This window comes from Polypterus senegalus, chromosome 3, assembly GCF_016835505.1.
Source record: "Polypterus senegalus isolate Bchr_013 chromosome 3, ASM1683550v1, whole genome shotgun sequence".
In the NCBI taxonomy this organism is placed as follows: Eukaryota; Metazoa; Chordata; class Cladistia; order Polypteriformes; family Polypteridae; genus Polypterus; species Polypterus senegalus.
Window position 1 is genome coordinate 262,339,138 of NC_053156.1, and position 72,089 is coordinate 262,411,226.

At 37.9% G+C, this 72,089-nt stretch overlaps 1 protein-coding gene across 1 annotated transcript; it reads left to right on the forward strand.

The window, feature by feature from the left end:
- The first annotated feature begins 32,149 nt into the window (after window positions 1–32,149).
- On the forward strand, window positions 32,150–57,342 carry LOC120526664 (uncharacterized threonine-rich GPI-anchored glycoprotein PJ4664.02-like). The gene is made up of 6 exons (XM_039749819.1): window positions 32,150–32,357; window positions 32,760–42,380; window positions 45,359–45,616; window positions 48,715–48,978; window positions 53,811–53,893; window positions 56,238–57,342. The coding sequence occupies exons 1-6, from the start codon at window positions 32,150–32,152 to the stop codon at window positions 56,298–56,300; spliced, it is 10,497 nt and encodes a 3,498-aa protein (XP_039605753.1). The 3' UTR covers window positions 56,301–57,342.
- Window positions 57,343–72,089: the final 14,747 nt, after the last annotated feature.

Consider the following 72,089-nt stretch of genomic DNA (forward strand, 5'->3'; position numbering starts at 1 on the left):
CTACCCCCAGTAAACCTTGCCTTCCAACAGTGATAGAGGACTTCTTCTGTTTTAGACACTGCCAGCTGGGCAACCCTTCACATAGCAGCACTCTCAAGTTCCTGTTAGCCTCAGCCTCTCTAACCTCTGCTACCAATTAATCACCTGCTTCAGGCGGCTCTATGGTCTAATATTGGAGGGAACATTTTTGCTTTTCATACTTTAAATGGGCTGTTCTACTTTTAATAAACACATTCTATTACTCAAGTCTGTTATACTAATGAAATTGATCTATTTATTCATTCATTTTCTCAATATAAAGTCATAGGGGAGTAGAATCTGTAATTGGATAGAAACCATTTAATAAGTTGAGTCCATAGGTGTTCTAAAGGTTATTTATTATTTTTTATTAATTGCCTGGGTTTTCTGCATGGCTCGATGGTTTAATTTGCACTAGGTAGTTATGTGCACATAAATCCGTGCACACGGTTGACTGAAGTAATTACCAGGTAAGTAGCTCAGCAATTAACAAGCACCAACTGGAGGTATGGGTGGAAACAAAAAGAAGCAGTTTACCGCTACAGAGGACAATGAAAAGAAAACAGGAAAAATAAGAATGTGTGTGGAAAAAAAAGAAAGAAGATAAGCCACAAAAAAGTGATCGCTCTTCAGAAGATTGGTTTGAGGACAGGATGGGCAGCATCAGCTCTGTTGAGCTACAGAAGGAAACAGAACTGATGACAGTGTGATAAGCTGTATCACAGGAACAATGAACATAACTAATTATGGCTTTTCCTTTTTTTTATATTTATCTATAAGAAATGTACTTACCTGTGTGGTAGGTGAAGAGGCACTGGGAAAAACGGTTGCAGTGATGGTATGGAGGCATACTGAAGGTGGAGACAGTACTGGGAGTTTAATATGGTTGAGGGGGCCTGTCACCATTTTGAACCCTCTTACATCAGGACACCAACCTCACAGCATTACTTCATGCTATACCGAGGAAGAAAGTCCGATGATATCTGTTGATTTTCAGTGAGCAGAAAAGAATGGAGAGAAGCTGCAAGAACTTTAAGCAAAGAAGAAGATCCAGAGCACTGCAGCAACAGTGTAAAAGGCAAAAAGCCATGTGAGCCGTGAGGCACAGGCCAAGATTGCAGTTCTGGAGCTGCATGGCACCTTTAGATGTTAAATAATTATTTATTTGGTAAATATTTTGCACACACAAATGCACTGTTTTGATGGGTTTTATTTTAAGACAAATTAAATGAATGTGAAGGTACTGAAACACTTTAAAAGATACTGCAAGTTTGATATGTTCTAAAGTTAAGCACTTTCTACACGTTTTTTACAGAGGAAAAAAACAAATATGTCCACAGTTGTCAGGTATTGATCTGTGCCTTCCGTGTTTCTGATGCATTTTGTGACATAACAAATAGGGTCTGTAATCATCAAGATAATAATTTTATCTTGTACTATTTTTCTTGTAATAATGATACTGTACGTTTTCTATTCACTTGTGTGAGTTCTCACATAAATACAGAAGTAAATCAAAACATAACCAACCACGTGGCATGAAAATATCTCATAATATTAGTGTTTTTTGTTCAAAGATGATATGTATAAGTGATTTTTCTTGTAATCACAAGACATAGACCAATATTTGGCAACAGTCTTGGCTTAAAAAATTGACATATTTGGTAAATTTTTAAGCATTTCCCCTTTGCCCTATATCCTCCAATGTAAAGCAGTAGTGCAGGCAAGATATTTTTTTAAGTTTATAGAAAACGCTTAACTTTAAAACACAACTTTCCGTGGCCAATGCATATATATCATGTTTGTGAAGAAATAACTTTGACTTAAAAAATATCAAACTTATCCTTTAATTCTTTGTTGTTTAGTAAACTTCTGCAACATGTTTGAAGTAAAAGTTTTATCTGTCTCTTCACTCGCCCTGGTCCACCTCACTTCATTACTATCAGAAATCCTGAAAGAAGTCAGTGTCCATTGGCTGTGTGCATGGGGCATTACATTCCATTAAGTTGGAAGCACTACTTTTCTAATATGTTAATGTATTTTTTAAGCTGACAGGGGATGAACGCCATTCTTCTAAACTAACTTATACAGTCAGACAAACACAAATGATTGTTTTTTTCTTCCACATTAAAAACATGGGAGAAAACAAAGCTACTCAAAAATAGTCAAAATACCACTGCAAAGATTAAAAAGAGAGTGTAGATGTGAATTATAAAGATTTCTGTAAGCTTTTGCTAGTTTATTAAGAGTCATCAGGTCTGACTGACTTTTAATCATTTGTATTTTTCCTAAATGCTCTTTTAAAGAGACATAAAATGTGTTGAAAATCTTATTTTTTACAACATATTAAACATTTGTAGTGCTTCACAAAGAAATCAAGTTATAAAAACATTTCTCACCAGCACCTCTCTTTCATACCGTTTTGTTCTTTTCTTTTCCCCCTTGATCGTAGCTGGCAGTTAGGGATGAACTGGTACCTTTTCTTATTGAGCCCCTGGACAGGAAATCAAAAGCAAACCACAAGAGTGCAATTCAACACATTCATCAGTATGTTTTCATGCATGACCCCTAAGAAATTTTGTGCTGATTTCCAAATGTAAACACAACAGAATATCAGTGGTGTAGCTAGAGTTTTTGTTGCCCAGGGCGGTCACCCTGGAGTTTGCCACCTCCCACCCACTTAAAAAATTAAAACATAATACATATTATACAAAAATGAAAATGATGCATCCAACATGCTATATCCTAACTACAGGGTCACGGGGGTCTGCTGGAGCCAATCCCAGCCAACACAGGGCGCAAGGCAGGAAACAAACCCCGGGCAGGGTGCCAGCCCACCATAGGGCATGCACACACACACACACCAAGCACACACTAGGAACAATTTTAGAATCGCCAATGCACCTAACCAGCATGTCTTTGGACTTACGTAGGAAACCCATGCAGACACGGGGAGAACAAGCCAACTCAACACAGGGAGGACCCGGGAAGCGAACCCGGTCTCCTAACTCATGCGAGGCAGCAGCGCTACCCACTGCGCCTAAAATGAAAATGATGAAAATTTTAACTACATTTTTAATTATTAAATATGATTGAGGTGTTTCAATAATACCCCTCCATTCTTTTTTAATACTTCTTCCCTCGTCTTCTTCTTTTTTCTAAAAACAGCACCGCTCTCTTTTGTTCACTTCATCTTGAGATTGAAAGAATAATAAAATATTATTAACGAGATTGAAGGGTTTGTCCCCTTTGGTCGGAACAAGTTGACAGAGAGAGTCTTCAGTCAGAGTAAGTCGGCAAACTGGCCAAGATTCGCATTTGTAAAATATAATTTTGCATAATATGAATTTGTAAAAGTTTTTAAACAATAAAAAAGGTCAAATTTTGACATAGATGACACACGTTAGTTTATTAAAGTACCATCAAACAAAACTGTCAAAAAAAGTGTGAAAGATCTGGTACTAAAGTTTATTAAAAAGTGCCACCCCTCATCAGCTACGCCAGTGCAGAACATTACTAAATTCATCAATCCAGTTAACAAACCTAATTCTGCATTACAGAGTCTTGGCAAGAGGGTAGTAATCAATCCCAAGGCATACTTGTGTACATTTCCAAACATACAACGGGCCAATCGAGAGCCACCAATTACCATAATCTGCTTGTCTTTGGGACGAAATGAGAGTACAAGAAAGAAAACAAATACATGAAAACATTGGTACAAAACAATGAATTGTGGAAACATGATGGGTACATGTGAAGAGTACCAGTATGGAAAACACCTTTTTAATGAATGTTGTTTTTTAAAAAAAAAAAGGGATAAGCAAAAGATAGGTCAAAAGTAGTTAGTCCAAATATGGGTTTCAAAAGGGGAATATCTGTCTTTATGGAAGATCTTCTTTGTTTGGGAGTAAGTTCCAGAATGATTGCTGACTTCCAGTTATTAGTGCTCTGACGACGCATGGCTTCTGGCGGTTGGGCAGAAGTGACATTGTGTGTCCGGGGCTTTCTCTTCCTTCACTGTAGGTAATATGTTTCAGACAGGGTCCCTCCCCAGTTGGGGTTTAAATAGCCCCCTCTATGTCTGAGTTGCTAATTGTTTATATTAACATTTTTGATCATTCAGTTTCTTATGTTTAAGTACCTTTGTCTATGTACCATGTGTTTTGTGGTAGTTCTCCAAGAGGTGGAGTCACCTGCCTATCACCATCAAGGGGCTGCCCACAGCCCTAAAAAGGCTGAAGAAAACCTACACTCTTTTATGGTTCATTAAGTGCGCTGGTGTTGGGTGAGTTAACTGGATGTTTTTTGCTTCTCTTTCTTTATTCCTTTTCTGGATTTTGACCCCTGCACTCTGTTTTTTGACCATTCTTTGTACTGGGGCATTGTTTGCTACAAGACTGCTTACTTCAGGTAACTCTCTTTGCACCGTTTGGACATTCACCACTTCTTCCTCTTGCTCACTTTCACTTACCATTTAATTAGCTTTTAGATAGTTTTTTTCCTCCTTCCATCATGATGTGATTTTTTTTGTACCTGGTTTTTGTGTATTCTTTGGGGAAGAAGTTAAAGTTAGGGCATCTCTAACATCCAAGATTGCAAAGGCAAAAAAGACCCTTGAGGGTTACATTGCTGGGGGCCTGTTAGCTTTTCTTTAATGATGGCAATACACCACATGCTTTCCCTTTACTACAACAAATAATGTGGAACAGCAGACCTTTAAAATTTCTTGCCAGGTAATTCCCTGACACATAATTATGACAAATATATATGTATGCAATACAGCTCCTGGTGCTGTTCTACAACATTAACATAGTCTTGCTATCACCACCTTTGTTACCTGCTAGTCACTCAGTGGAATCCATTTCAGTTCAGAACAAAAGGAGTCTTAAATATTGGGAAATAAAAATTAAACTGGCAAAGTCATTTCCATCAAGAGTACCACTAACCCAAGTCAGCAATATGTCACTAAAGAATTAACTCCTGGATCTTCTCAAGTGACTAGGAAGAGTTCTAGGAATGAAAATAAAAAGGAAATCATAAATATGGAATTGTACAATTACTGGAATCAAGAAGAGAATACTATAATATTGAGCAAATAGAAAAGGATACTTAGAGTTTGATTTGTCGCTTGCAGACACATAGAGGACAGCTTAATAGCGCTAGTGATTGTAAATCCCCGTCGCACCAGGGATTGGTGCTGTGTCCTAATGCTTTTTTTCTTCCGCCCTTTGCAGTCCGGAAGATTAATGGGTGTCACTTCCAATGTCCGCCCACCTTTATCCGCCTCTTCCTGCTGGAAGGACTTAAAACCAGAAGATCAGCCATATTGAATCAGTTCTGTTATGAACTCACATCTGTGAAGGTGATTTCACAATCGTTGTGTTTTCTTTTGTTTTCCAGTCATTCAATTGTGCTGGGTTATCAGGGTGGTACCCCAAATCTTCATCGTGGTATTGTCTTTCTCTTACACGTTGTATAAGGTAGAAGAATAGGAGGCTGGTGCACATCATATGGTGCAAGAAGCACTGAATCTGACTTTGACACTGTAGCAGTAGGGGGCACTTTTGCTCCCTTGAACCCTCAGGTACCACGCCAAACACCAGGTAAAAGTCCAATAATTATTATTTATTATAATAATTAAGTGCACAAAGCACCATCACTCCACTATTCTCAATAAACAATACTAATCCAATAAATCACAATCCTCCACTTGCCCTCCTACCACCCAGCTCAGCTTGTCGTCTGGGAGTTCCCATGGTCCTTTTATATCTCCTGACCCGGAAGTGAAGCCACTATACAGTCCATAAGATTCCCTATCACTTCTGGGTCAGCTACAAAGTCTTTTTCTTCACCCCGGAAGCACGTCATTCCTACTGTTCACTTGTCCAGGACATACTTCCGGGTTATAGAGCACATAGCACTCCCCAAGCCTTCCTATAGCAGTTCCTGGTGGCCCCCATGGTATCCAGCAAAAACTACAAGGTTCATGAGGCTTTGCTGGAATTTGGGGAACCTCTATGCCGCTGGGAGGGCTCCATCTGGCGGCTTGGAGGTGTGGTCCAGAATATATGGCTGGCCATCCTTCACAACACCTATATTCAGACTAGGTTGACTCGCTTGCTAAAGTATCTTCTCTACCTCTGAAAGGTTTGTATGGAGCACTCAGCCTGTCCACAGAGACAGCAAACCCTGAAAAAGCTATTTAGGTTTAAAGAATTAGACATTCTACTCTCTTAAACTGAAACAGTATATCTGTCAATATTTAGTGGTACACATGCTTAGTAACAGTAAAAAGACACTCATCAAATTGTTTTAAATGACAAGCCTGGCCACACCTCTGAGGTGGAACAATACAGGAGGGGCTTTATTTAAAGTCACCAACAAAAGGCATTTTTTGTTCAAGCCAGATCAAAGCAACTGATACTTTAAGGCATTCCCATGGATAACAAGGGACTTTACTGTTATTGTTTTTTGCTTTTCTTTTTATTAAACCAAGAATATGGTCCAGGTAAGACACATTTCTGTTTTATAGTACTTTTGTGCTGTTCAAATAGGGATATAGGTTGAGACCATTAGATTGAATTTTACTGTGGTCCAGAAGCATTAATATTTTATATTGTTCATTCATGTACAATATACTGTAGTTTGGTTCACTTAATCTTACTGACTTACAAACACTTTTAACTAAAATGCAAAATTGTATGTGTCCTCAAATTAGCTAAACTGAATGTGTAGTGTGATTTGAAAGAGTCTTTATTTAAGTGTTGGTGAGTACTAAAAAAATCTGCTACAGAATAGTTGCGAAATACTTGGATTGTCTTGGAAAGCAGTAACAAATTCTCTCTCTTCCATTTACCTTTCTGGTACTGTATATTTAACATTTTTCTGCTTTTCACTTTTCTTAGTAATCATTTATTGTTCCCTGTAACATGAAAAAAGTCGGATTAGAGAATGTAAGAATGGATAGACATTTGTTGTTGAAATGAAAAGCATTAAAGTAAACCTTTTAATTAAGTTGTAGGTTTTTTATATTACTGCATAATAATAGTACTATATATATATATATATATATATATATATATATATATATATATATATATATATATATATATATATATATATATATATATATATATATATATACTGCTCAAAAGAATTAAAGGAACACTTTTAATCAGAGTATAGCATAAAGTCAATGAAATTTATGGGATATTAATCTGGTCAGTTAAGTAGCAGAGGGGTTGTTAATCAGTTTCAGCTGCTGTGGTGTTAATGAAATTAACAACAGATGCACTAGAGGGGCAACAATGAGATGACCCCCAAAACAGGAATGGTTTAACAGGTGGAGGCCACTGACATTTTCCCTCCTCATCTTTTCTGACTGTTTCTTCACTAGTTTTGCATTTGGCTACAGTCAGTGTCACTACTGGTAGCATGAGGCGATACCTGGACCCTACAGAGGTTGCACAGGTAGTCCAACTTCTCCAGGATGGCACATCAATACGTGTCATTGCCAGAAGGTTTGCTGTGTCTCCCTGCACAGTCTCAAGGGCATGGAGGAGATTCTAGGAGACAACCAGTTACTCTAGGAGAGCTGGAGAGGGCCATAGAAGGTCCATAACCCATCAGCAGGACCAGTATCTGCTCCTTTGGGCAAGGAGGAACAGGATGAGCACTGCCAGAGCCCTACAAAATGACCTCCAGCAGGCCACTGGTGTGAATGTCTCTGACCAAACAACCAGAAAGACTTCATGAGGGTGACCCAAGGGCCCCATGTCCTCTAATGGGCCCTGAGCTCACTGCCCAGCAGCATGCAGCTCGATTGGCATTCGCCATAGAATACCAGAATTGGCAGATGCACCACTGGTGCCCTGTGCTTTTTACAGATGAGAGCAGGTTCACCCTGAGCACGTGACAGAAGTGAAAGGGTCTGGAGAAGCCATGGAGAATTATGCTGCCTGTAACATCATTCAGCATGAGCAGTTTGGTGGTGGGTTAATGATTGTCTGGGGAGGCATATCCATGGAGGGTCACACAGACCGCTACAGGCTTGACAAAGGCACCTTGGCTGCCATTAGGTATCAGGATGAAATCCTTGGACCCATTGTCAGACCCTATGCTGGTACAGTGGCTCCTGGTGCACGACAATTCCTGGCCTCATGTGGTGAGAGTATGCAGGCAGTTCCTGGAGGATGAAGGAATTGATACCATTGACTGGCCACCACACTTTCCTGACCTAAATCCAATAGAACACCTCTGGGACATTATGTTTTGGTCCATCCAATGCCACCAGGTTGCACCTCAGACTGTCCAGGAGCTCAGTGATGCCCTGGTCCAGATCTGGGAGGAGATCCCCCACAACACCATCTGTCATCTCATTAGAAGCATGCACCGATGTTGTCAGGCATGTATACAAGAACACAGGGGCCATACAAAGTGCTGCGTACAATTTTGAGTTGCTGCAATTAAATTTTGGCAAAATGGACTAGCCTGCCACATAATTTTTTCACTCTGATTTTTGGGGCGTCTTTGAATTCAGGGCTCTGTAGGTTGATCATTTTCATTTCCATCAAACGATGTGGCATCCCTTCGTTCCTAACACATTACCCAGTCTATATCAGTATAGATATCCAGGAGGATTTCTTTTTCCCATTGAGATCTGATGTGTTTTCAAAGTGTTCCTTTAATTTTTTTGAGCAGTTTATATATATAACTGGGACTATTGTTTACATTATATAAACAAAAAAATTCAATGACATAATTTCAGATAATAAGTGTTCTATACAAAAAGTGCATGGTAGCCAAATATTAAAATACATATATTATGTTAGTATGACCACTAGCAAAATGGTTTTCTCAGTGATGTGCAGTGTTCGTTGGTGATCTTATTTTCCTGGAAATTTGTCATGTTGCTGACTTAGACAAACTTTTTCTTTCCCACCTTAATGATTCTTTGTGAGGCCAGTGTGACATCACAGAGCTGTAGCAGCCAATGTTGGATGGAAACGTCCCGCAAGTATATAAAATTAGGTGCTGTGGAGGTTGACCCGGACACAGACAGGCAGACACCATCATTGTCACCCAAACACACGTTTATTCACAACTATTTACAATAAGTGCACTACAAAACCCCCAAAGTCCTGGCCACACAATGCCTTTCTCTCACTCTCTTCAGGCCGCCTCCTTGCCTTCTCCAGCTCAGCCCTCTCTGCTCCCGACTCTCGCCCTGAATGAAGGGAGGCGGCCCCTTTTATCCACACCCGGATGAGCTCCGGGTGCTCCTGGCAATCTCCCGCTGACACACCCCAGTGTGGCGGAAGTGCCGGCTGTTCTCCCGGAAGCTCTCCGGGCTTCTCTAACCCCCAGCACTTCTTGGTGTGGTGGAAGTGCTGAGGTCCAGGGTCCCCAAGGCATTGGGACGCCATGAACCCGTGGCCCCCAAAGCAACCAGGAAGGCGGCCACCACGTGATCCCAGATGGGCACACGCCCACTTCTGGTCCTCCAAGGCGTTCTGGCCGGGTCGTGGCCCCTGGCACACTTAGGAGAAACTAATATACATTTAACCACAAAAGGAAGGAAGATGGGGTGGCATGGTGGTGCAGTTGGTAGCTCTACTGCCTAGTAGTTAGGAGACCCGGGTTCGCTTCCCTGCGTGGAGTTTGCACGTTCTCCCCGTATCTGTGTAGGTTTCCTCCGGGTGCTCCAGTTTCCTCCTACAGTCCAAAGACATGCTGGTTAGGTGTATTGGCGATTCTAAATTGTCCCTAGTGTGTGTGTGTGTGCGCCCTGTGGTGGGCTGGCACCCTGCCTGGGGTCTGTTTCCTGCCTTGCATCCTGTGTTGGCTGGGATTGGCTCCAGCAGACCCCCGTGACCCTGTAGTTAGGAGATAGCGGGTTGGATAATGGAAGGAAGGAAGATGGAAATGTGTCGGTGTATTTGTATCTGAAATGTATGTGACCCATTATCTTACATTTCACATTTTCAGTCCAGCATAATCTGTAGATGTTTCCCTAGCCCTCAAGGACACTTCAAAGACCATTACTCCATTATAATTCACTCAAAAGTAGTTCAGTTTCTCCTTCCCTATTGACTTCAATGCGCATCGCTGAGTTCAGCAAAGTATCTGAACATTTGCATTCAGAGGGGTTCACTCATCACTAATATTCACTAGCATTACAGATGAACAAAACTGACACTAAAATTTGTTTCACTGACGTTTTTGCAAAATTCAACAGAAATTTCAGGCTTTCAATGTTGTTTTCTAGAGTGAAAATAAGGAATACTACCCCCTAAGCTACTTCTCTGTTTACCCGTGTTCTTTTCTGCAGCTGCTCTATCTGTCTGTTTTTCTCATATCAGCATGGGGGAGTGCAGTACATTTTTACAAAATGTGAAATACTGCCAATTTTCCACACCAAGAAACACTAAAATGTACCATTGTGCACATTACTGTATCTTCTCCATAGGAAAACTCTGTACATGGAAAACTGGTCCTGCCAATCCCAGACACCTTTCCACCATTATCTAGCAGGTGCCTTACCCTGGCTGAGAATATACTCACTTCAATTTGTTTTTTTTTTCTTTATTTAAAAACTAAATGACAGTCAGACACATTCAGAATTAACGCATGGAACTCTTTCACAGAGGAATTAAACACCCATTTTCCTGTGAGAAAATCGCAAATTCCACTGGAAGTAAAACACATTTACTACACGTTTTTTTGTGAAGTGAAGCAATGAGTTTTGTTTCAAATTCAATTCAGTGCAAATTGTTCTACTCATTGTTAACTAGCAAACGCTACAAATACTAAAAGAAAAAACCAAACAGTTCTAGTGTAAGTGCAGTGGATAATTCTGTATTTATCTGCTGTTAAGCATCATCGTTTAAGTAAAAATGAAATCAAAGCTGTAAATTTTAAAGTCGTAAAATGGTTTCTGTACACTGCCTTGTGAACAGTGACAAGTGCACTATGACTTGTGTATTGTATACTTTCACATTTCAGACTCTCTAATACTTTTCCTTAGTATAATCATAACTTCCATTCATTTCCATAAATTTCAGCTGCCCTTTATCTACCCAGCTCTAAATTCTGTTCGGGTCTACTGTATGTGTAACGGTTTTGCTGATTCCAGCATTCCTCAAGTTTACTGTCATCTGCAAACAGCTTGTTAGTTACATTGTCATCTTAATCATTTGCATAAAATAAAAAGAGCAGCAGCACTGGCACTAAATGAGCTGAGCGGAGCTCCATGAAAATCCAACGTTTAACATTACCTAATTCAAAAAATGTGTGCACGGTAACATGTTGCTTCCTGACTAAGCCAATGTTAGACAAAATTGCACAGAACACCTTGAATTCTCACAAATCAGTAGCCTTTCATTGTATTGACTGCATGGGGTTGCAGTAGCTTTGAATGCAATTTTTTTGTTGCTAAGTAAAAAACTTTCAAGCCAAGGGTCAGAAGTAGAAAGAGAAAAACTTTGTTCAATAAGAACGAATACAAAGATATTTTGGGTAAACTCACAACCTTGAACAACCGAGACGTGCATGAATTGATCTTTATGCTTTCGAATGGGAAAAGTTAGGAGCCACATACTTTATAAGTCTGAAATTAATTACATTTCTTCTGACCGATATAACATTTCTAGCAAGGAATTGGACTTCCTAGGGAAGTGTTTAAGCATAGAGCATTTAGAGGCATGTTTTAATCTACCTTGTTAGTTGTGTTTAAACATATAAAAATGGTAACATTCTACTTTTAATTTACTGAAATGCCATCTTTGTTTTGGATGTGCTGCACCATTTTGTGCCCTTATTGATACACATAGCCCTGAGTTGGTAGAGGTGTGGCTCTAGAAGATGTGACTGTTGACTTCATCCCCGCAACAGTACAAAAGGTCACCAATTTGAACATGACATGAAATGAACAGATTAAACTTACATTTGGTATTTTCAAAATTCCCAGCTAAAAGATTCTTGCATGCTATGGAACAATGAGTTGATTTATCCTTTGAATTGTTAGACTGATTATTTTACTTTCAAGTCTTTGTTCTGGCTGTACTGCTGCTTATTCCCAATCCTTTCTCCACTTTTTCCTTGTGCCACTGATGACAAAACACCATGTGACATAGCAACAGCATAGCAGCTGTAAACAAGTAACTCTCAAAGTGACAGCACACATAAGAAAAACAACATGGCATCACTCCAGTCAAGTCAAGCTGGGGAGCATGCACTGGTTCAGTGGGTTGCCGCACCCACTACATGGCGAAACAACTCAGGATCCCAGTTTGCAACCCCCTAGGCAGATACACGGTCCAGTCCCGCCCTCCGGAAATGACCCTCTATCTGCCACAGCCAGGTGTTACGTGGGTGACCCCTTGGCCTGGTCCAGCCACTCGGGTGCCCAATAACGAGGATCTTATGAGCCGGATCACACTCTGGGAAACGCGGCACATGGCCATAATGCCGTAACTGATGCTCCTTCACAATGCAGGTAATGTGCCTCATTCGGGACTCCATGAGCAACCTCTCATTCGACACAAAGTCAAACCAATCAAACCCAAGGATTTTCCAGAGAGACAGAGTACCAAAGGAGTCCAGTCTTCATCTCAGGTCACTGGATAGCGTCCATGTCTTGCAACCATATAGCAAGACAGGAAGCACCAGGACTCTAAAGACTTGGACCTTCGTCCTTTAGATAGATATCGGGAGCACCACACACCCCTTTCCAGCAACCTCATGGCATCACTGAAGAATGGTATTTATTTATTTAATTTTTTAAAAAATTTATTAAAATCCAATAACATTCCATACAAGCAAGGCAAGTTTTACGAAACAAGGTTTATTTTAAACATCTTTAAAAACATATCATGAACAAAAAAATGTGACCATAAGATTCCTTGACCTCTAAAAAACTACAATGTCTATTTTTTAGAGACCAATTATTAATTACAAAAAATCAAAAATGAATGCATGGTAATGATACTCACAAAGGTCCTTATGAAAAGCTGTTTATAGCATATGTGTTACTAAAATTTAATACAGCTAAAATTCCGTTACAAGAACTCCCAGGGACCTAAAACATATTTTGTTGTAACGAAAATTTTGTTGTAATGAGATTCTGCATTTGTTACTATAGTGCTTTCTTTAACTTATGTCCAGGTGTTTGCAATAATTTCAATAGCTTCTTTTGTGTTAATATTAATCTCCTCCTGCCTATAAGTTATACTGACAAGAATTTTTCTCAGCATTTCCTTGCGATAATACATTTTCAGGGTGAGAATGATGCCCAAATTCAGTGGCTGAAGCACTGGCATGCAATTGGGTGGGAGGAATTTAACATGAACATTATCTAAATGTGGAAGCATATTGTGGACAGCACAGTTATCAATCAGGAGCTGAATCATCCTTTTCTTCTTCATATTGTGAGGTTTCTGAACTCTTTTGAGACCCCCCCATTCCCCACCCAATGGGAACGACACCCTGAAGTGCATCCCGAAGCGCGATTGCAGTGTCTGTGGAAGATTGTTTATCCATTGCAGGGGCAGGGCGATAGCAGGGTCACAGCAGTGCAGTGAAGCGGCACAGAAGCAAATCATAAAAGATTGGGGTTGCACTATAAGTCCCTGTCTTGCACCCCAAAACATGAGACTTAGTCTCAGTACTTTAACAAAACCAGTTTGAAACAGGAACGGCACAGTTATTTATTGTAGCATGATCTGCCACTCTGTTATACACAGAGGTCAGTGACCAAGTAATCCTGTTATCTGCATTTACGATGTCCGTGCTTCTAGCCTTGCATCACCCATTGAGATTTTTTATGTTTACTTTGGTGGAGAGACACAGCATAGCTGTACGCCTGCTATTGCCCCGTACAGATGCAGAGATTGCACTTTGGGACGCTCTTCTGTGTGTTGTCCAGCTCGGGGAGGTCCCAAGAGAGTTTACAAACCTCACATTTTCTTGAATGAGTGCCGCATTAATAGGAAGGATTCTTGAACGAGCATCACTGAACCACATAAAAACTGCGTTTTCGATGTCTTTAAATGCAGCAGTTCACATACGTTTGCAGCCCGATATTTTTCTTCTTTTTTTTGCTTTTTCAAGAAAGTTTACAGTGTCAATGGCGAAATTCCGAATTCACTGGCAACGTCTTTTTTCTTTTTGCTGCAATCGAGAGCTGCAAAAAATTAAAGTTTTTTTTTCTAATATCGTTTTATCATGTCTGCTGATCTATAGGACGGTGACAATGAGTTAAATTCCAATGGATGTTTTTCAAATGTTGACCAGCAATAAGCAAAAGGTATCACTGAAAAAGCAGGAAACAAAAAAGACAAAAAAAAGAAAAGAAAAAGAAAAAAAAATTCAGTGTTTCTGTGTGGGGATCATTGTGCACAACTGAGCTGCAGCCGCAGAACTGTGGATGATTCATTCAGGCATTTCAAGGTGCTTTGTGCACTTTGTTGTATGAAAGTAGCTGCTGAATGTACTTCGTAGTAATGAGATTTCTATAGACTTGTGTCAAATGGGGAAGCTGTCGGGACCATAAAAATACTTTGTTGTAATGAAAATTTTGTTGTAAAGATATATGTTGAAACGGAATTTTACCTGTATGTTTTGTTGCTACTATATAAAATACTAGCAAAATACCCGCGCTTCACAGCGGAGAAGTAGTGTGTTAAAGAAGCAATGAAAAAGAAAAGTAAACATTTTGAAAATAACGTAACATGATTGTCACTGTTGTAAGTGATGAGTGTTGCTGTCATATATATATATATATATATAGTCTTTGGGGTGCGAGCAACTGTTGCTGGGGGTGCCAGAATCCATGAAGGAAGAAAAATGAAAAACATTATTTGTACAAAATCTTTATTTATTTATCCATTCCTAAATAATTTAAATGGGCAGGCTATTTCGTATCAGTGCAATACGCGGTTTGTTAAAACGGATGACTCCCGCTTTTACGTGCAAGTCTGCGTGGATATTATGAACTATCGTATCTGTTCAAGTTCTATTTAAATTTTAAATAGAAGGAATTTTTATTTAGTCGACAGAATATTATTTCGGAATAAATCAACTCAAACCTTAAACAACTTATAATATTTTGCTCTCCATAAAAATATATCCTGTCTAAATTATACAAGTTAGAAATAAAGTAAACGTTAAAAGAACAAACATTCAAATTTCTTTACTCTTATGTAATTTTATATAAAAAGTAAAGTTAAATTTTAAATATCCCAAAAGATTTTACTCTCCATAAAAATATATCCTGTCAAAATTATACAAATTCAAATATGAACATGGTGCATAACAAAACCTGGAAATATAAAAATGTGTTCTTTTTAGCAATAACAAATCAAATCATTCAGTTGTCTTTGCTCATATGTCATTTTATCAGAGCTGGACGCCTGGCATCTTTTTTTGGCAACAAGTTTGTTTATGTTTGGTATGAGGTTCTGTGTTGTGGAGATTCTCAGGTTGGACTGCAGGTGCTCATCATGCTCAATCACCTCCATCTGAATCTGCACAGGTGCAGTTTCCACATTGACGGCAAATAGGTTGCGAAACAACTCAAAATTCTTTTTTTGTTCTTCAAAGCCACCAAAGCGCCTCACAAACTCAGTGCTCAGTTTATCAGCAAAGTGCATATTTGGGAACACCGTAGTGACGACTTGGTTTAACATTACATGGCAACAGGGAAAGTGGGGCAAGTTGCACTGGTGCATTTGTGTCTCCCATAAAAGCAGCTTCACTTGAAATCACTTTGTGATTTTACACGGGTAAAAACCTCTGCTGAAGTGTCAGATTCTTCTTTAACTCTTCTGCTTTCTGTATCTTGTGCATTGCATTCTGGTCTTTCAGGTTATCTTGATGTTTTGTCTCATAGTGCCGTCTTTGATTAAATTCTGTAATTACAGCCACATTAGCTCCACAAATGAGACACACGGGTTTACCGGCAATGTCAGTAAACATATACTCAGCCTCCCATCGGTTTTTAAAGGCTCTATGTTCAGAATCACCTTTTCTCTTTGGCATCGTGTGGGCTAGCTTCGCAATAACTTGCAGCATCATAAGCTAGACTTGATTAACGCGGTAAGTGTTCGGCAAGGCAGCTGAAGCGCTGCATTATGGGATCTGTAGTTTATTGTGTTACCAGCGCTTCATATCCCTGGGCCATTAATAACAATAATATATAAAATGATCTCGCGGGCCGGATATAATTACACGCCGGGCGGGATGTGGCCTGCGGGCCTTGAGTTTGACACATATGGACTAAATAGAACTTGAAAAGAGATATTTTTTCAAATGTGATCGCGCAATTCAGATCGAGTTGACGCGCAGTACAGTACATCGAGCCCGCGTGCTATTGTGGTTTTGCCTGTGTGCCTCAATAAGTTACGCTCCCCTCGCTCTTACTTTTTTACCGTTCATCTAATGAATACACTGAGTATGGCTTTACCAAAACAATCATTGATCACGAATAAAGTATCCATTATTCATAAAGCTTCAATTGGTGATTTGTCTTTCTGCTTTAACTGCATATTTTTTCATACGTCTCAAACCAAGGGGATGCAAGGCTAAAATGAATCGGGAAGCGCGCGTACATACTCAGTGCATCCCCTCTCAGGAATCGAACCTCGGACGCCGGTGCTAGAGGCGAAGCCTCTACTATTGCGCCATGGCGTGTGGTTTGTCTATTTGAGCGTAGCAGTGTAATTCGGATTTTGTTCAACACTCTTTGGAACTGTTGCTTTTTGTCTGCGCTCGTCCAGTTCCGTGAGCCGCTGAATATGGTTTTATATGTCACTCGCTTCGCTTCTAATTGTTTCGCTGCCTTCTTAATTATATAATGTATGTTTTCTTCAGCGGTTTTTGGAGCTCTTCCTGGTTTTCTACGTACTGCGTGATTACGTGGGAGGCGTGATGTCACACGAAACTCCGCCCCCCACGGCTTTCGAGCTTAACTCCATTACAGTATATGCAGAAAAATAGCTTCCAGTTATGACCATTACGCGTAGAATTTCGAAATGAAACCTGCCCAACTTTTGCAAGTAAGCTGTAAGGAATGAGTCTGCCAAATTTCAGCCTTCTACCCACACGGGAACTTGGAGAATTAGTGATGAGTCAGTGAGTCAGTCAGTCAGTCAGTGAGGGCTTTGCCTTTTATTTGTATAGATTCTATTATTATAGTAAATTAATACAATTTAATTTCTCACATTGAAAACCAAGTTGATCTTTTTGCTAAAACACTTGTACTTACAGGCATTGCTCCATTTTGTCTTTAATAATGGCATTCACTCATGTTAAGGTAAGCTAACTGACCTCTACTTACTAGGATGATCTGTTAATGTAATGAAATTACATGAAATTACAGTACTCTCTCCTACACTCTTAAGGATTTATTATTCAGTATTGAAATATGTTTAATTTCATCCTTAATTGCTGCAGTGCTACACTCTCATTAATCTCCAAAAATGTAGTAGTTCACAGAGTTGTGCATGAACTAGTTCAAAGGAGTGCATTCATTGAAGAAGCTAATTTCTCTAAGAACGGTGAACTTAACGTAGTGTATTTGAAAGTGAAGAACTTGAATATGAGCTAGTTCAGTTTTATTTGACACTAGCAAATTACCCGTGCTTCGCAGTGGAGAAGTAGTGTGTTAAAGAAGTTATGAAAAAGAAAAGGAAACATTTTAAAAATAACGTAACATGATTGTCAATGTAATTGTTTTGTGACTGTTATGAGTGTTGCTATCATCAAGGATTTGATTGTCATTATTTCTTTCAATCAGGTTCGTATTTGGAGGATGTGTTGTGTTCAAGTTATATTCCGTGTTTGTCAACCGTTGTAAAGATAACAGGTTTCATTCATCGAAGTGTTCACTACCCACAATCAGTACTCGTGAATCTAAGATGTTTAACAGGCATTCCCGGTATTAAGTTGCGGATTTGCCTGCGAATATTTAGCGGCAGCATGTCTATGAACTTAATTTAAACTTAAGCTTTACACCTTGCTTTCCTATTGATATGTCTACAAAAGCTTGTTCAGATTCAGAGGGTTGTTCCTTTCTTACTGCATCAATAAACAGCTCGTCTTCCTCTTTATCTGAGACATCACACACTGCATGCACGGGTTTACCTTTCCCAGTCCTGCAAACTTTAGCGAAGTGGTTCAATTTACCACATTTTTTACACTCTCTTCCTTTAGCTGGACATTGACTTTTTCCACTGTGTGCTTTGTTTCCGCGGTAGCTGCACTTATGAATATGCTTGTATGCGTCACGCGCTTCATATTCTTTTGCTGCCTTCTCAATTGTGTAATGTGTTTTTTGCTCAGCGCTCTTTGGAGCTCTTGCTTTTTGTGTGCATACTGCGTTCACAGTCAGTTCATGTTAGCCGCCGGAGTACATGCATCAAAGGTTCTCAGCTGTGCTTGTGCTATCTCGTGCGATCTTGCGATGTCCACGGCTTTATTTAATGTTAGCTCAGACCCGGCACTTAAAAGTTTCTGTCGCACTTTCACTGAGTTTCTGCCAAACACTGTTCTATCCCTGACCATCTCATCTTCATTTGCATAAGCACAGTCCCTCACCAGCAATTTTAACTCCGTTACAAAGTGATCAAAAGTCTCGTTTATACCCTGCGTCTTCTCATTAAACTTGTATCTCGCGAATATGTCATGCGATCTTGTAATGTCCACAGCTTTATTAATGTTAGCTCAGACCTGGCAGTTAAAAGTTTCTCTCACAGTTTTCCTGAGTTTGTGCCAAACACTATTCTATCCCTGACCCTCTCATCTTCGTTTGCATAAGTACAGTCCTTCACCAGCAATTTTAACTCCATTACAAAGTGATCAAAAGTCTCGTTTATACCTTGCATCTTCTCACTAAACTTGTATCTCATGAAAATCGTATTCGTCTTAGGCATGACAAACGCCTCGTAGCAGCAGCGTGTCTATTGGATTGCTGGTGACAGACGGCCTTATATGGGCAGGCACTCAATTACGTGGGAGGCGTGGGTAACGGGGACGCAATATAGGCAGGCAGCCAACTACGTGGGAGGCGTGGTGATGGGTGACGCAACTCTGCCTCACACGGCGACCAAGCTGAAGGCTATGGCCGTATATATGTACGTAAGTAGGATTCAGTTATGACCGTTACGCGTTGAATTTCAAAATGAAACCTGCTTAACTTTTGTAAGTAAGCTGTAAGGAATGAGCCTGCCAAATTTCAGCCTTCTACCCACATGGAAAGTTGGAGAATTGGTGATGAGTCAGTGAGTCAGTCAGTCAGTGAGAGCTTTTCCTTTTATTAGTATAGACTAGCAAAATACCCGCGCTTCGCAGCGGAGAAGTAGTGTGTTAAAGAAGCAATGAAAAGAAAAGGAAACATTTTGAAAATAACGTAACATGATTGTCAATGTAATTGTTTTGTCACTGTTGTGAGTGATGAGTGTTGTTGTCATATATATATATATATATATATATATATAAATATATATATATATTTACACACACACACAAAACATATATATATACATATCTATACATATACACATACATATACATACACACATACATACACACACATATATACACACAAATACATATATATATACATACATACACACACACATATATAAACATATATATACATATACATACATATCTATATATATACACACACAGCTATTTAGATCAGTGCAATACGCTGTTTGTTAAAACGGATAACTCCGCTCTTACGTGCAAGTCTGCGTGGATATTATGAACTATCGTATTTGTTCAAGTTCTATTTAAATTTTAAATAGAAGGAATTTTTATTTAGTCGACAGAAATATCTTTGGTAGGAATGGTAAAACAGACAGGAATATTATTCCTGAATAAATCAACTCAAACCTTAAACAACTTATAATATTTTGCTCTCCATAAAAATATATCCTGTCTAAATTATACAAGTTAGAAATAAAGTAAACATTAAAAGAACAAACATTCAAATTTCTTTACTCTTATGTAATTTTATATTTTATAAAAATAAACTTAGATTTTAAATATCCCAAAAGATTTTGCTCTCCATAAAAATATATCCTGTCAAAATTATACAAATTCAAATATGAACATGCTGCATAACAAAACCTAGAAATATAAATAAAATGTGTTCCTTTCAGCAATAACAAATCAAATCATTCAGTTGTCTTTGCTCATATGTCATTTTAGAGCTGGACGCCTGGCATCTTTTTGGCACAGGTTCGTTTCTGTTTGGTGTGAGGTTCTGTGTTGTGGAGATTCTCAGGATGGATTGCAGGTGCTCATCAGTGAGGCGACTCCTGTGTGCTGTTTTGTTAGTCTTTATCACTGAGAAGAGCTTCTCACACAGATATGTGCTACCAAACATGCACAAGGTTCGAGCCGCATGTAGACGGACTTTTTGTTCTTCAAAGTCACCAAAGCGCCGTGCAAACTCAGTGCGCTCAGTTTATCAGCAAAGTGCGTTTGGGAACACCGTAGTGACGACTTGGTTTAACATTACTTGGTAATAGGGAAAGTGGGGCAAGTGGTTGTGTCTCCCATAAAAGCAGCTCAATTGAAATCACTTTGTGATTGTGCACGGGTAAAACGTCCGCTGAAGTGTCAGATTCTTATTTAATTCTTCTGCTTTCTGTATCTTCTGCATTGCATTCAGGTCTTTCAGGTTACCCTGATGTTTTGTTTTATAGTGCCGTCTTAGATTAAATTCTGTAATTACAGCCACATTAGCTCCACAAATGAGACACACGGGTTCAGTAAACATATACTCAGCCTCCCATCGGTTTTAAAGGCTCTATTTTCAGAATCAACTTTTCTCTTCAGCATCGTGTGAGCTAGCCGCAATAACTTGCAGCATCTTAAGGTAGACTTGATTAACGCGGTAACTGTTAGGCAAGGCAGCTGAAGCGCTGCATTATGGGATCTGTAGTTTATTGTGTTACCAGCGCTTCATATACCGGGCTTTAATAACAATAATACAGTATATAAAATGATCTCGCGGGCGGATATAATTACGCGGGCGGATGTGGCCCGCCCTTGAGTTTGACACATATGGACTAAATAGAACTTGAAAAGATATAATTTTTCAAATGTGATCGCGCAATTCAGATAGAGTTGGCGCGCACTACAGCCTGCATGCCTCAATAAGTCATCCTCCCTCGCTCTTACTTTTTACCGTTCATCTAATGAATACACTGAGTATGGCTTTACCAAAACAATCATTGATGGCGAATAAAGTATCCATTATTGAGTATGTAGATCGGGTTATATATATATACATATATATATACCAGCGTATCATGAGAAGTAGTGTGTTAAAAAGCTAGAAAAGAAAAGGGAACATTTTAAAAATAGCGTAACATGACTGTCAATATACAGTATTTGTTTTGTGAGTGTTACTGAGTGTTGCTGTCATCAAGGATTTGATTATCATTATTTCTTTCAATCAGGTTCGTATTTGTAGGATGTGTTGTGTTCAAGTTACATTCCGTGTTTGTCAATCGTTGTAAAGATGACAGGTTTCATTCATCGATTCGTTTCTTACTGCATCAATAAACAGCTCGTCTTCTTCTTTATCTGAGACCTGACACACTGCATGCACGGGTTTTTACACTGTCTTCCTTTAGCGGGACATTGACTTTTTCCAACGTGTGCTTTGTTTCCAGTAGTTGGATTTATGAATATGCTTGTATGTATGAGGCGCTTCATATTTTTGCTGCCTTTTCAATTGTGTAATTGGTTTTGTTCAGCGCTCTTTGGAACTGTTGCTTTTATCTGTGCACTGCGTCAGTTCCGTGAGCCACTCGGTGTACATGCATCGAAGTTTCCCAGCTGTGCTGGTGCCATCTCGTGCTATGTCCATGGCTGTATTTAATGTTACCTTAGTCCTGGCACTTAAAACTTTTTCTCGCAGTTTCGCTGAGTTTGTGTCAAACACCACCCTGACCATCTCATCTTCCTCTCCATAAGCACAGTCCTTCACCCGTGAATATTTACCCGTGGCAGTTTGCTATTGGATTGCGCTGACGGACGGCCTTATATGGGCAGGCACTAAATTACAAACGCCAGCGGCAGCCTGTCTATGAACTTAATTTAAAGTGTAGGTTTACATCGTGCTTTGTTTCAGTAGCAGAACTCATGAATATGGTTGTATATGTCACTTTCGCTCGCTTCTTATTGTTTCGCTGCCTTCTCAATTATATAATGCATGTTTTCTTCAGCGCTTTTTTGAGGTCTTCCTGGTTTTCTATGTACTGCGTGATTACGTGGGAGGCGTGATGATGTCACACGAAACTCCGCCCCCACGGCGTTGAAGCTCATCTCCATTACAGTAAATGGAGAAAAACTGCTTCCAGTTATGACCATTACGCGTAGAATTTCGATATAAAACCTGCCCAACTTTTGTAAGGAAGCTGTAAGGAATGAACCTGCCAAATTTCAGCCTTCCACCCACACGGGAAGTTGGAGAATTAGTGATGAGTCAGTGAGTGAGTGAGTGAGTGAGGGCTTTGCCTTTTATTAGTATAGATTCTGGATCTGGTTTAGTCCAGATTAAACGTTTTGCCTTACCCTGTAATGTAGGGGTGGAGCTGAATCCGAATACGGATAAGCACAAATAGTGGATTTTTACGAATATTTATTTCGTACAAATTTTTTGCTATGTATTTGTATTCTGAAAAATAACTTAAAATCAAAATGTCTGTGTCTGCCTGCTTGTGCTTAAGATGCACCCCCGCTGACATGAGCATGCGGTGAAGCTCCGCTTTTGCTTTTAGGAAAATATACTTTGTGAGGCCACTTTATATTTTTCCCATTTGGACATGCAATATATGATGCAAATTTTGACCAGCAGCATAATAAGTTAGTTCACCTACATGCTGGTTGTGTCACACAGATGGAAATAAAGCAGTAATTTATATGCATTCTTGCATCTATTTAATTTCTTTTTGACTGTGAGGATATTAGCACATATGGTTATACATGTTTGTTGCTAGGTATAACTCAGTAAAGTGTATTTAAATAAAAAAAGTCTTCATAGTTATTGTATTTTATTCAAGAACACTGTAATAGCCTAATATAAGATTGAAAAATTGAAAAAAGTAAACTCATGGGTCATTTATTCTCACTCCTTAAAAAATACAAAAATGAACTGAACATGAGCTCATTCAAAATTGAAATGGTGAACTATGAATTTGAATTTATTCATTTTAATCTGTGTGAACTGAACTTTGAGCTAGTTATTGTGAGGTGTGAACTTGCACAACACTAGTAGTTCATAAATATTTTCCTGAGTAACTTAAATATTTAGAATTTCCTTACAAAAGAAGACTACATATAAACTATGAACTGACAAAACCTGCAATTTCCTTTTTTGTAAATTTTGTTGCCCATTTACTTTTTAAAATTCAGTTCACCTTACTTACACTTAATATACTTCAGTTTGATTGTTGAGTTATGCTGAAATAGTGAAATGACCTCTTAGGATGAACCTTTTCATTATTAGCTGTATTCTTCTATAACTGTCGGTTGAAAGTTCAAACTTCCATTTTCACTGTTGCTTTCATGAGGTCAGGTGTTCAATAGACTGTACTCTGTTTGACTGTTATGCATATAAATCCATTTTCTTCTATAGTTTCTTTATAAATTGTAACTTTCTTATCCAATGAGGATTCCTTTAAATTTGCTGCAAATGTAAAATTTAGCAAAGAAAATGTTCCCCATTGTATGAAATATAACTTTAAATTGATCCTACTGCTTCTTAAAGGAATACTTCATCCTAAAATTGTATTTTTTATGTTACTTACTTAATGAGTTTTATGCCACTGACCAAGAAAATGTTTAATGATAGTAATGGCTTCTTTACCAATGAGCGAGTGGTAGAGGTGGACAGAGTCCTATTGATCTTCCATTCAAAACCTCAGTCCCGTAAGAATTGCATTTCCTGTTTATGCTCAGTACTGGTTAACAATATTTAGGCAAAAAATACATGTGTTTTGAACGTGGTAAGCCTACAACTATATAAGTGACATATGCAACATATATTCGTGTCACAAGTATCATGAGATTTTTTTCATGGTCTCTTTTGATATTGTTTGCTGTGGTCCAGGCTGCTATTCTATCATAAGCTTTTTCATCCTCGTTGTCCATGAACTTGTTCTTTGTCATCACTACAAAACATGGCGTGAGTAACACTAAAATAAATAATTTTTGCATAAAGCATGAATTTTACCTTCCTAATAACTTAAATTTAATACAAATGTGTTTTTAATAGTTTACTATATTATCTATAAAATCTATCATACTACAATTAAATTTGAATTTCTAAAATTAGTTTCTAAAATAAGCTGTACAACAACATGAATTATGTAATATTTTGATCATTAAATTCTAACAGTTCATAACATCTACACTGTATTCATCATTGTAGTACATTAAAAGATAAAATACAGTGTGTTTCATACATTATAATCTCATGTTTTTATTAACACTTCTGTGAACTCCGCGAGTTTTCAGGGTGCTACACGGCACCTAAGCCACGTTTTGTAGCTGTGTTGGTTTCAGAAAGGTGTTGCTGCCTGTCATTGAAAATACAGCACTGCATTTCCGCCAGCTATGATGTACATACGTAAATCTGGGGTCTGATGTCTGGTTCTGCTGAATCATGTGATGATGCTTATATTGGTGAATGCCAATTGTTTTCAAAAATGAATATATGTTTGGTTAATTTTCAAATCTTCACACATGACTGTTTTGCATATTAAGTATCAATTTTCTTATTATGCTTAAAGTGACAATTATAAGGTGTTTGCTCATCCCTACTGTTCTACTGGTAAGATGGAAAGGTAAGGAGTTTCTTTTCAAGTAGGCTTAGATTCCAAGAACATTATGAAAATTAATGGTCATGCAAAGTCAGTCATACATTCTTATGATTTCTATAGCATTAACACAACTAGTGTAGAGAGCAAAATATTTCTTATTAATTAATTTAATGGAAAAATCATGGTAATTGATATATTTTTGTTGATGGGTATACTAAGGCAAATTAAAGGGTTTAAAATAAATGTACATTTTTATCTTTTTGTTTTTGTCAGCAAAGTGCAACAATACCGTATCACCTTCATCATCTACAACCAATTCTTCAATTACAGAAACAAATTCTCTCTTGGTATCAACCAGAAATGAATCAAATGCCAATCCACCTTCTTCAGCATTTTTGGACTATTTAATATCAACTACTGCACACAATACCATTTTATCATACTCTGCTACTAGATCAGAAAATGGACCACTCACATCTGCTGGTCTATTCTCAGTAATAAATAGCACTGTTAATTTTACTACACCATTAACAGCTTCAAAAATTAATACTGTTTCTACATCGGCTTCAAAGAAACCTACAACACCAGACAGCACTGTATCATCACCACTTACAGATGGTCTCATATCATCAATGCCAAACTTTAATCTATCAGTACCATACACCTGGAACTCTACCACAAATATCCATACGATACCATTAATTTCACCAAGTGTTTCTCCTTTAGATGACAACAGCATATCTCTAAGTGTCCCTTTAAGGGCTGCACCAAACTCTAACTCTTCCCTATCATCTGTATTTATGCCTTTAACAACTAGTACATCAAGTAATGTTTCGTGGTTATTAACAAATACCCTCCCAAAATCCACACCAACTACTAGTTCATCATCATTGTTATCATCAGCGACAAACGATTCCACTGAAAGAACAAAAAATGTTTTTTCAGTAAACTCTTTAAGTACTCTTATGAAACATGCAACTGTTATGTTGATAGATACACAGTCCACGACTACAGCTGATATTAACTTTACTTCAATTACAACTACAGTTGCAACACCTTTCACTGCAAACACCATTTCATTAGAATCTTCAAATTCAGTTTTTGTAGATAAGGCAATTCCTACCTCACAATCATTATCTTTCTCTATTAGTTCTGAAAATATCCTACAATCAAACCCCCTTTCAGTAATACCAAACAACACAATGAATATAACATCAATATCACAAAATGCACATTTTACAAATGTATCATTATTTCCAAATGCATATTCAGAAATCACTGTGTCGAAACCTACAATAAGTAAAACTAATGCTTCAACATTTTCAAATTTTACTGAGGAATATATATCAACCATTATTCTGCCATCACCCATCTCAAATAAGTCTTCAATGACCACAATGAGTACAAAATTAAACTCAGAAGATGTTTTAACAACAAATGTAACCACAAAATCCTCAAATGATCATTTAAAAAGTACAATACCAAATACTTCTTCCCTGTTAACATCAACAACAGCTAAAATTAACACCGATCCAGTTTCATTTTTAAATATCCAAGTAACAGTTATGTCATCCACTGCTACACCATTAACATCATTAACCAACTTTGCCACAATCACTAATGAAACAACATCTCCCTCCATAAATTCTCCAACTACTCTATCAACAATAGCAAAGGTAACATCCACACTTACCCCTTCACAATCTACATCAGACATTCCCTCTTCTTCAAAAAATACAAATGCTAGTTCAGCAATAGCAACAACACATACTACTATATTTCAATCCAATAATCTGAATGAAAGTATAGGAATTCTTACTTCATCAACATTACTTTCATCTTCCAAACTTAACTCAGAAAAAGGTGTTGTACCTATAACTAATGAAACAACCAGTCTTTTACTAAACTCTTCAAGTACTCTTCCAACAATAGCAAATGTACAACCCAGAAATTCCTCAACAACTGTATTAGAGGTTAACTTGCCTTATCAGACCATAACAACAGATTTGACAACAGTCACAACAAATAAAGTTTCCTCACAATTTACAAATGACTTTAATACAATTGGACCATTTACTCCTTCACCAAAAACTACAGATTCCCTACAGAGAAATATAGCATCCATGTCCTCTTTATCACCCTCAAGTATCTCTGTCACACCTATCACATCTAGTACTTCTACTTTGAGTTCTACAAGCCCAGTCTCAACAAATCCAACCAATATGACTACAAAAGCAGCAAACCTTGATACCTTGATCTTACCATCTACTAATATTATTTCTGCTAGTTTAAGAAACAACACTGTTTCATTGTCTTTTATAAATACCCAAACAGCAGAAATGCTAAGAACTGGTTTACCTTCCACATCATTCACAAATGCTCTACCTTCAAGTAAGGAAACAATTGGTTTTCCAGTAAATTTGTCAACCGTTTCAACATCAACAAATGTATCATCTCTGAATCCCTTAACTTTATCAGACATTGTCTTTGCTTCTCCAGCCTCAATAACAAGTTCAACAGTTACAACTAATGCTGTTTTATCACTGTCTCCAACTAACTTCACTATACTGGAGGGAATTCCTACCTTATCTCCTCCTTTTACTCACAACTCAGATGCATCTACTCCTCCACCAAAAACTACAGACTTATCACAGAAAAATGCAACATCCATATCTTTGAATACCTTGTTAACAGCTACAGAAGCCATCATATTGTCATCATCTGTAAGACCACCTGTTGTGCCTACCACAACCAACAATATTTTATCACTTGCGACTAATACACGTACAACAGCTCCACCAACCAATGCTTTATCAGCATCTCCCACAGTATCTGATAATACCTCTGAAACATCTTCAAGACCATTAAATCTTTATTCAATCACAGCACAAACTTCTTCATCTAATCCATCCAATACATCGGCAAGCAAAACTTTATTAACAGCAGAGACAAGTTCCTTTACTTCATTGTCTGCTAATAGTTTCCCAGTAGGTTTACCAACGAACACAATGGCATCATTAGCCACAAGTGCCTTTCCAGTTAGTAGTTATTGGTCATCATCTTCTTCATTAACTAATAACACAGAAACAGCTGCAACTCCAACACCTCTAACTTCTCGTTTAACCCCTATGACATCAGCCAGTACTCATTTAACTGCAGTGGACACAATAATGGCATCATCAGCATCACAGTCAGCAACAGATATGAACTCAGTAAATAATGTGTCAGCTATCACAAAATCTTTTGTAAACTTTTTGCCAACTGTTAATCGTTCTTTATTACCCTTAACTGTCTCTGTCACACCAATCACAGATAGTACTTTTACTTGGAGTTCAACAGACCCTGCCTCAATAAATCTAACCAATATAACCAAAAGTACTCATTCAGCAAAGACAGTGAATCCTACCCTGATCTTACCATCTTCAAATATCAGTTTTACAAGTTTAACAAATAACACAGTTATATTGTCTTTAACAAATATTCAAACAGCAGCAATACCAAAAACTGCTTTACCTTCCACAGCATTCTCAAGTATTCTACCTATAACTGAGGAGACAACTGGTCATTTAGTAAACTTTACAAAAACTCTTTTGGCAACAGCAAACGTACCAGCTACAAGTTCCTCCACTTTCCCAGGTGTTACCTTTTCTTCACCAACCTACATAGCAGGTTCGACAACAGCTACAACAACAACTAATTTTAGTACAAGTGAGGGGAGTCCCACCTTATCACTGTTATCTGTTTCTTTCACCCTTAACTCAGATGTGTCTAGTCCTTTACAAAAGACTACAGACTCCCCACAGATAAATACAGCAATCATACCCTTGAATGCCATGTTGACAACTACAGAAACCATTACATTGTCATCATTACCTACAAGACCACCTTTTGTACCTACCAGGACCACCAATATTTCATCACCTGCAATAAGTTCACCTACAACAACTCAATCAAGCAGAACTAACTCATTTTCTGGTAATAACTTAGAAATATCTATAAAACCATTAAATGTTTCTTCAGTCACAGCACTGCCTTATTCAGTGGATGCATCCAGCACAGTGACAAGCAAAACTGTATTAACCACAAGAACAACTGACTTATCTTCATCCTCTGCCGATAGTTTCCCAATAAACCTTCCAAATACCACAGTGTTATCATCTGCCACAGGTTCCATTCCAGTTAGTAGTTATTGGTCATCATTGTCCTCATTACCTCATATCACAGAAACATCTACAGGTCCAACTACTCCTCTCACATCTAGTACTTCTACACAGAGTTCAACAAGTCCTGCCACAACAAATCTAATCAATTTAACCATAAGCACCCCCCTACAAAGGTTAGTAAACACTACATTTATCTTACCATCTACAAATATCACTTCTACAGGTTTGACAAATAACACTGTTTCATTGTCTTTCACTAATAGCCAAACATCAGGGATAACAAACTCTGCTGTACCTTCAACATTATTCACAACTGTTCTGTCTACAATGAACAGAACAACTGTATTTTCAGGAAACTCTTCAAGAACTCTTTTAACAACAGCAAATGTACCACTCACAAATTCTTCAGTTTTATCAAACACTGTCTTTGATTCACCCGCCTCAATAACAGATTCAACAACAACTACAACTAATACTATTTTGCCACAATCTATAACTAATTTTAGTACAAGTAAGGGAATTCCCATCTTACCACTGTTATCTTCTTCCATTCTTAACTCAGATGAATCTATTACTTTACAAAAAACAACAGACTCCACACAGACAAATGAAACATTCATACCTTGGAATACCATGGTCACAGCTAAAGAAACCTCCGTGATGTCATCATCACCTCCAGGGCCACCATTAGTATCTACCACAACAAGTAATATTTCATCATCTGTCACAAATCCACTTACAACAACTCCACCAATCAATACTATATTGAAATCTACCACCATACTGAAATCTACCACATTTTCTGGTAATACTACTGAAATATCTAAAACACCTTCATGGCCTGAATGGAGTCTACCAGAAAGACATTCATCAAATACAGTATTATCATCAGACACAAATTATTTTCCAGTAAGTAATGATTGGTCATCATCATCCTCATTACTCCAAACTACAGAAGCAGCTACAGCTCAAAATAATATTTCAGTAACTTCTTTAATTTCCCGTTTAATCCCTATAAGTTCAACTAGTACCACCTTATTAATTGCAGCAGACACAATAAAGGCATCATCAACATCAGGCTCAGCAACAGAAGAAAACATAAGAAATAATGCTTCATCAGCAATTACAAACACAATTGTAAATTCGGTGCCAACAGTTGATCTATCTTTATTATCAACAACTATCTCTGCCACTCCTGTCTCTAGTATTTCTACACTGAGTTCAACAAGTCCTGCCACAACAAATCTAACTACATACACCCTTTTGCCAAGAACAGTAAATACTACCCTGGTGTTATCATCTTCAAATATTGCTTCTACAAGTTTAATAAACAACATTGCTTCATTGTCTTTCACAAATACCCAGACAGCAGGGATATCAAAAACTGCTCTGCCTTCCACATCATTCACAAAGATTCTACCTGCATCTAAGGAAACAAGTATTTTTTCAGTAACCTCTTCAGGAATTCTTTCCACAACAGCAAATGTACCACTCACAAATTCTTTAACTTTCCCAGACATTTTTGTTTATTCACCAGCCTCAGTAACAAGTTCAACAACACCAACATATATTACTGTTCCATCACAATCTACAACAAACTTTAGTACGAGCAAAGAAATTCTTAACTTATCACCGTTATCATCTTCCACTTTTAATTCAGATGCATCTTCTACTTCACCAAAAACTACAAACACCTCGCAGACAAATGTGGCATTCATATCCTTGAATTCGATGCTGACAGCTAAAGAAAATATGGTATTGTCAACATCATCTTCAATAAAACCTGCCGCACCAACCTTGACTAACAATATTTCATCACCTGCAACAACTCCAGTTAGTAGTTATTGGTCATCGTCGCCCTCAATACGTCATATCACGGAAACAACAACAGTTCCAAATAATTTCTCACTAACTTCTTTAACTTCTCATTTAATCCCGATAGCATCAACCAGTAGTAACTTATTAAATACAATAGACACAACAATGGCATCATCAGCATCAGACTCCACAACACAAGTTAGCTTAAGAAGTAATGCTTTGTCAGCACTTACAAATACTTTTGTGAATTCTGTGCCAACCGTTAATGTGTCTTTTTTAACCAAAAATATCTCTGCCGCTCCTGTCACATCTAGTACTTCTACATTGAGTTCAACAAGTCCTGCCACAACAAATCTAATCCATTTAAACACAAGCACCCCTTTACAAAGGGCAGTTAGCAGTACCTTGATCTTGTCATCTACAAATATCACTTCTACAGGTTTAACAAATAACACTGTTTCATTGTCTTTCACTAATAGCCAAACAGCAGGAATACCAGACTCTTTACCATCCACATCATTCACAAGTATTGTACCTACAACTAGTGAAGCAACTGGTCTTTCATTAAACTCTTCAAGTACAATTTCAAGAACAGCAAACGTACCAGAAACAACTTCTTCAACAACTGCATTAGATGTTACCATTTCTGCACTAACCTCTACAACTAATTTAACAACAGCCACAACTAATAATGTTTCATCAGAATTTAGCAATAACTTTTCTACAAATAAGGCCATACTTGCCTTTTCACCATTATCTTCATTGTCCACACTTAACCCAAATGTAGGCAATGGAAGATCTAATGCTACACCAAAAACTACTGACTCTCTGCAAACAAATGCAGCATTCATATCCTTGAATGACAGGTTAACAGGTACAGAAACGACTGAATTGTCATCATCAACTGCAAGACCACCTTTTACAACAATTCCATTTTTAACAACCGCACGAATCAATATTTCATTAACATCTTTTACATTATCTGGTAATACCTCTACAACACTTTTAAATCTGTCTTCAATTGCAGCCCAAAGTTTTTCAATGGATACATCTGATACATCTACAAGCAAAACTTTAATCACATCAGCAAAAACTAACATTTCTTCATCATCTGCAAATAGTTTTACAGGAGCTATCCCAACAGACAGTATATCATCATCAGCCACAAGTTCCTTTCCTGTTAGTAGTAACTGGTTATCATCCTCATTACCAAATAATACAGCAACAGCTACAGCTCAAAATAATTTAACTTCTCGTTTAACTCCAAAAACATCAACCAGTACTCATTTATTATCTGCAGTAGACACAACAATGGCATCATTAGCATCAAGCTCAGCAACAGAAGTAAACATAAGAAATAATGCTTCATCAGTAGTTACAAACATTTTTATGGACTCTTTGCCAACAGTTAATCTGTCTTTATTGCCTACAAGTACTTCTGCCACTGCTGTTACATCTAGTACTTCTACATCAACTTCAACAGGTCGTGTCTCAGCAAATGTAACCAGTCTAACTACAAGTAAACCTTCAGCAACAACAGTAGACCCTGCCTTGACTTTAACATCTACAAATATCACTTTTACAAATTTAATAAACGTCACAGTTTCATTACCATTCACAAATACCCAAATAACAGCAAAACCAACCACCGCTTCATCGTCTGCACTATTAACAAGTATTCTACCTACAAGTAAGGAAACAAGTTTTTCAGTAAACTCTTCAAGAACTCTTTTAACATCAGAAAATTCACCATCCACAAATTTCTCAACCTTAACAGATGTTTTCTTCTCTTCACCTGCTTCAATGACGAGTTCAACAAAAGCCACAACTAATTCTGTTTTATCACAATCTATAAGAACTTTTAGTACAAGTAAGGGGATTTTTACCTTCTCACCATTATATTCTTCCATTCTTAACTCAGGTGTATCTACAGCTTCACTAAAAACTTCAGACTCTCAACAGACCAATGCAGAATTCACCTCCTTGAATACCATGCTGACAGCTACAGAAACTGCTGTGAAGTCTTCAACATATTCAAAAACACATGCTGCAAATATTACATCATCTGGTAATACCCCTGAAATATCTACAGGACCTTTAAATTTTTCTTCAATCACAACGCAGCATTTTTCATCAGATACATCAAACACATTGACAGGCAAATCTTTATTAACTGCAGCATCAACTAACTTTTCTTCATCATCTGCTGGGCGTTTTCCAGTAAGCTTCCCATCAAATATAACAGCAATAGCACCAAATAATTTTTCACTAACTTCTTCAAGTTATCCTTCAAACCCTACAACATCAATCACTACCAATTTAACTGAAATAGACACAACAATAGAATCATCAGCATCAGGTTCAGCAACAGACATGAGTTCAGGAAATAATGTGCCAACAATTACAAAAACCTCTACAAACTCTGTGGCAACAATTAATCTGCAGTTATTACCCACAACTGTCTCTGTCACACCTATCGTATCTAGTACTTCCACTCTGAATTCAACTGGCCCCTCCTTAACAAATGTAACCAATCTAGCAACAAGTACCCCTTTAGCAAGGACAGTCAACACTAGCACGATGTTGCCACCTACAAATACTATTTCTACAAGTTTAATAAATAACACTATTTCATCATCATCTGCAAATACGCAAACAAGAGCAATGTCAAGCAGTGCTTTGTCTTCCACAGCACTTACAAGTATTGTACCTACAACTAAGGAAACATCTGGCATTTCATTAATCACTTCAAGTAACATTTCTACTTGGGGAAATATACCACCCACAAATTCCACAACAACTGTATCAGGCATTACATTTTCTTCACTAATCTCTACAACAGGTTCAACAACAGCTATTGTTTCATCACAGTATACAAATAACATTGGTGTAAGTAAGAGATTTGTAACCTTATCAACATTACCCTCATCATCCAGTCTTAACTCGGATGTAGACAATGGATCATCTACTCCTTTGCTACAAACTACAGACTCATTGCACACAAATGCACCATTCATGTCCAGGAATACCATGTTGACAGCTGCAGAAACCAAGGCGTTGTTATTATTGTCATCTGAAAGATCACTTGCTGCACCTACCATGAGCAACAGTGTTTCATCACCTGCAAAAAATACACTTAAAACAACTCAATCAATTACTACTTTATTGACATCTACCATATCATCTGGTAATATCTCTGAAATATCTACAAGACCTTTAAATTTCTCTTTAGACACAACAAAACTGTTTCTATCAGATGTATCCAATATATCAATGAACAAAACTTTAACTGTAACATCAACTAACTTGTCTTCCTCATCTGTCAGAGGTATCCCAGAAAGTCTCCCAACAACCACAATGTTACCATCAGCCACAAGTTCCTTTCCAGTTAACAATTACTGGTTACCATCTTCCCCATTACCTCAAAACATAGGAGCGGCTACAGGTTCAAGTAATTTTTCAGTAACTTCTTTAACTTCTCACTTAATCCCTATAACATCAACCAGTATCAGTTTATTAACTGCAGTAGATACAATTGCATTATCAGCAGAAGTGAGATTAAAGAATACTACATCAGCAATTACAAACACTTTTGTAAATTCTGTACCAAATGTTAATCTGTCTTTACTACCGACAACTATATCTGCCACTCCTATCACATCTAGAACTTCTACATTGACATCAACAGGTCCTTCCTCAACAAATCTAACCAGTCTAACCACAGATACCCCTTTAACGAAGACAGTAAATTCTGTCTTGACATTACCACCTACAAATATAACTTTTGCAAATTTAGTAAATAACACAGTTCCATTGTCATTCACAAATATCCAAACAACAGAAATGCCAGACACCGCTTTACCTACCACATCATTCACAAGTACTCTATCTGCAACCAAGGAAATACATTTTTCAGTAAACTCTTCAAGAACCCTTTTAACAACCGCAAATGCACCACCCATTAATTTCTCAACTCCTTCAGACATTTTGTTTCCTTCACCAGCCTTAAAGATGAGTTCAACAACAGCCATAACTAATAGTATTTTATCACAATCTACAACTAACTTTAGAACAAGTAAGGGAATTATTACCCTATCACTGTTATCTTCTTCTACTCCTAACTCAGATGCATTTACTCTTTCACCAAAAACTACAAACTCCCTGAAAACACATTCAACTTCTATACCCTTTAATACCATAACAGATACAGACATCATTATGTTGTCATCATCACCTGCAAGACCACCTGTTGCACCTACCACAACTAACAATATTTCATCACCTGTAACAACTCCACCAATCAGTAGTTTCTGGACATCTATCACATTCCCTGGTAATTTCTCTTTAATATCTACAAAACCTTTAAATCTTTCTACAATTGCAGCACAACCTTTTTCGTTAGATGCATCCAACACATTGACAGGCAATACTTTATTAACTTCTAGAACAACCTACTTTTCTTCATCCTCTGTCGATAGTTTCCCAATAAACCTTCAAAATACCACAGTGTTATCATCTGCCACGAGTTCCACTCCAGTTAGTAGTTATTGGTCATCATTTTTCTCATTACCTCATACCACGGAAACAACAACAGTTTCAAAAAATTTTTCACTAACTTCTTCAAATTCTCATTTAGTCCCTATAGCATCAACCAGTAGTAATTTATTAAATACAATTGAATCAACAATGGCATCATCAACATCAGGCTCAGTAACAGAAGAAAGCTTAAGGAATAATTCATTCCCAGCAATTACAAAAACATTTGTGAATTCTGTGCCAACCGTCAATGTGTCTTTTTTAACCACAAATATCTCTGCTACTCCTGTCACATCTAGTACTTCTACACAGAGTTCAACAAGTCCTGCTACAACAAATCTAACCAATTTAACAACAAGCGCCCCTCTACAAAGGGTAATAAACACTACTTTGATTTTACCATTTACAAATATCACTTCTACAGGTTTGACAAATAACACTGTTTCATTGTCTTTCACTAATAGCCAAACATCAGGGATAACAAACTCTGCTGTACCTTCAACATTATTCACAACTGTTCTGTCTACAATTAACAGAACAACAGCATTTTCAGGAAACTCTTCAAGAACTCTTTTAACAACAGCAACTGTACCACTCACAAATTCTTCAGTTTTATTAAACTCTGTCTTTTATTCACCCACCTCAATAACAGATTCAATAACAACTACAACTAATACTATTTTGTCACAATCTACAACCAATTTTATTACCAGTAAAGGATTTCCCACATTATCACGGTTATCTTCTTCTATTCTTAACTCAGATGCTTCTATTACTTCACCAAAAACAACTGACTCCACACAGACAAATACGGCATTCATACCCTTATTGACATCTACACAAACCATTGCGATGCCATCATCACCTGCAAGACTACCTGTTGTTCTTAACACAACTAACAATATTTCATCATCTGTAACAACTCCATCTACAACAACTCCACCAATTAGTGCTTTATTGATATCTGTCACATTATCTGGTAATAACTCTGAAATATCTACAAGACCTTTAAATTTTTCTTCACTCACAACACAGCCTTTTTCACTTGATACGTCAAATATTTCAACAACCAAAGCTTTTTTAAGTACACCAACAACCTCAATGATATTATCAGCTATAAGTTCCTTTCCATTTAGTAGTTTATGGCCATCATCATCCTCATTACTTCAAAACACAGAAGCAGCTAAACCTGTAAATGATTTTTCAGTAACTTCTTCAACTTCTCAATTAATCCCTATAATGTCAACCAGTACCAATTTATTAACTGCAGTAGACACAGCAAAGGCAGCAACAACATCAAACTCACTAACAGAAGAAAGCTTAAGAAATAATCTATCTGCAGCAATTACAAAAACTTTTGTGAATTCTGTGCCAACCGTCAATGTGTCTTTTTTAACCACAAATATCTCTGCTACTCCTGTCACATCTAATACTTCTACACAGAGTTCAACAAGTCCTGTCACACTAAATTTAACCAATTTAACAAGCGCCCCTCTACAAAGGGTAATAAACACTACTTTGATTTTACCATTTACAAATATCACTTCTTCAGGTTTGACAAATAACACTGTTTCATTGTCTTTCACTAATAGCCAAACATCAGGGATACCAAACTCTGCTGTACCTTCAACATTATTCACAACTGTTCTGTCTACAATGAACAGAACAACTGTATTTTCAGGAAATTCTTCAAGAACTCTATTAACAACAGCAACTGTACCACTCACAAATTCTTCAGTTTTATTAAACTCTGTCTTTTATTCACCAGCCTCAATAACAGATTCAATAACAACTACAACTAATACTATTTTGTCACAATTTACAACCAATTTTAGTACAAGTAAAGGATTTCCCACATTATCACTGTTATCTTCTTCTATTCTTAACTCAGATGCCTCTATTACTTCCTCAAAAACAACTGACTCCACACGGACAAATACAGCATTCATTCCCTTATTGACATCTACACAAACCATTGCAATGTCATCATCACCTGCAAGATCACCTGCTGTTCTTACCACAACTAACAATATTTCATCATCTGTAACAACTCCATCTACAACAACTCCACCAATTAGTGCTTTATTGACATCTGTCACATTATCTGGTAATACCTCTGAAATATCTACAAGACCTTTAAATTTTTCTTCACTCACAACACAGCCTTTTTCACTTGATACGTCAAATATTTCAACAACCAAAACCTTTTTAAGTACACCAACAACCTCAATGATATCATCAGCTACAAGTTCTTTTCCAGTAAGTAATGTTTGGCCACCATCATCCTCATTACTTCAAAACACAGAAGCAGCTAAACCTGCAAATGATTTTTCAGCAACTTCTTCAACTTTTTATTTAATAACGTCAAGTACCAATTTATTAACTGCAGTAGACACAGCAAAGGCATCATCAACATCAAACTCACTAACAGAAGCAAGCTTAAGAAATAATCTATCTGCAGCAATTACAAAAACGTTTGTGAATTCTGTGCCAACCGTCAATGTGTCTTTTTTAACCACAAATATCTCTGCTACTCCTTTCACATCTAGTACTTCTACACAGAGTTCAACAAGTCCTGCCACAACAAATGTAACCAATTTAACAACAAGCACCTCTTTACAAACGGTAATAAACAAAACTTCGATCTTACCATCTACAAATATCACTTCTACAGGTTTGACAAATAACACTGTTCCATTGTCTTTCACCACTAGCCAAACATCAGGGATACCAAACTCTGCTGTACCTTCAACATTATTCACAACTGTTCTGTCTACAATGAACAGAACAACAGTATTTTCAGGAAATTCTTCAAGAACTCTTTTAACAACAGCAACTGTACCACTCACAAATTCTTCAATTTTATTAAACTCTGTCTTTTATTCACCAGCCTCAATAACAGATTCAATAACAACTACAACTAATACTATTTTGTCACAATCTACAACCAATTTTATTACCAGTAAAGGATTTCCCACATTATCACTGTTATCTTCTTCTATTCTTAACTCAGATGTCTCTATTACTTCACCAAAAACAACTGACTCCACACGGACAAATACGGCATTCATACCCTTATTGACATCTACACAAACCATTGCAATGTCATCATCACCTGCAAGACCACCTGTTGTTTCTACCACAACTAACAATATTTCATCACCTGTGAGAACTCCATCTACAACAACTCCACCAATTAGTACTTTATTGACATCTGTCACATTATCTGGTAATAACTCTGAAATATCTACAAGACCTTTAAATTTTTCTTCACTCACAACACAGCCTTTTTCACTTGATACGTCAAATATTTCAACAACCAAAACCTTTTTAACTACACCAACAACCTCAATGATATCATCAACTACAAGTTCCTTTCCAGTTAGTAGTTTTTGGCCATCGTTATCCTCATTACTTCAAAACACAGAAGCAGCTACACCTGTAAATGATTTTTCAGTAACTTCTTCAGCTTCTCATTTAATCCCTATAATGTCAACCAGTACCAATTTATTAACTGCAGTAGACACAGCAAAGGCATCATCAACATCAGACCCACTAACAGAAGCAAGCTTAAGGAATAATTCATCCCCAGCAGTTACAAAAACGTTTATGAATTCTGTGCCAATCGTCAATGTGTCTTTATTACCCACAACTATCTCTACAACACCTTTCACATCTAGTACTTTTACACTGAGTTTATCAAGTCCTTCATTAACAAACCTAACTAATCTCGCGATAAGCACCCCATTAGCAAGAGCGGTTAACACTACCTTGATCTTACCATCTAATATTTCTTCTACAACTTTAATAAATAACACAGTTTCATTGTCCTTCGATAATACCCAAACAATAGGGATACCAAACATTGCTTTACCTTCAGCATCAGCCGCAAATATTTTACCTACAACTAAGGAAGCTGTTTTCTCAGGAAATTCATTAAGAACTCTTTCAACGGCTGCAAATGTACCATCTACAAATTCCTCAACTTTGTCAAACATTTTCTTTTATTCACCAGCCTCAGCCACAAGTTCAACAACAGCCAAAATTAATACTGTTTCACCACAATTTACAACTAACTTTAGTACAAGTAAAAGTACTCTTACCTTATCACCATACTCTTCTTCATCGGCTCTTAATTCAGATGCATCTGCTCCTTCACCAAAAACAACAGACTCCTCACCGACGAATGCAGCTTTCATATCCTTGAATACCATGTTGACAGCTATTGAAGCTACTGCATTGTCATCATCATTTTCAAAACTACCTGTTGCAAATATTACATTACCTGATAATACAGTAACAGCTACAGTTCCAAATAATTTAACTTCTCGTTTAACCCTTACAACATCAACCAGTTCTAATTTATTAACTGCAGTGGACAACACAATGGCATCAGCAGCATCAGGCTCAGGAACAAACATGAGCTCTGGAAATAGTGTGTCAGCAATCACAAAAAATTTTGTAAACTCTGTGGCTATCATTAATCTGTCTTTACTACCCACAACTATTTCTCTCACACCAATCACTCCTAGTTCTTCTATATTGAGTTCAACAGGACCAGCCTTAACAAATATAATCAATATAACCACAAGTACCCCTTTAGCAAAGACAGTAAATCCTACCCTGAGCTTACCTTCTACAAATTTCACTTCTACAAGTGTAATAAATAAAACAGTTTCATTGTCTTTCACAAATATGCAAACAACAGCGATACCAAATACTGCTTTACCTTCCACACCATTCACAAGTATTCTACCTACAACTAAGGAAGCAATTATTTCAGTAAACTCTTCACAGACTCTTTTAACAACAGTAAATGTACCACCCACAAATTTCACTTCCTTATCAGACATTTTCTCCTTTTCACCAGCCTCAGTAACAAATTCAACAACAACTACAGCTTTAACACAATCTACAACTAATTTCAGCATAAGTAAGAGGATTCCAACCTTATCACTGTTATCTACTTCCTCCACTCTTAACTTGGATGTATCTCCTCCTGCACCAAAAACTACAGACTTCTCACTGACAAATACAACTTTCATATCTTTGAATACCATGTTGACAGATACAGAAACCATTGCATCATCAGCAGCAGCTGCAAGACCACCTATTGTATCTACCAGGACTAACAATATTCCACCTAACTCACCTGTAACAGCAACTCAATCAGTCAGCATATTGACATCTACCACATTATCTGGTAATACTGTTGAAATATCTACAAGAACTTCAAATAATACTTCATTTACAACACAACCTTTTTTATCAGATAAACCCAATATATTGACAGGGAAAACATTAATAACTACAACATCAAACAACTTGTCTTCCTTGTCTGCTGGAAGTTTCCCAGTAAGCCTTCCATCAGATACAATATCATCATCTGCCAAAAGTACTTTTTCAGTTAGTAATTTTTCAACATCATCCTCATTAGTTAATAATATGGTAACGGCTACATCTCCAAATCATTTTTCACTAACTTCTTCAAGTTACCATTCATCCCCTACAGCATCAATCAATACCAATTCATTAGGTGCATTAGACACACCAATAGTACCATCAACATTAGGCATGGCAACAAAAGCAAGCTCAGGAAATAATGTGTCATCAGTTACAAAAACTTTTATGAATTCTGGAGCAACAGTTAACCTGCCATTATTATTCACAACTGTCTCTGTCACACCTATCATATCTAGTACTTCTTTGAGTTCAACAGCTCCTCCCTCAACAAATATAACCAATCTATCTATAAGTACCCCTTTAGCAACAGCAGTAAACACCACTATGATGCCGCAATCTACAAATACCACTTCTATAAGTTTAATAAATAACACTGTTATATTGTCATTCACAAATATCCAAACAACAGTGAGGCCATACACTGCTTTACCATCCACATCATCCACAAGTATTGCAAGTAAGGAAACAAGCAGTCTTTCATTAGACTCAAGTACTGTTTTAACTACAGTAAATATACCCACCACAAATTCCTCAAGATCTGAATCAAATGTTATTTTTTCTTTACTAACCTCTCCAACAAGTTCTAGAACAGCCACAGACAATACTATTTCACTACAATCTGCAAATAACTTTAGTACAAGTAAGAAAATTCTGACCCTATCATCATCATCTACTCTTAACTCAGATGCCGATATTGGGCCATCGACTCCATCAGCAACAGCCACAGCTAATAATCTTTCATCGCAATCTACAAATAACTTTGGTACAAGTAAGACAATTCTGACCTTATCAGCGTTATCTTCATCTTCCACTCGTAACTCAGATGCAGATGTTGGACCGTCTACTTTTTCACCCAAAACTGCAAACTCTCTACAGACAAATAAGGCATTCATATCCCTGAATACTGTTTTGACAGCTGCAGAAACCACTGCATTGCCACCATCATCTGCTATAACACCTGTTGCGTCTACCTTGAGTAACAATCTTTTATCACCTATGACATTTCCACTTAAAACAACTCAACCAATTGGTCCTTTATTAAAATCTACCACATCATTAAATAGTTTGTCAGTCTCAGCAGAATCTCTTTCATCAGATGCATCCACTACATCTACTAGGAAAACTTTATTAACGACAGCAACCTTTTCTTTACCATCTATAATTACAGCTTCTACAAGTTTAATAAATAACACAGTTTCATTGCCATTCACAACTGTCCAGACTCCAGCAATGTCAACCACAGCTACTGCGCCTTCAATTTCATTTGGAAGCAGTCTCCAGACATCTCAGAAATCTATTACTGTTTCAACATTGTCCTTAAGCTTTGAAACCACACTTTATAAGCCCTCATTCACTCCTTTTAGAACAGCTTCGACAGATAACACAAGCAAAAATATGTCATCACAATCTACTTATGCGCCTTTAACAAATTCTTCAACTACTACTTCAACTTCAGTACCATCAAAACCAACAGAAGAAGACATTACAGTTGTTCCTTCAAGGACTAGCAACTCAACAACGTCTACAGAGACAACAAAGCGAGGTATGTATTTTTATATTTGATCTTCATATACAGTGTTTATATATACATGCTCTCACTGAGAAAATTGTTTGGAACACCTATACACCTACTTCTCCTTGTAATCATCTAATCAGCCAAACATGTGGTAGCTGCACATTGCATAAAGTCATACAGATACGGGACAGAAGTTTCAGAAAATGTTCACATCAAACACCAGAAAGAAGGAGTATGATTGTTAGTACTTTTACTAGCTTTGCTGAGAATGGTACTAAAAAAAAAACCATCCAGTGAGTAGAAGTTCTGCAGACAGGAATACCTTGTTGATGAGAGAGGTCAGAAGTGAATGGTCAGACTGGTTTGAGCTAACAGAAAGGATATGGTAATTCAATTAAGCATCTCAGAATGCACAGCTTGTCAAACTTTGAGGTGAATGGATTACAACAGCAAAAAAAAAAACACATAATGTTCCACTCCTGTCAGCCACAAACAGAAAGCTGAAGCTGCAGTGGGAACAGGCTCACCAACCATGGATAGTTGAAGACGGGAAGAATATAGCCCTGTCTGATGAATCTCGATTTCTGCTGAGGCACACAGATGGTAGTATGGTCATAATTCTGTGCCAACATCATAAATCCATGCACCCAACCTGCCTTGTGTCAACAGTTCACGCTGACAATAATACTGAAATGGCATGAGGAAATGTCTTCTTGGCACACATTGCACCCATTAATACCAATCTACCATCACTTGAATCCCTTAGCCTATTTGGGTATTGTTGCTGACCATGTGCTTCTCTTCATGGCCACAATTTATGCATCTTCTAATGGCTACTTCTACCATACCACAAAGCAAAAGGCATCTCAAACTGGTCTCATGAATTTGACAATGAGTTCATTAGTGGCATTCCCAGTCACTGGATCTGAATCCAATAGAACACCTTTGGGAGTGGTAGAATGGGAGATTCACACCATGAAAATGCAACTAACAAATCTGAGGAAATTGTGTGATGCAATCTCATCAACATGGACCGAAATTTCAAAGAATGTTTCTAACATCTTGTGGAATCCATGCCATGAGGAACTGGAACTGGAATACATTTGTCTGTAGGAAAAGCAATAATTTTATGTTTTTATAAGTACATTTTTCAATAAAATTGAATGTCATATCCCAAAACATCTGCATTTGAACACTCTTTGCATCTTTAATTGTAGTGGCAAACCTGGATTTGTGTTTCAAAGGGGGTTTGAAGCTCACTTGGGGTTAATCTCCCTTTAGCTTTCTGCAACAAATCACTCATTAGATTTAGATAAACTTGAAAGGGGTGTTGCTTTTATATTGTTTGTGCGCAATTTAGACTTTATCGTAGATGTTTTAGATCAGGATATTTTTTGGCTTTCATGGAGGGTGGACTGGTTTTCTGGTACTATCTGCTTATTGTATTGTGAGTGAAACTTGTCTGCACTGTGGTCAGAGCTGGAGTGATTAGTTCTGATAGACTGCTATGGATTTTAGATTTTTTTTTTTTCTAGGTCAGGCTAACAGAATACTGTAGATCTTCCAGTCCTTTTAAACCTGTCACATGAAGCACATTAAAACATTAGAGGTTACTGTTGATTGTTCTTTTTGTTTTTCCATACAGGTATTAAGACTAACACTTTTACTGGGTTCAGGCACATAATGAATCACAGACTTGGTTTGGAATGGTCATATTAAAATCCTTGGAGAGCTTAATACTGTCTGTTTGAATAATAACATTAATGTAAAGTGTTTATTTATTAATAAAATTCTAGAGTTTTTTATTGACGCAGTGTGAAAATTTGCATATAAAGTTTATCTATCCAGTCATGTTGATTTTTAGTTTTTAGTATTTTTAGTTGCATCTAAGATTAATACATGTGATATGACTTTGTAATTTTTAAGGGTTATTGAGCATTGGTAGACTAAGAGTGTAATGTACTAAATTATTGACACTAAAGGATTAAACTTTGTAGATTTTCATTGATTCCCACTAACAAAACAGTGTGGTTGTGCAAGTTATGCAACTAGACTAGAGAAATGTTGGGGTGCCAACTGGATCACCCCATTTAAAAACAAGATGAAACTTTAACCAAAAAAAGCGCACAATGGTACAATGGCAACGCATTCATTGCATACTGCAGGGAATAGTTAATTGGTCAGGTCTGCTTTGGAGTTTGTTCGTCCTCGAGTGTGGGTTCAGAATGCAACACCGGCTTTTGTGAGCGTCTCACTTTTATACTGCTCTGGCCAGAATAGGCTGAGTCAATTGTCTTCACTAGGCATGTTTCTCCTGGCTGCAGGAAAAGAAAGAGACAATACCATTTGCGACAGTGTCCCCTCTCAACCCTGGTTGGGACTGCTGAGTCAAAAGAGTGATCCACAGACAAACATACATGACAACAAGCATTTAGCTTTGTATGCAACAGTTTATTCAAAATAGTGGTTCTTCTTTGGATGTAAAATAAAAAAATCATGTAAGTAGAATCCATCCATCCATTATCCAACCCACTCACAATATATTATTTATTTAAACAGTATTCTCTGCAGTATTCCATTTAATCCATGTTAGAGACTTAGTGCCCAGAATTACCCTAGCAGAGAAGAGGAAAGGGGAATGGAAGGGACGGTAGTAATGTATTGTAAAACAAACTCACATTTCTACAGGATCAGTTTAGAGTAGTAAATTAATCCAGCATGAATGTCTCTGGGATGTGAGAGAAAACACCACATAGGAAAAATGAGCAGATGCCTCACATGAATTAACCAGGCTGGAATTATTTTCAGGAACTTGAGAGCTGTGAGGACATTGTACACTGAACCTGGGAAAATGTGTCTTCTGAAAGCAAAGTACAATGATAAATATTTTCTTACTGCTCAATTTATGATTATTCAGTTTTTCAGAAATACTGTATTGTAGTGATCTAAATGCATTGAAAGAGTGTTTTTACATATTCTCTGCAATACTTGTTTTATGCATTTAGACCTAGGCACAGTTGGAAATCTGTCAGTAATGAGCATCACCACAACTTCAATCAGTTTGAGCTGGTCCCTTTTAAAAGGCACTGCAATCAGCTACAGAGTTGAGGCAAAGGGAATTACATCTATTAATTTGACAGTAAATTCGGAGTTTGCTGTTATCACTGGACTAACGCCCGGTAACAGATACGCACTGCAAGTCATTGCTGTGGCTGCAGACAACATCACTGAAGGGCAGGCGGTGACAATCATAGCCTTTACAAGTAAGTTTTTACTCTTGATCTTATATAGTTCTTGTTATGCTTGTTCATCAATATGAATACCATCACATATCTATCTCTGTTACTATGTATAGTTAAGTTCAGTTTCTTTTGACTTTGCTTTCAGTTGTTTTTATTGATTCAATAACAAATAAGCTCAGTCCCATCTTTCTTTCTCTCTCTTCTCTGCTGCCTTCACATCTCCACTTGCATACTCTGTCCTCCACCTCCTGACTCCTGCTCCCAGAATGGAGTGGGGCGGCCTCTTTTATAGTGCACTCCGATGTGTTCCAGGTGCTACCTGAAGTTCTTCCTGCCTCACTTCCTGGTGTGGTGGAAGTGCTGCATGGGCACCCAGAAGCACTCCAAGTGCACCCGGATCCTTTACTGGCAGCACTATCCTGGTGTGGTGGAAGTGGTACAGTCCAGGGCTCCTGAATCGTCCAGGTGCTCCCTGGCTGTGGCCATTGGCACCAACAGGGTTGAGCTTCCAAGTTCCAATCCTGTGGCCCCGGTACAAACCAGGGGGGCTGCCCTCTCATGTCCCCAGGGAGGTATTGTCTCACTTCCAATCCTTCCATCATCCAGGTGTCCCAGCTGGACAAGAGCCCCAGCAGTCTGCCACAATATACACAAGTCCAACAACACATATGTTTATTTGAAGTTTGGGAAATGCTTCCTTTAATTTCTCCACCAATGTACCATGTATAGCACAGTATTAAGCACAATAAACACCCTGTTTTCTTTCTTTGTCTTGTCTCCTTCTTTCCATCTTCTGCCTCCACTCCTACTTTGGCAAGCTTCATCTCTCTCCCCTCCTGACTCTGGCTCCTTAAGTGAAGTGAGGCAGCTCCTTTTATGCTGCACCCAGGAGTACTTCAGGTGGCTATTTATGGAGATCTGGAATCACTCCCAGGTGTGGTGAAAGCCTAAAGTATGGCTCTGCAGACGGCTGTGATGAAACCCAATAGGGCTGTGTCAGACTTCAGTTCCCATGGATCCCTGCGGGAATCCGAGGCACATCTGAGGGCCATTTAGCATCCCGGGGAAGTAGTACCCTGAGTACATCTTCTCCCCCCATCATTCCACTATGACTGCACATTTACTGGGGTCCATTGCAGGGCTCAGTTTCACAGCTAAGCAGAAAAGAGTTTATAGCGTACAATCCAGAAACAGAAACCTATAAATAAAGTGTCAGTTTGAATAACCCTATTTATGAAATACAAGATAATGATCACAGGCATCATTTAGATTCACAATGGCCGATGATGATGATGTTTAAATCTATTTTGCACAGTTTAATGACATTGGAGAGCTCCAGAAGATCACTTACTTGCGCATGTAGAAGCAGATTATTAAGAAACCAGGTTTCTGCCTTAACCAGGTTATTCACCTTAATGTAATTATCTGTGTTCATGTAAATGCACTGAATGTCACAAATAATGAGTTAGGGTTCCAGAGGACATCCCATTGAATGTCCAAGAACTTTAGATTGGTTTTTGTTTTATTCTATCTTGAAGGAGATAAAGATAAGGTCAAAATAATGCACCAAGGTTAAATCCAAAAAGTCTAAACCAACCGATGATGAAATACTAAACATCCATCCATCCATCCATTTTCAAACCCGCTGAATCCGAATACAGGGTCACGGGGGTCTGCTGGAGCCAATCCCAGCCAACACAGGGCACAAGGCAGGAACCAATCCTGGGCAGGGTGCCAACCCACCGCAGGACACACACAAACACACCAAGCACAAACTAGGGCCAATTTAGAATCGCCAATCCACCTAACCTGCATGTCTTTGGATTGTGGGAGGAAACCGGAGAGCCCGGAGGAAACCCACGCAGACACAGGGAGAACATGCAAACTCCACGCAGGGAGGACCCAGGAAGCGAACCCGGGTCTCCTAACTGCGAGGCAGCAGCACTAAACACCACCCAAAAATCAAAATTACAAAGAGCTGAGTTACCAGAGAACAACAAATAAAATGAATTACACACAAAGATCAAAAATGGTAGCCCTACTCCTCAAGGGCAAATGTTATTGCTAAATATTCCTAATAACCTACATCCACAACAAAACTCTTTCAAACCACAAATTGTCCAAATTAAATAGGTACTCAAAAACAAGTTGTGTGTTTTATTTATGCATAGTCCTGGCCCTGCTTAGTGCATGTATCCATCGTTTTTCATATAAGCAGCACAGTGTTTGAATAAAGTGAATTTAGGGTAAGAATTTGCAGAGTAACTTGATACATCACAGTAGAAATCCAAACCTGTTTGTGTTGTATGTCTCTTTTCACTAAGACTAACTGCCAATTTGACAAACTATTGGAGATTTAGAATCCTTGCTTTTTATTATGGGCCTAGGGAAACTTTTTCATCTTCTATTTTTCTGTTTTGCTTTCAGAGAATCTTTTCTTGTTAGATGTATAACATTTTCTAAGGTTTATTCCACATCGTGACTGCCAATTTCATATGTTAACTCTTCCTAGTGATTCTAAATGCAGAGATTAGAAAATTTGTTGTTCTAGCCAACACCTGCTGAAGCAATTTTACTATTAATTATATAATCACTAGCTGGCAGATTCTCCACATTTTAAATTCAGCTGCTTGCTGACAGCATCCACTTTCAGTTCTGGAGTGTCATGATGAAAGAATGTCAGAATGAAATTCTTCCAGAAAATGTTCTAAAATATCACAACTGTGAAAATCAGAAGTCACCCATTGTGGAAATTTCCCAGATAAGAATGAAGATAGAAATATAAATCTTGAATTGGACAATAAACCCCTGCAATGTCTGTGGTCCCCCATGTAATGTTCTGAGCTCTCTTTATAACTGACATCAGTGCAGGAGTGGTGGCAGCAGCAGCAGCTCCTTGACTTTGCTGTAAGGTGCCTACTTAAACTACTAATTGCTGAACAGTAGCTCTCAACTTATCAGTTCCAATAATAATATTGACTTCTTTGCCAAATACAGAATGTTTTGATTAATGGGAAATGCTTTGGTAGACCCTAAAGCAAAAGGTGATTAAATGTTTAAATGTACTGCACATTAAAATAACTTGCAAAATAAAAAATATGCATTCTTGTACTTTACAGAGCCTGACACTGTTAAATATTTAACTGTAAGCAGTATCAGTGGCAATTCTGTATTCCTTAAATGGATTGCACCAGATGGAGGTGTCAGCCGCTACCTGATTCTGCAGAAAGAAAGTGCCGAATTTGGAAGAGCCTTGCAGACTGTGACGGAGCCATATGCTAATATTACTAGTCTTTTGCCACTTACAACTTACACCATCCAAGTCAAAGCTGTAACAGAAGATGGAACGCTAGGAGATCCTGTGTCAGTTATGGTGACTACAAGTAAGTAGTTTCCACAGCTGCTTTTAATACAAACATGTAACAGAAAAAAATTATTTATTGAAGCAGGCAAGAGAAAAAGCAAGACACATGACCCTATAAAGTTTTAAATCCAGAACTGATTGATATATTGATACAGGCCTAAATGTAGATTTCTCCAGATAAGTTCAAACTACTCAATTATTATAGTGATGCTCTGTAGGAAACCAAATGCCTAATAGTCAAAGCTACATGTGGAGCAGCATTTTAGGCAGATATCTAACTACTTTGTAGTATTAGGCAAACTGCCCTACAACTCTCTGCTCCCCTTCTATTCCTCTGGGGCCATGTGACCAGACAGAGTAACCCTTTCATTTTCCATTTTAATTTTCTCAGTGTGGGCCACCTCTCAGGAACATTCTGTACCTTTTGGGTATGTCATATGAAAATATCAAATCATGCTCTTAAAGATTTAGAGTTTAAGTTCCCCTTATTATAGTGGCTTCCCCTGCCGGCTCCATTTTTTATATGTAAGGGGAATGTGATGTGAAATTTGAGATGATATATGAGTGGTTTAGAATTCATGCTCACATTTATATTTTATATTAGACCTGTAGTAGACACATGACAGCATGGATAAACATGAATATGCAGCCACTAATTAGTTGACAGACAGCAATCTTTATATTCAAAATAAGAACAAAATGTCTGCATTGCCTAGGATCCCCTGACTGCAGAAATTCATGATGTAGCAAGTTCTGGGTGAGTGATAACCAGTGAAGAGCCAGTGGAGAAGGCCCGAGAAGGATAAGTTCAGCAAAAACCTTAGACAGAAACTGAACCAAGATCACTGCTTAATGTTGCTATTCTGGCTCAGTAAACCATTGCAGAGCTGTTAGATGTACATGTTTTACTTACAGAAGCAGTAGACTGAGAGAGAAAGACTACCCAGAAGCCAAAAAAACCCCAATCTTCATGCTACATACTCTCCATAGGCCCTGCTCAGCAAAGACCTGCAGGTGCCTGACACTTAAAAACTAGCATGACCAAAACAATTTTACTTTAAGAGGGTACTACAGACTGCTATTCGTGATGTCATATGAGAATGAATGTATAAATATGTGTACTGTCCTGACATAACACATCATCCACACTGTTAATACAATGTTAGTATGTGATGCTGCCAATACACACCCAAAATAAAGAAAACAACTAATGCCCCAAGCAAAAAAACAAACGATATGATATCAAACCTCACAGGCATTGGCACTGTGTTTGAAATACAAAACACAAAAAAAGACAAGAACAAATGTTCTACTTTGATAGACAGTACAGGAATGCAACTTGCAAATATTTTTACAGTAGTACAATGGTAGCTGCAATAATCATTATTTACAAAAGACTCGATTTTGTTCACCAATAGTGCATTCATGAAATATAAATAATATGCTTACGTTGGCTGATGCCAACATTAGATACACATTTTGTTGCATTACTTTTGTGCTTCCAATTGACACACAGACAGGTAAAGAGACTTGCTCGTCGTCATACATTGTCAGTGTCAGGATTGGAATCCACATCTCAGGGTTTGAAGTCCAAAGCCTTAACCACTGCACCACACTGCCTCATCTCTCCAACAGCTATCAAGCAATCAAGCTACCATTCCCATTCTCCTGTGGCTTCCATTGTTTTCATTCAGATTCATTTACTCTTTCATTATTTAACAGATTTTCCCACCTGGCTTGGCATATTTTATAATGGTCATCTCTTTTGTAATAAATCACATTGTCTAAAGTAAACATACTGCATGAATGTATCTATAAATATACAGCCTTCTCTCTGACTGCCCACAGACTCAGCATCTGTTCCTGAATGTCTTACTGGATCTGCTTGCTGGCAGATTAGATTATGACTTGTTCATAACAACAATTCTGTATACTATAAAACTGAACGACTGTAGTTCAGTATCATCTTGCTTTTGTTTAATTTACTATTTAAACCAGTAGTTCCCAACTTTTTCTATGCACCACAACTCTAGAAAATGTTTGATTGACCTCTTAGAAAAGTAAGTCACATTTCTAATTTTTCAACTACATAGTGAACTAAAAAAAATAAGCTTTTAACTCTAAATCTAAATATAAATTGAGCAATTTACCTTTATAAATCCCAATAATTTTGTAAGTGTGTCTCTGTAAAGCTTAGACACTAGATTGAAAAATCCTAGGGTATCCCACAAAACTGTAGGCACCGCAAGGAAATGACGCACATTCAACAATAAAAAGTTTTGGGGAATTGGAGACCCCCATGGATCAATGGGTACCAGCGCTCCACCACAGAATGAAACACAGTCATTGAGCTTTGTCCCCCATTAACACCAACACTGCAGTTCAAAAACAGATGTACTGCACAGTTAAAATTGCTGCGCTACAGACAGGACCACCACCAGGAGAAATGGGCTGAGTGTGAGCAGCAGGTGTTGCATCCAATTCAGTCCCCCATCTTCCACCTGGCAAAAATGTCAGACATCTAAATCGGTGACATTTCACAGTCAGGACTTGCACTGAAATCAATACTAGACCTTGCCCTTCTCTGAGGATTATTGTAAGATCAAAATTCCATTCTCTTAAAAATGGTCATTTGCCTTTACAAACACTCTGTCCACAGCTCAAGGATCATGTAAGAATGTGCATTTCTGTGGCTCACTCACAGATGACAATTGCACACGCAATGTTTGATGCTTTTCACGGAACAGGAGCATTAACTAATAAAAAACCTACAAGTGATGGCACACTGCATGACACAGATTGCGCCACGATAAAGACAGACAAAGCCCCTCACTCAATTTTGGCAAATTGCGATGCAGCCCGCCTCTTTATTGCACAACCCGAAATGCCACTTTGTACCCCCTGGAGCTGCTGGAACCCCAGGTAGGAAATCCTTGATTTAAAACTTACAGTCAAGCAAAAGCTTTCTCTTGATGAGTATGAAGCATCTGTGGCGGTAGACTAATTTTTAATTAAATATGTGGAAATTGTATTCATAAAAATAAGTGGAACATGTCTTCTAGGTAGTAGCCTGTTTGATATTGTCTCTTTGTTTCTGCTGAGGAATTGTTAGAAATGTTATCCTCTCTGAAATGGCATGAGTGAGAACATTTGCTTTGTTGAGGAATTGTTTGGGTACTTGGCATATGTAACCATCAGTTGAGAGAAACCCTTGCTCAGAAGCTCAATCACAGCTAGCAGCCATATCTCAAGGCCTCTATTTAGCTGAGTGGTAAAACTTGCTGCTAGTGATTCCAAACATTTCTTTGATCCTCATTGCCAACAATGTCTCAGGAAGAATGTTTAGTTGCTGAGAGAATTCCATAGCAGAAGCACATTTGTAAGCATTCCATACAAAATTGCTTCTCATTGACTTATATTCACCACGTAACAGTTTTAATCCCAGTATAAATAATTTTATTCGATATTGCAACTGAATATTTAACTACTCAGTAACACTGAGCATATTTATTTTATTTACTATGTGTGTCTATCACTATCTTAACTGTTACAGTGCTCTGCAGGGCTTGATCTTTGCTCACACTTTTAACTTCTGTAAGAACGTTAGGGGTTGCTGTCGCCCCTTTCAACTCAACAGACAGACACACTAATCATAAGGTAAAATGACCAAGAAGGTTTTTAATTCTTTTTCTTCTTGTTACAATGCCCAGAAGCACCTTCACGACCATAAATAGACAAAACCAATAATAATAACACAATCAACCAATACAAATCTCTCCTCCACACCTCCCAGCAAGCTCTGTCCTCTACCTCCCAACTCTGGCTTACTTTCTGGGTCTCCAGCAGTACTTTATATAGTCCTTGACCTGGAAGTGCTTCTCCTCTTTCATTCACGTGATTTGCCAGCACTTCAGGGCTTCCGTCCCCGTGACTCGATAGTACTTCCGGGTTATGAAAAGGTATGACTCCACAGGTCCCCTGGCAGCGTCTACTGGTGGCACCCACGGTATCCAGCAGGTCTGAGAAGCCAAACTGTGTAGGAATCCGGGGCACCAGTATGCTGCAGGGAACTTGCCATCTAACATCTTGAGGAGGCTGTGTTTCACAGTAGCTACCTTCTCCCATCCTTCTCTTCTTTGGGCGTCCCGGCTGGGTGGAGCAGCCGGCCGTCTGCCACACTTCACAATGTGAATAGTTTTCATTCAGCAGTTTCTTTGACTCTAACCAACTGCAGCTTTCCTTAACCTTTGATTACTTGCCTGAAGTTCTGTCATAGAATTTTCAAAAGAAGTGCAGCTTTCTCTTCACCCAGCATCCAGTTAGATTTTCATGCAATCTTCTTCACTTTCTCTACAGCACCTAAGGTCCTATACTCCAGTCTTACATGTGAAAGGGAGAATGCCATCTTCTTAGTGCAGACCTACCAAATATGTCATTTTTGATTCACGTGTTTAGGTTTATCTTTCCTGTAAACACAGTTATAAAACTTGTTTCTGTATTCTTTCTGCATGAATTCTTGTGCAAAATGTTCTAGGTCAAATTATGTTAGGCACATTCCCCATACTAATAGACCCCATAGTTTAGGAGATTTTTCAGTACTATTTTCTTTTCAGGACACTAACATTAGGCTGGCCCTCTTCATCTAATATAGAGAATCCAAATGTCTAAGTGCACTTTCTATGCTGTAGTACATCCCAATTAATCAAACTTTGGGTTCAGACCTAACGAGAGAGTTGTAAAGTACAAGAACACCAGTTTTACAATGAGTTTTCATAAAAGCTTAAAAGCAAGGTAAAATTTGCTTTTGGGATACCAGGAATAACATTTTTTTCTTATTTTTTGTCTTTGCAGCGGGTCTGTCTCATCATTATCAGATATCAGTTGTCACTTCTGGTACAATGAATGAAGAAATAAAAAGCCTCATATTGGAGATGGTTAGTGCATTTCTTCTTAAACATTTGCACATACACTTCTCACTAGCAGTTGCTCATATTTTAACACAAACTGAAAATTAGCCATCCACTCATTTGTTGAAGCAGATTCATAGAATTTTCAAGTCAAGGGCTTTATTGTCATACTATGCATACACAGTATTGCAGCATACAGTGGCGCAAAACTGATAAATTGATAGATGAATAATAGGTAAAGAATTGGTATAATAATAAATTGAAATAGTTATAAATGAATAAAAATATTATAACGACAACTAAGGGCCCATTCACATTTGAGCGCTGTAAATTTCCTGTACAGTATTTGTTTGGTGTTTTTCAAAGATTTTAATTTTGTTGTGTGAGTATTATGAAGCATTTCAGGTTTTTGTAGGGCAAGGTGTTTTTCAAGAATTTTTCCAGTGTTTACAAAGAAGCATTTTGCAGGGAAAATACAATTAACATGTTTTGAGGTTTGTCATGTTATGTTGCGATTGTTGTTTCCAAAATGTATGCTGTGCTTTGGTGCTTGTAATTCTGGCTATCGCAGTGATGAACGGCAGATGTTGTCACTGCCATGAGTGCAGATATGGGGTACACCCCGTTCTGCAGCAAAGGAAGTTGAGAGGACAATTCTGAATCCTCAATGTAGCAGGCAATGTATCTGAAAATATTCCACAGGGGTCTCGATAAGCACATAAGTAGCGATATGGGTATATAAGTAGTGTACTATCTAATTTTACTGTCATGGGTAGCTTAAAAGCAGAATCTAACTTTTTACAATTTTAATGATTTTATTATATCAGTACACCAGTAAAGCATATCTTATGTGTTATTTATTCCTAACAAATTAAAAATGTCTAAATATTCTAAAGAAAGGCCTGAGACCAACACTGCTTAAAAGAGGCCATAATATAACAATAAGGGAGAGGGGAACTGCTAAACTCCGCCTGCCCCAAATAAACAAAAGTCTTATAATTTGGTGCTTGCACAGTTCTAAATTTTTATCTTCAATAAGAAATTTTTATAGGCTATCAATTTTATTTCCATTTTTATAACTATTAAGTATTTAATGACATGGTTAATTTGTTTATTCATTTTGTTTTTGGTTAAATGTAATCATGTTTCATTTCTTCTGAAATCATTGCAAAACTACTTTGTTTTGGTCATGGCCACCACCATTTTTTGAAGCTGGTTTGCCAAGCACAGGGGTGTGTTGTGAGCGTGCGTTATCTGGAAGTGATGGGTTGATGGTGTGTCCAGTGAGACAGTATATAAGACAACACTGTCAGCCAGAAGATTGTGGTAAAAAAATGAATGTGCGTTGCTTTTGTTATTTGTTGATTTTCCAGCAACAAACCTTCTTTGTAGTTCTCTGGCTTTAATTAAGTATTGTGTTTTGGCTCTGGCATGCAGAATTCAAAGTCTTCTTAATTGTGACATTTGCTTTGTTACTCTGACTACATTTTATCTCCTGGTCTCTAAAATTTGCGTTAATGGCCTGCCTCCTTCAATCTGTGGCAGAATCCAAGGCAATTAATTATTTATTAAATTAAATAAAGAAAATTAAAAACAAACCCGAAAAAACACACTTTGCTAAGTAACAAAATAAAAAAAAATTCCAAAATAAGTGTAGGGTAAAACTATAACCAAGTCAAATACTAAATAAACCAAAAATTTAATCTAGGAATAACCACAGAAAGTTTGTAAAACTAACCAGTGATAAAATGGCAAAAGTCAGAAATCCAAAAGATCAATCAAGAATGGTCAAAAGACACACGAGATTTTCAGAAAGATCCAAAAAAGGAGAAAAGTAACAAAAAAAAAAAATTAACAACAAAATAAGAGCAAAGTTAATGCCTCAGCAAAGAGTTGAGCCACTGCAGTGAAATAAAAAGGGCTTGTCACGCCTAAAGGCTCGAACTACAAATTAGCAAGGAAAAAGAGCAGGCCAGAATTACCCACAATGCAAAGAGCATAAACACAGAACAAGCAAAGAAGCTGTGGAAGTTAGAAGATATAAAAAAACTAAAAATGCTAGAAAAGAAATCCTACCCTACATTGGAGAGGTATACAGAGAAATGAAGAAAAAGCTGTGTAGACACCAAGAGAATGAACAAACTCAACAAAAACTGGAATGGAGTTGAAATTTATATCCAGTCTCTTTCAGCTCTGTGAAGATAAGTAGAAAGCACATTTTGTGTTCTGCAGTACAGAAAAAATTAAAGTAGGTCATAAAATCATATTTTCAGAACCAGCACAAAATGAAAATGTAAAGACTGTCATTCAAATGTTTTTTGAGCAGTGTTAAAATAATATTCAACCTACTTATGTATATTTTTTCTTTTAGGTTAATTCCAGTCTTCAAAAGGAACTTCCGCCAAGTTCATTTTCTTTGTCCTTCAAAGGATGATGAATATAGAGGCTTTATTGATCCATAGGTCTTTCTAAATGAATGATATTTTAGACAATATTAATTAATAATAGGCTTGGCAAAAAACAGATTTTGTTTTAGAATATTGATTCCTCTTTACTGTGCACGCCACTGTTGTGTTGTATTATGCCGAAACAACATTAATTGTAACAACGATGTTTGTGTAATCTGGTTCTTTTATATAATCATGCAGCGCAAGCAAAGTCTTCAGTGCTCACCTTGTTGCTGAACTAAAGCAGTGCTGCGCTACTCTTTACGGCTCTTTGGCTTTCTCTCTTTGCTTTTATCAAAGAAGCACTTTAGATGGCAATGCTCGGAGTTCTTCTGCACATCAGTAGTTGTTCCTGCAGTTAATTTCAACTTTTACTCTATCTGTGTGTAGGTTCAGTTTTCCCGACTACTGTTTATTATAATGCATATGCACTTTTATGTTGTTGCAGGTGTTAAAGGCATTCTTGTTTATTTTTATTTTATTATACAAATACATAAAAAGTCACCCAACCCCTGCTGTAGTTGTCAAGTGCTTTAAGAAAGCCTCTTTGTATTGTGTCTTACTTTTGAATTTTTCAAATGTAATCTCTTTTATATGCTTTGTACATCAATACTCACTAAACAAGACAGTAAAAAATGAATTACCCCAGACTTTGTTGCAAAGTATTCATATTTTGTCACACAACTGTTATGTTATGAATTGGCTAACATTATTACACTTTTTCTGTACTTAATACAATTTTCCTAAAGTTGTAAAGTATTTGTATTGTGGTTTTAAGAGAATCCAAATTTACAATTGATTGCATTGTATATTTTATTTGGAACCTTGCCTGTTTTATTATTACTGTATTTTGCATTTTACCACATTGATATTTGGTTTTTGTAGAGGCCATCAAAGGGTTTACAATGAAAAAAGATTTACATAAATGAATTGTCATCTGGTTAAAATTATGTAAGACTAACATCATTCTGGAGAAAAAATTTAAAGTGCCTATCAGACAGCCTTGGTGTCACAATCCCTGCTAACCCATTAACAGCTGTGTTTGGTGGGCTCACAGAGGGGCTTAAAGTGGAGAAGGACAAACAAACTGTGATTGCCTTTACTACACTATTGGCACGTAGACTTATTTTGCTAAACTGGAAGAATCCTAACTCTCCTCTTTTAAGTCAGTGGGTAACTGATGTTATATACTATTTGAAATTGGAAAAAATCTAATTAGACGATCTGTGCAGAACATCTTCAAAACCTGGCAGGATCTAATCAATAACATTTTAGAATAAGCTCTTAAAGCACTGAGGAAGTAGATGCTCTCCCCATTTCTTTTTCTTCTCCATTTATCTGTATTCGCCTAATAAACTCATCAATTTATTCATTTTTACTATTTTTAAGTTTTAGTCTATTGGCCATGCTCTCTTTCTCAGGGGTGGGGGTTAATTTGTTTTCAATCCTATTTTTTTTGTAAAAATTGATCAATTTGTATGGAATGATTACAATAAAATCAATAAAAAAAAAAACAATGCAAGACTGGAGCACATTTATATGTACATGAAGTAAAATAGACCAGGATCCCACTCTCAATTCCAATTAAAAAACAAATGATGACAAAAAAAATAAGATTTTTATTTTCCTTAATGCAAACTAAGGCTTTCTTTAAAAAGAGAGAGCACCACGAGAGAGTTAATAAAATATGAGTATTGCACAGTATTGTTAAATCACACACTCACACACATACAAACTCAAGTGTAGCAGTGTGCCACTGAATCCCATAGCACGGCAATACACATCTGTGGTGGACACTACTGACGTGATTACCATGGGAAGGTAACCTTGACTGTAATATGTCTTATAACATTCCTGCTGTTGTAGTGAAAGAAAACTAGACACTCACATTGGGAGAGGAGCAGAGGGAGACTAGCTGTATTTTATTATAACATTCTTCAAAAAGAGTCCCAATTCAATTTTAAGTTTAGTTTTAGTTCAGTTGGTGTTCTCTTGCTTTTCTGACACTTTGAGAGAAGCCACAGACATTTAAATGGAGCTCGCCATCTGCTTAGCTGCTGGACACTTTCCAAGGAGCTCTGTCTCCGGCAAGAAACAAACCTTTCTTTTCACCTTTCAATTAAGGATATATAATAAGTAACTAAGGAAATAGCATTTGGGAAATGTCATCTGGGACTGAATGAAGACAGCATGAGCTCACCCAGGTTATAATACTTTGTATTGCTTATATTTGCTGCTATTGATTATTATGCAAATAAATATACATTTTAATTAAAAGCTTAAACTCAATGTCTCTGTCTGATTTTTGATTGTGGATTGATAATTGCTTGTCTAGCTGTGGTCCCTTATTGGCATGAAGGCTGCTTTCTAAAGCCCTTTACTGGTGGTAACTCTGGCTGAAGTAAATGTCATCACCAGTCATCAAGCAGCCTGCCATTGCAGGAACCTGGCATTGAATATGAGGGACATAATAAGGACTGTGAGAAGGGTAACAGGTTACAGGTAACAGTCATAGCTGGTTTTGACTTTTCTTCCTATGCCTCATTAAGAAAAGAAACTGAGGGGTTATATTAGTACCTTTCATGATAGATGCATGTCACAGGTTATCTAATTAAATAATGAAACAAGGCGGCCAAAACACTGTTCAGTATTTATCATGTCTCGCTCATTTACTGGAGGAGGAATTGTTGTATTTTACTATTTTACTTAAAAATACCACACTTGCTTGCAGTTAGTGTTAAAATCTTCCTTTTACATGTCAGTTGCATGATTACAAACCTTGGAGACTTTTGGTAGATTAAAATGACTTCAAGAGACTTATCACTTGAATGACTAACAAACATTAAATGACTGACTTAAAAAAAGAATTCTAATATTACTACTGAACCTTCTGTTTTATATTGATAAACGTCTTCACCTGTCTGTTTTGTATCGATTCACTGATCGACTTTGATTTTAGTGGCGCCCATACTGCATCATATAGCAAAGGTTTTTTGATGGATCCTTCATGAAATAGAATTCACTTTTTTGTCAATGTCATTTATTTTTATAGATAATGTTTACTTTTATTCTGATTACAGTGCTGTACCATTTTAAACTGCTTTTATTGCGATCACTGACATTTTGGGGTGTTTTCTTGCACCTGTGGCTGTGTTGTTTATGGTTGCCACATATGTTGTCCACCCCCTGGCTACTGGTGTAACGCCATAACGTCGCCACTGCTTAAGACGATGGCACAGTGGGCTCTGCATCGAAGTTTTTAGATGTTCTCAAAAAGAACACAAAATGTTTTTTTAGGGCCTTTTATTTCTAGTTGATTAACGATCGTTGTAATTCTCCTTTTTCACTATTGATGTTTCAATTTATTTTTGGCAATTTAGAAAACACTATTTTGACTTCATGACATTAGACCTATAACAGAGAAAAGTGGGGAGTTTTAAAACTTATCCCCAGTGAACAAGGACACTTCTAGGGTGCATGTTAGGTTTTAATTCTAAGGTACAAGTCTCATCTTACATAACATCAATTTCTCATAAGATTTGTTTTGACACATATTAATATGCATAGTGCTTGAAGTGATACATTCTGTAGTTTTTTTTAATTTAATCAAGAAAGGGTTAATACCAATAAAAAATATTATTTAAATTATATTAGTAACATCAACCAAATTTAACTACCCTACACTCTTAAAAATGATGTTTCTTAAATTGCACTGGTTCTTTACTGGGTTATTTGGTCCTTTGTAGGGCCATTGCTTGACAAAGCACCATTTCTTTCTAGTAAGGGTTCTTTGCAGTTGGCTCTTTCTGCTTTTGAAAAGCTTCCTAATATGTAAAAAAAAAGTAATCTTTAATGTATAGTAAGCTAGCTAGCAAGACACTAACAGGTTAAGAAAACCTGAACTCAGTCCGTGTTGGTGTATGCAGCAAGAGTCCTTTTAAAATCTGGAACCATTGATATTTAACAAATCTGTTACCATCTGTTCATGGTTATTTACTGTATGGAGCCTGCTACAGATCTAAATAGATAACGGTTATTTCTGGAACCGTCATGTTGATGGCTCTTTTGGGACCAAAAATGGTTCCCCTGTGGCATTGCTCTGAAGAACCACTCTGGCACCTTTATTTTTACGAGTGTAGATTCCAGATTTAAAAATATATCTTTACAATCAGTAAGAACAAGGAGATTGGAAAGAGTGTTTGCACGAGGAGAACAGCTATATAAAAATGCATAGTCGAAATGCCCAAATTACTGATGGTAATTGATGGATTAATTGATGGTAGTAAATAAAAAACGTAGTAGATCTTAAGTGATAACCCATATATTATTGCATATGTAGTAGACCCCCAAATATCATGTCAAGCCCTCCCACTCATGCTGTTGGATATCCTGTTATTTGTTGGGTCTTTGGGGCTTTATCACACCATGGAGGTAACTGCAAAAAGGAAAAATCTGCCTGCTTCATGCAATATAATACAAGAACAAAAAAGTGTGTTTCATTTAATGCTGGGAGTGGATGACATTGGAAACAGATGAATAGCAGCCAAGTTCTGCATTTCATGTCTTATTTTCAGCTCTACTGAAATATAATCCAGGTGCATTTCTTAACAGTTGTTGTTTAGTTTTAACATAAATCTTCTTTGTTTATCTGGCTATTGTGTGTCAATTGACTTCAACAAAATAGAGTTCACGACTGCATACAGCTCATAACTAGCTGCCGAATACTTCTTGAAGGCTACGGTCTAAAACGCAATACACTGCTGTGTCACCTGTCTTTAAGCGCCCGCCGGGCACATGATAGGGCTTACTTGTGTTAAAAAAAGAGAACCTATCTGTTGTTCTTTAGTGGCACCAAGCACACAAAGGTCATACTACCATCTTGCACTGCCCAATTTCTCACAGTAACATGATGACATATGTTACCAGTGTTCTCAGTATTAGGGCCTCGAATGTTCTTGCCCTTGCCCTGTAGTGTCTTTTTTGAGTGCACTACATTCTCTTCAATGCCAGGCATCTTATTATACATGACAAAAAACTGAGGAATAACTGATAGTGTCTTTGCATTGAGTCAGCTCATAGAGAAGCATTCAGAAAAACATAAAAAGGTTTGCATATGGCTTGGGAATGCGTCTGTGGGAATTGCGCTCATTCAGCCCAAAGAGCATTTGCAAAGTCAGGTGCTAATATCGGAAGAGAAGACCTAACTCACAATCAGTATTCCAGCTCATCCCAGAGGTGTTCAATAGGGCTTAAGTCAAGGCTCATGTGCAGGCCACTTGAGTTCATCCAGACCAAACTCGTCAAACTATGTCTTACTGGACTTGATATTGTGCTCAGGGACACTGTCTTGCCAAAACAGAAAAGGAGCTTCTTCAAAGCACAACGTTGGAAGCACACAATTGTCTAAATTGCCTTTGCATGCTGTAGCATTAATGGCTGCCTTCAATGGGACCTAGCCCTTATGTCTCCACCGCCAAACTTTATACTAGGCACTATGCAGTCTGGAACGTAACAATTTCCTGCCATATGCAAAAGACTGGTTCATCAATTAAAAGTATGAAGTGTGATTTATCACTCCAGAGAACATACTTCCACTGCTCCTAAGTCCAATGCTTGGCATTATGCATGGTGATCTTAGGCTTGTGTGCAACTGATGGGCCATAGAAATCCATTTCATGAAGTTCCTGGCACACAGTTCTTATGCTGATATTGCTTCTAGAGGCAGCTTGGAACTCTGTTGTGAGTAACACAACAAAGGGATGGATGATTTTTATATGCTGTGCATTTTACCACTTAGCAACCCCAGTCTGTGGCTTAGCCTGGTCTACTACCTCATGGCTAAGCTGCTGTTGCTCCTTGATGCTTCCACTTGACAGTAATAGTAAAATTTCACTTTTGGCAAATGTGGCATCCTATAAAAGTGACACATTTAAAGCCACAGAGCTCATCAGTATGACCCCTTCTATAAACTCCTGCATGGCTATGTCCTTGATTTTATGTACCTGTTAAGAGCAGGTACAGTCGAAACACCTGAATTCAATCATTCGGAGGAGTGTCGACATACTGTACTTGTAGCCATATAGTGTAGCTACTCTAAATTGGACCCCTCTGACAAACTTTGTATGTGAGTGCGAATGTACCTTAACTGTATCTGAGGATATTTCTTAGCTTATTTCTGATCCTGCCAGGATGCAATCCAGCTTCCCATTATCCTGTCATTAGAAAGCAGGTTAAGAAACAGATGGCTGAATCTTTTACTGTGACTGTTACTTTATATACAATACTCTGAATATATAATTCTGTCTAATGAAAAGTCATATTGCATATTGTTATGATGAGAAACACTTCTAAATTAACTATGTGCATTCAGATACAGTAAGTCAAATACAATTTTTGCTCAGATTCTTTGAATTTGCTAGATCTGATTACTAAAGCTGTAACAACTTCAGGAAATGTACATTTCAGTGATTAGTAAATGTTGAAGAACCAGTAGAGCCACATTCATGCAAGTAACATTAACTGAGCTCATCTACCCAGGGACTGTTAAGTAACTCAATGCACGTAATATAGTTAGTAAAAATTAACTATTGCTTGTCTGTTTCAAAAGTATCTAAAATAAGCTCATTTTGTTACTTTACTAGTTGTTGTAACAGGATAATATTCATAGGCACCTTCTATATTTAAACCGTAAAGCAATTTGATATAGTCAGTCAGTCATTTTCTAACCTGCTTAGTCCTTAATATGGTCAGGGAGTCTGCTGTTACACCTCCATAACGGAAGGACCGGGGAAGGAGCTTGCATGGGGCAATACCTCCCCCAAGACGACAGAGGGCAGCCCCCCAGTGTGCTACAGTGCCTTGGGTTTGGAGCATGGAAGCTCAACCCTGCCGAAGCCTGTGGCCACCACCAGGGAGAGCATGGGGAACAGCTGAGCTCTCCTCTGCAGGGCTGCTGCCACACCCAGAAGTGCAGCCGGATGAAGAACACCTGGAGCCAGAATCTGGAGGAGGTGCACAAAGCCTGAATTGGGAGGAAGTGGAAGAAGCATGCCTATGAAGTATGGAGAAGGAAGGGGACTGCAGGGCTCTGCAAGAAAGGGACAGAGTTTTACTCTACTTGGGACTGTTGGTATACTGTAGATTGGGGAGCCTTTCGCTGAATAAAAGGCTTTGTGTTGGACTGAACTGGTGTCTCTGCCTGTTTGTGTTGGGTCAGGGTGGTAGGTGCACCTCTGGTTTTCACTATATATATATATATATATATATACCTGTATATATTGTTAGAAGAATGAGTAGGAGACATCACAAAGAGTTGGGACAGAAACCCGTATAATTGAATCGGCTGCAAAAGTTGGTGTTAAGTAGCACAATGTGCTTAGTTCAGAGTCCAGAACAGAACTGCCTGTACTGAGGCAAGATAACAGTTTTAAAGGCCTGGAAGGGAAATGACGTCATCTGTGCAGGAACTGGGAGTGGCGTCCTCGTGCCCGGAAGTGACGTCATCCTTGGGGCCAGCAACAGGTGGGATTTCCCGGGAAATGTCTGCAAGGGACTGAGAGAGATAGTCAGTACACTCCACCACCCCCTGGCCCGGCATAGAATTACTAGTGTTTAGGCCCTTCAGCAGTTTCCCATGCGCATGTGTGTGTCAATATATGTATTGTCAGGGATGCCAGGGGCCATGACCTGGCCGGGATGACAGGAAGGACCGGATGTGGGTCTGCACCCACCCTGGATCACGTGGGGGTTGCCTTCCGGGTTGCTTTGGGGGCCACGGGTACAGGGCATGGAAGCCCTACCCTGTAGGGGCCCGTGGTCACCGCCAGGAGGCGCCCCAATGCCACACCAGGAAGTGCTGGGGGGAAGATTTATGACGGCGCCGGAGAGCAGCCAGGAGGACAGCCAGCACTTCCGCCACGCTGGGGCGTGGCCAGAGAAGGAATGCCGGGAACACCTGGTGCTCATCCGGTACCATATAAAAGGGGCCGCCTCCATTCATTCGAGGCTAGAGTCGGGTGGAAGAAGGACGAGGCAGAAGAGAGTGGAGGCGGCCCAAAGAAAGGCATTTGTGGCCAGGACTGAGTGTTTTGGGGTAATTGTGCACGTGACTGAGGTCTGAGTGACCATTGGCTGGGGTCTTAGTGACCAGTCTTTGTAAATAAGATATTGTAAATAAACGTGTGGTGTTTAAAACAACATGTCCGCCTGTCTGTGTCCGGGTCAACTTCCACAATATATATAGAACCCCCTGATTTAGGTTTCACAGTTTCAGTTTTAGTGCATCCCGAACAGGAGAAGGGAAGGTTCCTTACCTGGATGGGTGGCGCCAAGTGGACGGACAGGCATCCCGGCTGAAAGAGAAATGAGCTGTACCCTAACAAGACTCACCAGGGTAATGGATGGACATCCCAGACAAAGGAGAGGAACGTTCTGGACGAGAAGCCCCACATAAATGGACAGGTGTCCCAATCAGAAATATATATAGCACTATCCCTAGCCAGGATGGAAGAGGAAGTCAGGGAAGGACTGTTTCTGGGGGAAGTTTATTCCTCCCAGTCACTAGATGGGAGTGGCCCTCAATACAATTGAATACAAACTTTGTTTGCTCACTCACCAGTGTATCCGTGGAAATGCTCCACAATACCTTAAGGATCTTATTGTATTACAATCCACTAAAAGAAACCTTTGCCTTGCAAATACCTATCACCTTCTACCCCTATGACCAAACTTCATACAATGAGTGACCAAGTCTTTGCAGTTGCTGCTCCAAGGCTCTGGAATGTCCTACCAGAGAACCTGAGAACACAGCAGATTGTGGGCTGTTTCAAAAAAAACAGTTAAAAGACTTTTCTGTTTAGGAAAGCATTTTACAAAATTACCTGTAATTATTGTTTTATCTTTGTTTTTATCTTGTTGTGTCTTTGTTTACATTTCTATATAGCACTTTGAGGTCTACTACAAATGCCTTATAAATAAAATGAATTATTATTATTATTAATATCAGTGCCCATTCGAGAAGCAGCAGGGAATGCCGAGAATTTAGTCCAGCACGGCAGCCTTGCTGAGGTTCATGGGTGCTGCAGGGACATCTATTCCCTGTTATGTGGAACTTATATGTGAACCGGGAGTGCTTCCAACGGGCAAGCGTCCTGGCACCAGAAGTATTCCCGGGTCCTCAATAAAAGGGGCTGCACTGCCTTGTCCAGGAGAATTGGAACAGGGAGGAAGGCAACATTCAACTGGATAGAGGCAGTACGGTGGCGAGATGAGAGATGATTGAAGGAGAGATGACTTGTGTTTGTGTATACAAGATATTGTGTAATAAATTGATTGAATTTGTTTGAACCCAGGACTGTCTTGTGTGTTCATATTTTGGTTTGGGTCTCTCTGGTGTCCCCTTGCCTTCTATTTATTGTGGCCTGAAAATATTAAATGGAAAATTCAAGAAATAAATCAATCATAAGTTTCAAATTGCATGCCATTCTGAATAAATGTTTTCACCACTTTGGATAAATATAGTCACATCTGCATCACTGCATTCTATGCACAACATGCGGCCAAAACCCAGTGTGTGCTAATAGCGGGTGTACCTCTGTGTCTGACAACATTTTTGCTGCACTGACATGTTCATTTAAGAGATAGGGCACAAGTACAATAATGTACAATGTATTTTATTGTTATTTCATGTTGGTAATGTCATATAGTGCAGAATTTCTCAATAGGTATGTACTGTATGTAAATTGTGATCATTTGTGTTGTGCCTAGTTCCCTGGTGCAGCTTCAACCACAAGGAAAACACTCTTTTAAACAGCATTCAAGAAATGCAGCATCAGAATGCACCTGCTGCCATACCATATAAAGAACTCATCTCATGTTTCTTACCTGTTGTCTTGTTCTTTCTTCTAGTTTCTTTAATGGCATGGGTCAGAGGCAGTCCGGACAGTGTCACAATAATAGTCGAAAGATGTCAAAAAAAGTTTGGGGCAGCAGTGAATTTTGTGCTCTGACTGCAAATGGGTAATTAGATTATGAGATGTTCACAGGTCAGTGTCCAAAACAGAACTGATCTTAAGGTTGTAAAGATGGCAGCTTTAAAGGCCACAGTAGGAAGTGACATCATCAGCACTGGGACTGGAAATGATGTCATCTGGACCGGAAGTGAAGTCATCAGTGGGCCTGGAAGCAGAAATCACATCATCAATGGCACTGAAACCGGAAGTGCCATCATCAGTGGAACCACCCCGAGGAACCGGGAGTGACGTCATCAATGGTACCGGAACCGTGCGGGATTTCTTGTGGATAGTCTGCAGAGGATTGAGAGGGGAAGTCAGTACAGCTTGCCTCCCCCTGGTCTGGAGTAGAACTACTATCATTCAGGCCCTTTAACTGCCTCCCAATGCACAGTGTGACATCAAGATAAGAAAGGAGACAAGACAACAGGGGAGTAAACTGGCTACTTACGTTAAAGCCATGGTCAATTCAACACAGACATTCTTCTGTGGGATTGCACCATTGGCAAACAATCCACCATAGTGAGATTTATTTAAGCAGATGCAGCAAAACCTGCTGCAATTTATTGAAGGATGTTGGCTTGTACAGATCAGTATGCTGTTTGGGTACCCATCCTGTGCAAACTTTACAGTATCTTAAGTTATAATGCATGTGAGATCCAAATGTGCAGCAACAGGGGACAATGTAATCCATCAGTCTTCTCTGATGAAGGCATTAGCCATGGCGATGTGTGCTTGTGTGAGATGCTGATGGTTGACCAGATCGAGCTTTGTCAGTTACACTTGTTCTTCTCTCTTTAAACCTTTCTATCCATTCATAAACTTTTTGTTGAGCCACCCTATTTTCTCTTTCATACTGAGCCAACATCCTTTGGTGAATTTCAACAGCTTTTGCTCTCACTCCCCAAAGAAATCTCTTTATGTACATTGCTCAACAATGGTTTAGTCCCTCAGAGGAGCACCCAAGTTCATTTGACCTTGGCTTCAACTATCAGTAGAGTGCTGCGTGTGTTCAAACTATCCATAAGCCATTGTAAATGTGTTTGATTTATCTTTGTATAAGGTTTTCTGAAAATGTATATATGTATTTGACTAATGTTATTAAGAGTTGCAAGTGCACTCCTTATGTGTGTCAATTTTTGGAATATAAATAAATGCACTTAACTGCCTTCTGTTTCCCTTCACAGTTCTCATAATCTATTTAAAACTTATGAACCCATCTTACATTAAGTCCTAACTTGTTTGCACTTAGGTTTTATTGTTTTGAAAGTTTAAAAGGTTATTTATTTTGTATAAATTTTAACTTGCATGTGTAATAATTAGTGGATGCCATGTACTTGAATCATTCATAAATGTATTTTCTTAAATTTAAAATGCTAAAAGATGTATTTTGCCAAGGCAGTAATAGGGAATTTTTCTTTGCTTTATTACGTATTTATCTCACACTGGATCCCTCCAAATGATTATCTGGAGGTATAAATTATATAATTTGACCCGTTAGCACATTGCTTAACAAGGTCTCCAGCTTACATCACCCAATAAGCCCCAGGGCTCTACATAAAGCAATGCAGCATATGGAGAAAATTGAAATTCCTTTAAGGTGAAAGTAAAAACCTATATTAAGATGATCTTACTGTAATACCGGTAAGGGGATTTTGAAAAGCAAAGAACAATAATCATTGTTGTGCCAAATACTGTAAATGTGAGTGATAACCGATGCTAGCTAGATAAAAACCGAGAATCTCACATTTTAAAAATGCCACATTTCCTTCAACGATGTGATGCTCAGTTATATGGCATTTTGTTCTGGAACTGCCTGTAGTGTAAACACATCCTTAAATCTATTTTTGTTCAGGGTGTACATTGAATATCTTACTATTAAATTACAAAGGCTCCGCCAATGTTGTGTGATTGACAAAGGTTAACTTTTTCTGATTTTGCTTACTGATGTACTGTAGCCTTCCCATGACGTCTTGATGGAGTTAAAGAAAAATATATACCACACAGCAAAATGAAATTTAGTTTTGTATTGAAGTGAATTTCCTAAGAGTGAGAATATAATTTCAAAGTGTTCTCATTTTCATTTAATTGTATATGCTGAGGCAAACCAGAAATGGGAAGTATAATAATTACTTAAATAATACGATTCAAAATTAAGCATGCAATTACATTAAGGGACTTTCTGTAATAAGGAACAGAAGGAAAAAGTCAGCTGACCTAACAAGTAAGGGAATCTTTTCTAAAGAAGTATAATACTGTACTTGGAGGTTATTCATAGCTTTGACTCTTCCTTTCCCTTAATGGATAATTTTAGTCAAACTTACACTAAAAAGAGAACTAATTGAGTATTTTATTTTAAAGTATAAAAAGACTATTAAAATGTTTCCGGGGGATTTCTCTTCTTATGTATTCAGATTCTGATAAGATGATAACTGCGTGATGGAAACCAAAGAAATAGTTTGGAACAATGCTCATTATCCTAAATGTAAAACTTATATTCAAAACATCCATCCATCCATTATCCAACCCGCTATATCCTAACTACAGGGTCACGGGTATCTGCTGGAGCCAATCCCAGCTAACACAGGGCACAAGGCAGGAAACAAACAAGCCAGCCCACCACAGGACACACACAAACACCAAGCACACACCAGGGACAATTTAGAAACGCCAATGCACCTAACCTGCATGTCTTTGTACTGTGGGAGGAAACCCACGCAGACACGGGGAGAACATGCAAACTCCACGCAGGGAGGACCCGGGAAGCGAACCCGGGTCTCCTAACTGTGAGGAAGCAGCGCTTCCACTGCTCCACCGTGCTGCCCCATCTTTAAACAATTTAAACATATCCTAAATTCTGTTTGTGAAGACATCATAACTAATTTTCAGATATCTTAACTGAATTTCAAGTTATCTCATAATGATAATAGTCACAAATGTTATAAAATACACTGAATTCTGCTGATAATCCATGTTGTACTAGCAAAATAAATATATTATCTGATTCAAAACTCAACTAAAAAGTTGTGTTTTGTTTTGAACTTTTTACCTTGACTTCATTTTTTCTCATTCTTCTCTTGTCCTGTTGCCTTTTGGATTTGCCATTCTTATGCGTAGCCATTGTGCAGTGAGCATACATTGATTTGAATGATGCAGTTAATAATTGCTGTTTTGGAGTGTTCATTTTTTCATATTTTTTGATTCCTGTGTCTTTTTTTTTCATAACAGCATCGTCGAGATCTTAGCAGTTGGATGTGTATACACATACAGTATGGAGAAACTTTGGCTTATTGTAGTTCATATTTTATTGAGTAGTAAATTATTATTAACAAAGAGTAACTATGATTTACTGGTGAGAAGATTGAATAGGAACATAAATTTATAAATCTCCATGGGTCTGATAAGTTATAATCCATTACAAGACGTGCAATTGCCTTTTTGATATCAGATGTTATTGTAACTGCAGTTGATGATCTATCCAGGTTTTAAAACACAATTAAAGTCTCCAGCCATTATAATTTTATAAGTGTTCGTATTGGGAATTGATGCAAATATGTTTTGGATAAAATCTGTATCATCCATTTATATTTCTCAAAATTACTTTCGATTTGAATAATTACCAATCATCATGACCGAGTCCCCTTCAGACTCAGATGCGTCTAATGTTACAAATGAGACTGTTTTATATATTAAGATTCCCACACCTTTAGTTTTCTTTGTATAGCTGGAGTAAAACAATTGGCCAAAATCTAATCTCTTTGTAATCAAAACTGCTCCTTACTTGTTAAGTGAGTCTCCTGTAAAAATATTATCTTGGCATATAGGCCTGTTAGGTGGTAGAATACTTTTTCACTTTAGATCATGATTGAGACCTTTGACATTCCAGCTTACAAAGTTCACTGCTTGGTCAAAGAGATAGTGCTTCTGAGATTTTGAGGACATTTTATAATCTTAAGTAAAAGTGGTGTGTTGTTTCATAAATTAGCATTAACCTTAATTTCATATTATTGCCAGGTATTATGGCCAAGAAGCGTGTTGTTATGTTGGCTATTACAGTTTTGTGGGTAAAAATGTATAAATAAGAAGTAATTTGCCCCACCCAAACCCACCCACCATTTTGCTTCCCTTAGTGAGGCTAGACCACACTTCACAGAATCCCAGTCTTCTCATATGAAAAGAGGCAAACCATGCCCAAAACAAAACAAACCCCCAGCAGCAGTGTAGTAAGGATTAAAATGGAGATATCTTTCTTTATCGATAATAATTCACAGCCCACTATCAAATCTTGTAAATACAATGACAGTTATGTCTGATGTTTCCCCTCTAATCTTGGAGTTGAATCACTATACCCTACACACTTATTTCTTAGTTGTTGTCTTAACCCCCTATTGTTAGCAGATATAAACTTTACAGAAATCGCCACCAAACAAATTGATTCATTTTTTAAAGACAAATGTATCCTCAGTGGTCTCTACAAGAATACTCTGGGAAGCTCTTAAGGCTTTTTTAAGAGAACAGATTATTTTATATTTTTCCCATAAATAAATTTTAGACCGAGAAGGCATCAGAGTTAATCAGAGAAATTACCAGAATTGATCAAGAATGCACCACATGTCCAACTGAGGTACTTTATAGGAAAAGACAGGCTTTACAATCAGAATTTAATCACTTAACAACAAATTAAACTGAACAATTTGTCTTTAAATCATGACATCATTGCAACAGATCCACAAGGAGGAGGTTTGCAATGCAATAACAGCAATTACAAAATCTCTCCAGTTCAGTTAAATTTGATGGATGGCGAGCATGGACAGCCTGCTTCAAATCATCCCATAGATTTTCGATGATATTCAAGTCAGGGAACTGTGACGGCCAAACCAGAATATAGTATTTCTCCCTCTGCATGAATCCCTTTGTAGATTTCGAACTGTGTTTCGGGACATTGTCTTATTGGAATAGCCAACCCCTGTGTAACTTCAACTTTGTGACTGATGCTTGAACATTATCCCGAAGAATTTGTTGATATTGAGTTGAATTCATCTGACCCTCAAGTTTAACAAGGGCCCCAGTCCCTGAACTAGCCACACAGCCCTATAGCATGATGGAACCTCCACCAAATTTGTCAGTAGGTAGCAGGTGTTTTTCTTGGAATGCAGTGTTCTTCTTCCAATATGCAAAGCGCTTTTTGTTATGACCAGATAACTCAATTTGTGTCTCATCAGTCCAAAGCACTTTGTTCCAAAATGAATCTGGCTTGTCTAAATGAGCATTTGCATACAACAAGCAACTCTGTTTGTGGCATGAGTGCAGAAAGGGCTTCTTTCTCATCACCCTGCCATATAGATGTTCTTTGTGCAAATTGTGCTGAATTGTAGAACGATGTATTGATACACCATCTGCAGCAAGATGTTCTTGCAGGTTTTTAGAGGTGATCTGTGGGTTATCTGTAACCATTCTCACAATTCTGCGCATATGCTGCTCCTGTATTTTTCTTGGCCTGCCAGACCTGGGTTTAACAGCAACTGTGCCTGTGGCCATCCATTTCCTGATTACATTCCTTACAGTTGAAACTGACAGTTTAAACTTCTGAGATACCGTAGCTTTTTGTAGCCTAAACCATAATACTGAACAATCTTTGTTTTCAGATTTTTTGAGAGTTGCTTTGAGGATCCCATGCTGTCACTCTTCAGAGGAGAGTCAAAGGGAAGCACAACTTGCAATTGACCACCTTAAATACCTTTTCTAATGATTGGACTCACCTGTCTA

Excerpts from the sequence above, each read along its gene's own strand:
- LOC120526664 (XM_039749819.1), top strand. The coding sequence starts at position 32,150 with ATGGCATCATTAGCATCAAGCTCAGCAACAGAAGTAAACATAAGAAAT. Across the intron at positions 32,358-32,759 it reads TGTAACCAGTCTAACTACAA|GTGTATCTACAGCTTCACTA; the intron begins GTAAACCTTCAG and ends TTCTTAACTCAG. Across the intron at positions 48,979-53,810 it reads GTCAGTTATGGTGACTACAA|CGGGTCTGTCTCATCATTAT; the intron begins GTAAGTAGTTTC and ends TTGTCTTTGCAG.